Raw genomic sequence first — 71,698 nt, forward strand, 5'->3', positions numbered from 1 at the left:
CTAAATATCCATTATGTTTGAAGCCATGCACCACACAGGGCACAGCAGAGGTAATAGAGAATAAAGCAGGGAATGTGGGACTTGGAGAACAGAGCCAAATCGTCCAGTGGAGCAGCACTATGGCCTAAATATGAACCACATGTGTAAAAGAGAGAATGCTGAGACAGCGCTGGAATAAAGCACACACATATGCAAACACACACACACACACACACACACACACACAATTGCAACTATCCTTACCTTTATTCCCATGTTTGTGCATTTATGTTGTCTCTATGGTTGGCTACGGCGTGATCCGTCATCAAATCTGTGATGCTTCTCAGTCATAAATGACTTTTGAAAGATTAGAAATCACTCTTAAGTATCCAAAAACCTTTTACAAACTAAAATAACTTCTCTGTTTGTTGACAGATGCAGGTTTTGTTCGCACAAAGTTGAACCTCTGCAGGCTTGTGACATCAGATGGAGAATGCCACAGTTAATTCACCTGACCCCATTAATGCTAAAGAACAAGTAAACAAACCAGGAAAATCCCTGTCGGAATTGAAACTATTAGAATTAGCAAAATCTGTTGCAAAGTGCTATTTCATCAAAAGCTTGGGAAAACAGTCTCAGTGTTTATGGCAAAGCTAGTGTTAAAGCTAAGCTCCTTTTGGAGACTTTTGTGTTTCTGCTTAGAGCTCCACAGACAGGCTGCTGATGTCAGACTGAGCCACGTTTTCACCTTTTTCACATAAAAGTCCACTCAAAAATCACGGTATAGCATTGGTACAAGTTTATGAGAGGCGGCAAGGTGAGACAGAGAAGCTCAGGCCTGTTAAATATTTCTGCACTGCAGCTTAGCTCGCAATTTTCTGCTAAATCAAAAGGAATTAGGGAAGCACAAACACGTCTGAATTATGCTCTCTCTCCTGGGGCTGGAGCTGGAACAAACTTTCTCTCTCTGTCTCTCTCCCAGCCTGTGAACCTGACCCCAGCTTTCTCTTCATAAACAATAACAGAGTCAAGTGCCTCCTTGTCAGATGGAGGAAAACTTTGTCCTGATGTGCGGGGTCCAATCTGGCAACGATTTCCTGAGAGGAAAAGTACTGATAGGGGGTTGTTGTCTGTTTGAATGTTGCACGAGAGTAAATGAGGGATAAAGGTGAGATTTACAACTGCTGGAGGTTTTGTACTAATCCAATTGATTTTTTGTGTTGATACATTATAATGACTCTGGATCATTTCTGACCGCAAAATTGCAGTTAGAAAGGCTGAGCCAGAGGCATGTGCTCGAGGTGGAAGAGATGGACTAATGGCCCAGTAATGTGTCCCCATGGGGATTATGTTGTGGGATGCCACTAGCCAGGCAGTTCAGAGATGAGCTCAGTGTGTATTCTCATCCCCACTGGCAGGCTGGAGCAGGAAGGACAAGCTGCCGTCAGGCCTGGCCAAGATCCCACACTGATGAGACATAAGCTAGCACAAAAAGACAAAGTGTGCTGAAAATGGTTAGGAGAAGGTGCAGAGTGTTGACATAGTCGAAATTATTCCACAGCATCACGTTAAAATCCCAACCAAAATAACTTCAGTGTTCAACTCTGCTTTGTTTATGCACTTTGGACAACTCAGATACATACCCTCTATCAATAGCACAACATCTCACGTCAGTGCCTTCTAAACCCCCTATAATAAACCCAAACAAGGGTGTTTAAAGTTAAGGTTTGGCTGGGTTAACAAAGCTGATGGTTTGAACTGAAATGGGTTAGAAAAAACAGGTTTTTCACTTTAAATTGCCACCTCCATGGTGACGAAGAGCTTTCTGCGATGTAACAGGGATAATTGAGGGGTTGATGCATGCCACAGAAATTTCAGTGTTTTGCTTCATTTCCATCTTTTCACTTGATCTTAATGTTTTGGTTTGCAGATCATTCGTACACACACTTTGTCAAACACAGTCACCATTGTCATATACATGTTACTGTCCATATATCTGCTTTGCGTCGCACCTCTAAAATGTGGATCACACTAAAAACATCGTGATAAAAGGCAGAATATCACATATACAGGAGAAAACTTTTACATAGTCTAACCTGATCATTAGATGCTCAACTAAGTCATGTTGAGGTTGAACTTGAAACAAAACAAAACAAACAAACAAAAAAAACAGCAGGGAGCTATGTTACTGTTCAGGATTTCTCCCTGTATCAAATATTGCACGCTTTCGTCCTCCTTTGCTTCAAGTATCATTGTCTTACAGCCATCCCTCGTCTCATTTCTCACTTCCTTGGCGTGTTTATAATTACGCTAAGTCAGAAAAAACTGTGGAAATCGTAGTCTGACCACGTTAAGTAAAAAGAATTAACATTTGGCAGCAGACAGGGTTGAACTGAACGAACCCAGGTCATCCACCCCAACCTCCTCTCTATTAGTGTAACAGCTTCCTTCGTTTGAAGAAACATCATTACTCACATAGCCACAAGAGGTCATTTGTGATAAGAATACACAGCAGACATGGTCATTTTACATTTTAAATAAATAAACTGTACTTTTTTCCGTTAAGACTGTATCTACTATGTGTGAATTTCCGTAAGCCGACATGAGGGTGACCGACTTAAATGCAGCCATGATTACTGCATACTTAAGAGCCTTGAGGGTAAATCAGCCAGGTGATAGGCTGAAACGGATAATGATTATCTAAAAATCCTTTCGTGTTATGTGTAAAGCTAATGAAAGGTCAGAATACAACACACAGCCTAAAAATATTTAGTCCTCCAGGACAGATAGGCTGCAATGTCTGAGCCAGAGAGGCAGAACCGTGATAATTTATTGTCTTGTAAATTTAGCTCTGCCGACAGAGACAAACTACCTTGAACAAACACAGCAGCACTGGAACTCCTGAAGCTTCTGTAACGTCTGGCTGATGTTCAGAGAAGGTGTCAGCGCCTGCTGTCAACCAGTTTCCACCCAATCCTAAAGGTGCAACAGAAGCCTTGTGCACTGAGAGAAAGTTTGCAATTGCACAGATGCAAAATAAGTTCTTTCTCTTATGCACACACACACACACACACACACACACACACACACACACACACACACACACACACACACACACACACACAGACACACACACACACACACACACACACAAACACAAACACAAACACACACACATTCTACACTACAAACCCTCATGTTACATCATGGCTGGCCTCTACAGGGATAAGCTCTGCATACCTGAGAGCCTTTCTTTTTATCCCTAGGATAGCCTGTCATTAATGGATTTTATAACACTCATGAACTCACAAAGTGTCCAAGGATGTGATGGTGATAACTCTATAATAGAATGTTACAGGATTGCTGGAAGATGTCGTCATGCTGCACGGGTCTGAAGCATGCACACACATGACTGTGCACAGACACACACATATACACATAGAGAGAGACACTGTGAGAGTGGAGCAGGTGACACAGATGACATCAAAGGGATATCCAGGGCAGCATGGCCTCTTTGACGTTTAACGCATCTCAGACTCCTCTTTGGAATACGGGCATGTCTCACTGGTAAAACATAGACTGGGACAAAGATGAGCACTGGCAGAAATATTTAGACATATATGGTACATATTAGGCATGACGGCCAAAGATCAGCTTGGATTCCCTTTTTGTGTTCATAACGTATTAAGGAATATAAACTGAAAGACACTTAAAGAGGATCATAAATGAAGTTAGCTTTATGGATGCTGGTCAGATGTGGAGACACCATTTCTTCTGAGTGGAACTGAGTTTGTGCTGAGCAGTTTCCTGTTTAAGTAAGGAACCGTCTGTGTGACATACAATCCAGGTCATGGGTATTTGGTCACATGGTAACAAGCTGAGGTAGCATAGTGAACATGAAATTAGTAAGCATAGTCCTGATGCAGCAATATCTTCTTTTCTCTATCAAGTTATCAAATTGGTCAAAGTGAGCTTTGCTTATTTATTCAGAATTTGGGTGAAAAGTTGCCATGAAAGTTTTGTTAAGTACTTTTAATCCTCGCCAGAGATGGCTTTCATATTGGAGACCAGGATAGACGATTATCTTCAGGCAAAGACATTTTAACACATTTTCCTTTTGAGTTAAAAAAAAAAAAAAAAAGAAAGAAAGAAAGAAAAAAAACCCTCTAATTTTAGAAAATGTTTTTGCATGAGTACAGGGAAATTACTGGCAACAGTATGTCATTATTTGTCATAGAGGATGTAGTCAGCAAAATTGCCTCTCAGTTCCCATTATGTGTCTTAATTAATATGTAAATTGGAATTTAAGCCATCAAGCCTTAAAAATGCACTTATCATTTTTTTGTTGATGTCATATAAAATGATTATTTCTCTCACATACCTAAGTCCTCATGGTGCATGCTGCAGCAGCCGTCGGATATCTAAATAAAAAAGGCTCAATCAATCTACAGCCCACTCTCAACCAATGAGCAACATATAAGACAACATTCACTCATAATGAATGTTGTCTCTGCAGCATTTCACTTAAATGCTGTTGAAAGTTAAAATAGAACTATTGAGCATAAATATTCTCCATGGGATCAGATGCATTTAACACACACATCAGACCCTCATTACCTATCATTTTTTAAAGTTCCACTTGTTTACAGCGCGTCTCTTTGTCTTAAATAGGCCAATAAATAAATAATAGGAAATTTAATATTCATATTTGTGCTTTGATTACAACATATAGCACATTTTAGTCACTCAGCTCCCGATTAGGTCCTAAATCCCTCTGTGGTATTAACCTTGTAAGGCTAACTTACTTTCAATGAGTCATATGATCGCTAATGTGATGGCATGTTTATGAAACATCACCTGTTTATCTGTAAGGGTTTCTACACACACGATCTTACAGATAATTAAACAGAAAATACATGTGGTATTACTTTTTTTTAGTTTCTATCTATGTGTTTAGCTCTGTGTGACCTGTGATGGAGGTGACATGAGCCTTAAGGTTAATGTTACAGGGGTCCTGCTGTGAAGTGTCCCACCATGTGATTGACGTTCATTTCTGTGGTGAAAGTTGTACGGCTTACCTGGTATTTTAGGCTGAATTCTTGAATGCTGGCCATTGTGGGGCTTTGGCAAAAAGATGTGTGGTGAGGGTTCTAAGTTGTGGGAGAGGTCTCTCCACGCCCTGAGTGATGAGAGCAGGGTTTAACCGGCTGCAGGTGCGCAAGAGTCAGGCGGGCAGAGCCTTTGAAGTGGAAGCCAAGTGGGACCCCAGCCCATCTCTGACCAACAGCCAGAACAGACACATTCGCTTTCAATTAACACTCACCCTTCTTTCTCAGTCGCTGCTCTTTTGCTTTCCGCTCCTTTTTTTTCAACACTAATCTATCTATGTGTTCTAAAGAGAAAAGCCTGAAAACAGTTGCACAACACATTCAGCACCCTGCTTGTTATTAGATGTTTTCAAGTAGTTCAGTGAAAGTACAAATCACACATGTTAAAATGTGCCACAAGTTTAAACATCATATTCAAAGCAGCAACAGGGGCAAATCATTCGGCTGTAAAACAGTGTTAAACTGTTTATGATGTTGCTGCACAGCTTTTTAATATGCATGATGCATGTAATGGCAGTAGATGGTAAAGATAAAGCAATATTTATATGTGTAATATGCACACACGTGACTGTGCATTTAATATGCTTTTGTGATAAGTGGTTTCATCTACTATGGTGTCACGCAGGAGCCATAAACCCTTCATGAACTCAAATCAAAGCTCTCCGTGGCATTTTCAAGCCAATACAATGTTTTTAATTAAAATAATAGTTTATTTAGATAACGAAGTGGGAGAATTTTTACAGCCCATAAAGGAGCACTTATCTGGTTTCACTAAACTGAAACTAATAAGTAAAGCTGCCAAACAATTGATGTGAAGTTCAAGTAAAACATTTATCTCTGAGATGCCGTGCAGTGGGAGCATAAAGGGAAAATCCCAGTACAAGTAGCTTTCATTTGTACTTGAATAAAATGCTTATGGCTGCATTTTTGCCTCGGGTAATGAAAAAATGAGGATGTCAACTGGACATTTGACCATCGAAGTGAACGGTAATTTGCTTGTGTATATGTGTATGTATATGTGTATATGTCTTCATGGATTTAGAAATCTTTTTGTGAAAGTACCAGGTTAAGCATCCAGAGAATAATGAATTCTCAAACACCCTGATCTACTGTTTCTCATTTATATGACATAATCATGAATATCAACACTCTCTAGCTCTGTGACCAGAACAGGAGGCACAGTGTTTCACTGTGCCTGTTAACCAATCCTGTTAAGGCTCAGTAGTTGTTTTCACCCATATGTATGGATATGCAAGCATGTATGTAAGCGTACATGCACACATCTCATTAAAGAGAGCAAAAAAGAAATAAATGGCTTTTGCAATGGTAAGCTCCCTGTAGTCAGCTACATCTGGCTCCTGTTAGCCACAAGCGTATAAAACTTAAATGCGGTTTAGTCGCAGGTACTCTGTACCACAGACAAACACACACATTGGGAGGTAGGACTCCAACATGGTGGTCACCCCCACTAGTCTCAGCCTCTGCAATACCAGCCCTTGTGAACTCAACAGAGATCAAGAGGCTCAGACAGGGACTATATTCCAGGCACAAGCAGTAACTGCAGTATACACTGCATCTGAACACAACGTTAAACCTTTTAAACCCCACTGATACAATTCTACGGGAACAGACGGCTCTTCAAGCTGCTGTTCAACATGTTCATTTGTCAAGTTCTTTCATTTGTGTATATACATATACATATATACACACACACACACACACACACATATATATATATATATATATATATATATATATATATATACAGGATATACAGACATACTGTTCCAAAATTTTCTTAAATATCTCTTTCCCACGAAGTTTAAGGTTGTTCTGTTGCAGGTTGCAGTGTCACCCAGAGGAAAAAGAAAAAGGCAAATCAGATCTGATTGAAGAGAATCAGACTGAAAGCATTTTTATCTTACCAGTATTTATTTATTTATTTGCCAATCCGTGGCACCTGCATGACATGCAGATCATCTTAAATATAAACAAAAGTTCAGTCAGAGTTCTGCTCTGCTTAAAGTAATAATTTGTAACTCAGTGGTTCTGCTCCAGTCTCGCTCAGATATGAGCTCGCATCTCATTACAGACTGAGGTCAAGTGAACGCACTTCATCTTAACACTCCTCCAGACTTCTCACTTCTAGGTTGTACTCGTGACTCGACTCGACCACTCCAGAGTTGATCAGACCTGCTGCTACTCTGCTTTTAAAGCATTTGTTAGCACTTTGCTATAAGGTGCTTCACTGCCATATTGAAAATGATTTATGGTGGTTTGATAAAGAAAGCATGAAACTTCCTGGTGAAAACAACTAACACATTTATTTTGAATGTAACTTTATTCAAAATTGTGGCCTCTGCCTGATTATGGCCTGAGTTCTAAAGTGATCAACCAGGACTGAATATAAATTTATATAAAATCATTCTGCTGTGCAAAAGGAGAAGGCTGAGAGGAGGTCATCAACTGGATGGAACAGATAGTTAATGTTGTATAAACAAACACTCATAGACAAGTACGTTAAGCGCAGACCAGAGTAGTTCTACATCGCACACGTCCCAACAAACTGGAGTGTGCTTGCTGACTCATGGCCACGCAGTGCTCTGCTAAAATGATGACTCATTGATCAGGCAGTCATTATCATTCCTGGTGATAGTGAAAATCACTGATTTGCTCTTTAACTATGCAGTCTGGTATGTAATCTCTGTCTAACTGTGTAACCGCGGAAAGTCATCAGGAAATGTTGTTTATATTTAAAAAAAACAAACAAAAAAACTTAAAGACAAGACAAGAAAAGAAGTGGATGTGTATTTGCAATATTTTGGTATCCTTTTATCCCTTTAGATGTGGATATCTAAAATCTTTTTTTCCCAATTTTCTGCTTCTTTGTAAGTATCCCTACAGTCAAAGCCAACTTAGCCTGTTTGTGTGTTCTTCAAGCCCAGGAGGCATGTCTGAAATCTTCTAGAGTCTTGCGAGTCTCTTTCTTGCCTTTAATTTCCTGCTTTATTAAATCCTGGACAAAACCACCATCTTGATCTCTTCTGGGGTGGGATGGAAAGTGGTTAATACAGTAAGATGTGTGTTATTGATGTGATGTTAGGGCAAACTGTGTTTTTTGACAGTTTTAATCTTGGCATTTTGCAAGGTTTTTATTACACACACTGACCTGTGTGAAATAGTGAAATAGTGAGTTTACCGGCTCCATGTATGCGTCTTTCAGTGTGCCAGGCTTAAGTCAAGAAACAGCAAGAGACTGTCAGCTTCAAAATGAAAACATTTTTATTGATGAAGAATACTAGATTTGAGGCCATATCTTAACAATAGTTGTTTTGCAGCCACCAGAAGCAGTCCAGCGAAAGCTGGTGTACCACCAGCAACAGGCTGGCACTTGTCCTGGACTGTCAGAGTGAAATGTAGCCATAATGTCAGTGCTCAGTAAAATCTCAGGCTGTGGAGGATGGGTCCTCTCACGGTCTCCTGAAACCTAAAACAAAGCAAGATACAGCAGGGCTGAGATCATACTCTGGATGGCTTTAAGTATTTGGATGCATCTCCTTTCTTGTTGCTGCCAGGTTTCAGTAGATGGTGAGGATCTCACAGCTTGAAGTCTGGTTCGCACTTTTTGTTGCAGTTGCAATGTATCTTCAGAAGGGTAGGTATAAGAAGAAGTACACTATATTTTGGTATTTCATAACACAGGGAAATAAGCATTTAATAGCTCATATTTGAGTTCATTCTTTAATTTGATGCATGTGGCTGGCGGCCTGCGTTTTATTGTGTCTATCACACCATCACATTGCTCTAAACCTGGAAAGATTGTAAATATTCTACAATCAACTGGACAACAATTGGCCCTGCGATGGACTGGCGAACTGTCCAGGGTGTACCCTGCCTGTCGCCCAAAGCCAGCAGGGATAGGCTCCAGCTTCCCCACGACCCTACATTGGTTTAAGCGGTTCAGAAAATGAATGAAGGAATGGACAATAATTGCCTTAATTACCTTCAACCTCATTGAGTTGCACCCAAGTTTTCAGTACCTGTGTCTTGGTGTGGCATACAGCTGTTCTATACTAGGTTAGTGGTCTGATTTGTTGTTCTACTGCTGTGATTGATTGTTACTCTGCAGACTTTTGTTCAATATATCATATTTCTCCCATATTAGAAATCCAACGTACTTTTTTAGCCCAATATACTCCTTGATTCTACTATCTGGTCATATTCCTCCATGAACCTAGTGTAGGGTATACAGGCCTTCTTTTTTTATGAGAATTTAAAAGTAATGATCATCTTGACTTGCAACATGGGGGCTGAAGTTGGCTAAACATGTATTGCCCCTCGATGCAAATGGCACTGTAGGGTCAGGCAACTGAAATTTAATGCAACTGATTTGGAAAAATATATTTTTCTATTTAATAACATGTTGAACATTTAAATAAATTCATAAATTCCAATTTCTATTAGAAGAACAGGAAGAAGAAAAGAGGATTTATTTTACTCATCGATTAAAATCCAAAGCTGGAAATGACGTCAAAACAAGTTGTTCCAGTTGGAAGTCATAAAACTGAATTTGCTCTGTGTTCTGCTCATTGACAGAGTTAGTAGCAGGCTAAGCAAATCAGTCATCAAAAAATGGAAAAAGACGTGGTCATCACAGCGAACATGTGTACAAAGTGTTACAGGCTACAATGGAAAACCATATGAAGAACACCAAAAGTAGTGAATATGTATGCAAGCCACTTTGTGTGCTACTTATTACTCAAGACGCAAAATGTCATACATCTTGATCAACTATTTATCATACAAATTAAACATTTATCACTGCTATTTCCACATTCTGCGTGTGTTACAGCTGTATTGAATTTTGAGTTTGGACAAAGTAAAGTTCCTCCAACTTTCTCAGTCACTGTGTGTTTTTGCAGGGCTTTTGAGTTTACCCCTCCTTCCCAACTACCTAGCAACTACAAATAGCTATTATGACAATCTGCCAATTTGTCATTCTCGCAAATATTTTGCGAGTATGACTTAAGACCGCAAGGAATTTTTTGTGAAACCATTATGAAAAAAATGAACAGAAGAACATCTTGCTCCCTCCAGTACAAACCAGTGCTGAGATGCTGGGCTGATCTGGGGAATAAATGCCAACTCAGCCCTGCATGAACTTCTATTTCTGCAATGGATATCTAAGACAGCTATCCACTTTGCACCTCCTCATGCATGTCTTACCTCCCCCCTCCAACCTTTGCGAGCCATTATACACAAATGTTTCGGAGGCTGAAGCACATCTCACCATGTGCTTCTAATCCAGCTGAAGGGTCGTCTTTGGTGGTCATCTGTTTCTTCATGCTTGTACACTGAGCTCTTTCAGTTTGCAGTGGCAGAACCAGAAATCTTTTATGGGATGGCCAGACATAGGCCATCAGTTAGTTTGGGGTGGTTGAAATGTTTTTCAGGCACATAGAGGTTTGTGCAGGTTTTTCATTGTTCGTTTGTTCTGTTTTGTACTTATAGATGCAGATGATGCTGCAATATACATTTTGTTTGAATTTATGTTATTTTACTTGTACCATCCTAAAATATCACTTAAACAATTTTCAGTTGTTTTTATCTGCTCAAAATGTTTATTAACAGCAAATCAACAAGATTTATGAGATCAAAACATAACAGTTAAAAGTCTTTAGTTACCTACTTTGCTTGTTCGTATATAGTGCAAAGCATTATCTTGTAGTGAAGTGGGCTTGGTGGATTGGAGCTGAGGTCAGGTTAGGTAAGGTGGAGTCTGGAGTCTTGGGAAGTATTTTTTTTAAACTATTTTAATTGTTTCTAATGTATTTTGCTCTCATCTGATGTAAAACATCCAATACCAATTCAGTACAAGTGATTAAAATAACACTCGTGCTCTGAAGGACTTTACTATTAGTTATGTGGGATAGGGGCCAAGCTTAAGTGAGTGGTAGCTTACTTAACTCCTTTACTATTCATGTTTGTTTAAGTGTGCACTAATGACTTACATTTGCATCCCTTGTTTTAATATGTAACATAAAAAAAATCTGGGTATGAACAATGCATGCTGTATCATATGCAAATGATGTGTGAACTAATAAAATGTAATTCTCCAAGAACTACTAATGTCCAAGTCTCAAGAGAAGAGGAGAGGTGGGCAACTGCAGCAGAGCTTAAATGTTGTTGGATGAACATCAAATTAAAGACCTTCTCACAGACTACCTTATCAATGGTCTGTGTGGGATATTAAACAGATTAACTTGTCCCCATTCACCACATATGTGAGCAAATGTGCCTCTTAGCAGACTGATGGCAAAGAGAAACACATGTCCACATTAAGCAGCTATACAGATCAGGCTGATATGCCTGGAGATGAAAGAACCGAGCAGGAACTTGTTCCCTTCAGTGCTGTGCAAGAACAATACTCTGAGTCTGCTCATGTTTCCATCAAGACTGCATGTCAGTTTAACACTGTAGCATACGACTTATTATGAAATACAAAGGAGAGATGACCTGACTCGCTGGTTTGGACATGAATATTTGTGAGACACATGATAATATATATATATTTTTTCAGCTCAAGAAATTTCACAAGGTTTTGGAAACGTCTCCAGAATGAGAACAATGATCAGGGGGATAAGAGGAGCAGGAGTGACTGATTGCAAGGCATCAGACCAAATGGGAACCAGAGACTGTGAGATGTCAGAGCTGCAATAGATTTATATTTTACTCCTTGAGCTCTGCCACACATACACCTGCATAAAGCAGAACAAAAGAGGGGGAGTGTGGATGTGAGAAAGAATGGGCACCAAGTCATAGGTCAAACAATGTGAGGGGATTAGTGATAGAGGTCTACAAAGATGAACGAGAGATGGAAGACTAGAGACTGAGAGGACCAGTTCTGAGGAGAAAACGGCACCATCAGCTGGCTCTTATTTAGATCAACCTTTTGTACTCTGAAGCAGCCTTGTACATCTGCCCTCCGCATGTTGGACTGTGATGGGTGGGCTCCCCAGTTGTGTTCTGCTTTCTCCTCAAACGGCCCTATTTCATTCTCCATGATGCAGGATGCTCTATACGCTAAAACAGTAATTTCTGGGAAGGTATTCAGCCAGGCATTTTTGATTCACTAGCTAAGATTCACGTCCTTATGCGTTTCATTGTGAAATTTGAAGTAAAACAGTACAAAAACAGACGAATGGAAATAATTCTTCCCATTCAGCTGAATAACGTCTTATTTATTCTTTTTGTTGAGAAATCTCTTCAGTTTCAGAAATTTGTTTTGTATATCAGATTTGTTTCCATTGAAGGTTGGACTCCGCCAAGGCTGCCCTTTATCACCGATTCTGTTCATAACTTTTCTGGACAGAATTTCTAGGCGCAGCCGAGGTGCTGAGGGGATCCGACTTGGTGGCCTCAGGATTGGGTCCCTGCTTTTTGCAGATGACGTGGTCATGTTGGCTTCATCTGGTCGTGATCTCCAGCTCTCACTTGAGCGATTCGCGGCCGAGTGTGAAGCGGCTGGGATGAGAATCAGCACCTCCAAATCTGAGACCATGGTCCTCAGCCGGAATAGGGTGGATTGCCCTCTCCGGGTCAGGAGTGAGGTCCTGCCTCAAGTGGAGGACTTTAAATATCTCGGGGTCTTGTTCACGAGTGAGGGACGGATGGAGCGCGAGATCGACAGACGGATCGGTGCGGCGTCTGCAGTAATGCGGGCTCTGCACCGGTCTGTTGTGGTGAAGAAGGAGCTGAGCCAGAAGGCGAAGCTCTCGATTTACCAGTCGATCTACGTTCCTACCCTCACCTATGGTCATGAGCTGTGAGTCGTGACTGAAAGAACGAGTTCTCATATACAGGCGGCTGAAATGAGTTTCCTCCGCAGGGTGACCGGGCTCTCCCTTAGAGATAGGGTGAGGAACTCGGTCATCCGGGAGGGGCTCAGAGTAGCTGCTCCTCCACATCGAGAGGAACCAGTTGAGGTGGCTCGGGCATCTGGTCAGGATGCCTCCTGGACGCCTCCCTGGTGAGGTGTTCCAGGCACGTCCCTCGGGGAGGAGACCCCGGGGAAGACCCAGGACACGATGGAGGGATTATATCTCTCGGCTGGCCTGGGAACGCCTCGGGATCCCCCCCGCAGAGTTGGCAAATGTGGCTGGGGAGAGGGAAGTCTGGGCTTCCCTGCTTAGGCTGCTGCCCCCGCGACCCAACCCCGGATAAGCGGCATGAAGATGAAGATGAAGATGAAGTTTTGTATATGCTGAAATAGTAACTTTTGCAGTGAGTCTTATAGAAACCACAGTGTGTCGCAAAAGAAAAAAGAAAGAAAGAAAGAAAGAAGAAATCACAAACAGGGGTATTTTTAGTTTTTTTCTACACTAGAGGGCTTAACTCCGCCCCTTGGATCTTTTATTTTTATTTTATTTTTTTTTTTTACTAATTAATGATTATAATAACTATAATCAAAAAGTATGCTGTAGCTGTTTATTCCCTTTTTAGCTTTTACTAATTAAAATAACCAAAAAGAGTAAATATGGGATGTCATTCAACTTTGTTATTATTTTTGTTCTTAGCAGCTAAATTAAAACAATGAAAAAGGAAAAAAAAAACAAAAAAACAATCTAATTTATGTTTACAATGCGATGAAAATCCACCATATCTAACTTGTTTTGTCCACATTTGACCATATCTGATTTTAGTATGACAGTCTGAACAGCAAAAATATTCTTTTAAATCAGGCCCAGGGCACTTTCATATGTTACCAAACTAGATACATATCTCTTCAAAGCAACCTCAGTCTGAATTGTCATACTGCATCTCATTCATATCTGAAATCATTGAAGTGAGACAGACAGATATTACAATTGTATGCTCAAGATGGTGAAAAATCAAATGTAAACAACAGATAAGAGATATCATTTTATCATATTATAATTGTGTCGGCTTCAACTGTACAACAGCTTTAAAACTGATACACACACCTAACATGTTTCGGCTTCATTTTAATATTATTATTCATTATTAATGGTTATGTATGGAGTGCTGCATGTGCAGTCATGTCCGCTTCTGCAAACGAGGGCCACTTCAGATACTGTTAACAGGAGGTGATCTCTGCGAAACAAACTGTAATAGAGACCTGAACATAGCCTTGGAATCTTAAAGAAATGCATCTGACATAACTGTGATATAACTTTTCTTTCTTTTTTCATCTATTGTAACAATATACTTTTACATTTTGAGATAAAGTATGTCATCATATCTGCCACAGCTGCAATTATTTATAAAGGTGTATCTTATGTATTTTATTGAAGATGTGCTTTGTTTGAGTACATTTTCCAGATCACTGAGTCAGATAAACTGGATAAAAAGCTCTGCTCTTCACCAACCAGAGTTTGTACTGCAAAATATGCGGATAGTTGGCATGAATACCATATGCCAGTTATGAGGGATCGAATGATACAGATTCTGCTTGTATGGAATGCAGAGACAGGAGCAACACCCTGCTTGTCTTAAGACTAACATATAATATTACCATGATCTAACTCCCAGTATTTAATGGAGGATTGTAATAAAATTTACTTTTTCTTTACCTATCTCTTCGGCCTTGAGATCCAATGCTATTTTGCAAATATTTGGGGCTGCTGCCATGGGTCTAATGAAGCCTGGTAACAGGTTGGTGAACAGTTTGACTTCACAGTAAAACTAATCCTCGCATTCTGGACAAAAATGTTTTATTTTAATATTCATTGTTATATTGAGCCGACATTGATAATGATATAATGTAACATACAAAGTAGGGCTAGGTGGATTGATCCGAATGTCTATATTCTTTTTACACACAAGGCAATCAGTATATTTTGATACCAATGTAACAGCATTGGTATTTTTCTTGCAGAGGGCTTTGGGAGCCAAAAGCCAAATAATGTGAATGAGAGCCATCCAATAGTATGTTCTGCTTTTGTTTAGCTCATCTTGTTTTAGATTTTATTTTTCTCCAACAATCATGTGTGTTAAATGGAGATGGTAATTTTATTTTTGTCACATTTTATATATTAAATTTTATATTGTTTACTAACAAAAAAGCTGAAGTTTAAATTTCTGTTCTTCCATTCAGTTTATAATTAAAAAGTATTTTATTTTGCAAAAAAATTGTGTTGTGTTTTATTATGACCATAATCATAATCAATAATTACAAACAAGCTCATTAAATGAAGTTCCAATTGAAAAGTATCAGTATTGCATTAGTATCATTTACTTGCTAGTAAAACAACAAAAATTGACAAAAATATAAAATATACATTTGTCTTTATAGTGTTAAGTGTGTTTTCAGCTCAAATCATAATTTATGAGATAATCCCCCTATTGTTTTTTGTTTATTTGTTTTTTTTTCCATTATTATTATCTTTAGAGTAGTTGTTGAAGTTATTGGCAGTTTTCCTGTAGTTTCATGGAGAATTTTGCCAATTTCAGTGGCAAAATAACAATTACTCAAGATACAAGTGTTAAAGGTGTTTAAAGACTCAACAGAAATATTTTTTGAGATGAATGTAAAAAAAAAAAAAAGTTTTAAACTGTACTTCCTACATTAAACAGATTCCTATTATTTAAATACCAACATTACCTAAATAAAACTGAGGTTTCCACTTAATTGTGTCCAAAATGTACTGATCACTTTGATTGTAAAACTTTAAGCGTATTTGCCTGATTGCTAGATGCACATCAAAGTGCCTGGTAAATTTTACAATCTCTCTTGAAATGCTTCAGAAAATTATAAATATTCCAACATAGTTGAGATTAATTCTGACAAAAAAAAAAAGAAAAGAAAAAAAACAGATGTCAGTTTCAGACTTACATTGCATATTATAGTGAGAAATAATGAATGGTCTTTCAAATGAGCTGCATATAAATACTAACATATGAGGAAACACAGTACTATTGTCGGACATGGCTGAAAGGAGAAAAAAAAACATTAGCTGACACTAGATCACTCTTTTCTTCCTCAAGGGATAAACTTTTGACAATAACAGTTCCAAAAATATGGTTTAGTTTTTGACCACTTTTTCAGCTTCCACTGCTGATATTAGCTAAAATAAAATGCATTACATCAGCTGTGAGTAGAATATTCAGAAAGGAAACGGGGTGCTTTAGTTCCACAATTTACAACCACATGGCTTAATTCATTGAGTTTTAAAGCTTCAGATGTATACATTTCATAACTCTGACATACACAACACACACTCCTGTTATCATACTTGCTGTTTCATTCTGGGGGGCAACATGTGCCATTCTTCACAATCTGTGCAAATAAAGATGATGTTATTAACCAGTGAACAGTTTTTGGGGTTTTTTTTACCATCTTCTACATGGTAGATAAAAAGCCTTTGGTGGATTAACATTGTTGGTCCAACCCCTTTCTATGAACCCAACAACTATAACTGACAGAAACACTGACAGGACATGCCCCAGACCCCCAGTTAACAGACCCCCGTTAACTGTTGCTTTGACTGAAGGCTGGTCTGAATTAGACCTACTCATCCCCCTTTTGTAGACCTCATACCTTGATTTAAACCTAATGCTTGAATAAATCGCAGCTGCCTAGGTGATTTCTGACGATGATGAGTTAAGTTTGTCTTTAAGGAGTATATAGTGCAAGAGTCCCACCTGCACAGAATTACCTCATGAAGCCTTGCAGTCAAAATCTCTCCTGAACAGAGCTATAAAATCTTTATGGAAATGTCAACCTAACTTTAAGATCATAACCCACTCGAAGCCAGCATCGCTGAAGACGGATGCTGTTGCTGTAGTTACCACATATTATCCAACTGAAGACAAAAGAAAATAGTGAATACAATATGAACTTTTGCAACACATGAGCAAATGGCACGTGTGTTTGTGTGTGCAAACATGACCGTCAGTAACTGGCTTTATCTTTAACTCATACATGGCATTAAAAGGTCACATGGAATGTCAGCCTGTGTGTAAGTATAACTGTTTGAGAAGAAGTATATCCAGATGTGTGGTAATATGCGTGCAGAGGCCTAATGGTGACTATCAGTAATCACAGAACAAACCACACGTACAGCAAATGAATACATAAAAGCACTGTCACAAGAATCTCCTCAGGCTCCCTCACAGGAAGACCCCATTTCACCACATTCATAGATAAACACAAACCCGCCATCCTCAAATCCTGCAAACTGCCATGTGGCTCCAGATAGCCATCTACTCCCCTCAGTAGGTTCCAACTCAAGCTGGGCAAGTCCATATCAAAAACTGCCCCCCAGAGAAACTATTAAATGGGCTTAAGGAGACTCTTTATGCTCCAGATAAAACAAATTTGCTCATACTTAATGCCAGATTCCCCATATTGCCACTGGGCACATACAAATTAGCATGCTGCCATTTAAATGTGTTCACTATTGCTAACTTCGTAGTAACACATGTGCTTGTTTGTTGGTGGGAGGGAGCCGATCTAAATCTATTTTCAATTCATGCCAGTTCAAGCTGAGTATTTGGCTTAATTTGTTGCACATAAGGAGACTATTCAAATCTTACACTTGCAATCAGTCTCTTCAAGGCTGAATATTATGGCGAATGTATCAAAATATTAAGGTAATCAAGCATTTTCTACAATCAAGATTTGTACATTATATTGACATAGATGAGGGAGGAAGAAAAAACATCTGAGAAGCTTGAATGATGAACAATTTGGGCTTATCTTTTAAAATTGCTTGTATAACTAGTTGCAATGTAAATTCAAAATCATATGATAGTGAACATGAAGCATGTTGTAAGGAGAGTTGACAGACAGGAACAGTTGGTTTTTGAAAAGGCTTCGGTGTTCAGCCAAAAAACAAACACTAGCAGACATGTTTTAACATGAATCTGCCCTGTTTATCATCAGAAAAAATGTTATTTAATGGTTGTTGATGCATATCATAACTGTCAGTAAGCATAACACTTAGAGTATGACTTAAATGTGCAGTCTTGCAAGCAATGCAATATGATGTCTGGTTTCCCTGGGAGCTGGGGGGGACTTACCATGAGGCAAAACTAGGCGGTTCCCTAGGGCCCCCAGTTCTTTAGGGCCCCATAAAACTTGTCATACACTTATGATAATTTATTACCTATTTATTACTAACAAAAATTATGTTTTTGATCAAAATGCATTCGCTAAACTGTCAGCAGAATTATTATTATATTATGTGTGTCTCAGGGCCCTCCCTTCAGGTGTATAGGGCAGCACACTAGTACCTAATGTGATCTGTGTGTGTGATACGCACAATGAGTTGATCTGTAACTTAAAGAATGACTCCTCACAATAAATGATCAGTTCATACCATCAAGTGACGCAAACCTTCCCTGTCAATATACATGGCCCTCTCAGTCAGCAAAGAGACTTTTACACTGGCTGTTTGTTAGCAACGCAAATAATATACCGTAGTGGAGCAGAAAGTGCAATATTTACCGTAGGGCCCCATGCCTGCCTTTGCCTGGGGCCCCAAATCTCTTAAATCCGCCACTGCCTGGGAGTTTAACTGGGAGCCTGTTGTCTTCACTTGTAGTTGAAGCAATCTGGTCATGACATTATAATGTAGATAAATGGCTCTGAACTGGCAGGCTCTACTGCCTCCTTGCTAATGGATGAGTAAAGTCATACTTCAATTCTTAAGCAACTCCTCTGGCAATCTATCAGAATTACAAGGCCATGTATCAAGAAATGTTTTTATTGATCACTCTAAATGCACTAGTATGACAGTGATGTGAACAATATTGTGCTTATATTTGTGAAATGATGAGTATGTCATCTTTCTCTTAGCCTGTCTTGATCCTTAGACTAATCATTGGCTCTGATTAGTCTCAGGATAATCGCTTATCTTCGCTTGAGCCGGAAACCTTAGTTATTCAAACTTATCTTTGGCTAGCAACACATTTTACAAACCTATCCCAACACACACACAAGCATGCACAGAATCAAGATGTATGTAGTTGTATTTCAATTTGGAGCATAGTTTGGTGGACGGGTGTAAATCAGGTTTGACAGTCCTCTACTTTATCTAGATTGTCTCAACTAATGCCGAGTTTGGGAACTGCGTAGGATAAAGTTTCAACATTCGCACTCGGTTTACATTGTAAAATCTGAGGGCCTCATCAGGCTTCTCTCTATAGACAATAAACAGCCCAGAGGGAGTGAACCTAGATGCAGTTAAAGTGCCCAAAACACTTAAACACACATGCACTGGCTGCAGAATGTGCAGTAGTCTCTATACTGTGAGGGATAAGCACTGTGTCGTGTGTCCTGTTCTGTTTATGAGTTAGCTTCTGGCCAACCAGGGTTATGAATGTGTGAAAGTATGTGTGTGTGTTAGCAGAGAATGGGTGAGGAGGGATTACAGAGAAGCTGACCACCAGTTTCATGAGGAAAAAACAAACACAAGCAGAATATTAGACAAGCTCAGTCTGTAGCATTTCCATCTATCTCCCCTTTATCTCCTCATGTCAACCACCTTTTCCCTGAATGACGTATGATGAATCCCTTGCAGAAGTCACACCAACCTTCTTTGCGGCTCTGAGCCCTTTTACTGATGTCGCAGATCCTCTCTGGATCCTACCGCTGGCAGGTTGCAACAACCTCCTCCTGATGAACATTGAGCAGTCCACAAGCCCTGGGACACGTGCATCTGAGCCTAACCAGAGGGGTGTTTCACAACAGGCAACTGAGAAGTCAGTGGGAGCCAAGAAGAAGGTGAGGGGCTGCAGGAGAGGGTAAACTCCAGAGTCAGAGAAGAGAGATGATATGGGTGACACATGGAAAAAGATTAAAGAAGGAAATGCATTGTTTTTGTGTCAAAATACAGGAAAGACAAAGATACTGAAGCAGATAGCAAATACAAACACACTCTTGACTCAGATTTCATGAATGTTTCGCAACCATTTCAAATATTGTGTTTTTATATTTTTTGCTGTTTTCACAATGCAGTTTAAAAATCAATACTTAACTCCCATCTTTTCCATTTTTTTAAAACTCACTAAGAATCACTGGTCACTCTTTACTTTAATGTCCCCTGAGGTGTCTTAGTGCCTGACATGGCAGAATGTCTTCACGAGCTTATGGATGCAAACAAGGAAATACTGCCATCTGTACTTTTAAAACATTAACAGCACAAGCAAATAAAAATGTCAGCTACCACACAAATTCAGCAAGAAGACCTAGAAATCTGGAAGCACATAATTACAAACTGACTATTGACAAGGGAATACTTCTGTGGAACTGCTGCAGAGCAGGGGAGCATGCATGGTCTGGAAGTGGTTTGAGCCAAGCCTTAATATAAACCTACACCAGGCCTATGGTGATGCTAAAGTCACAAACAAGTACCAGCTGTCCCTCTGCCTGTGGTGCATTTCTGACATGCGGCTCATGATTTCTCTTCCTACTTTCAGCAAGCATCTATAGGTGCTCTCTGACCCTTTCAAATGCAGGTTGCAGATGAGATTGATGCTCATGAATCCTGTTAGGAATGCTCCCAACAACAGGATCTTGCAGGTTACCCAGCAAGAATTCAACAGGCAATCTTGGCTCCTGTCTAAATGGGAGAAAGAACGGAGACTCACCATTTGACCAATGGGTAGTGATGTCACAGCAGTACAATATCAAGGATAAGCAGAAGTTCTAGTCTTGCTTACAGGTGACAAGTAGAGTATGTCGCAGGTTGTGAGTGTTCTATTAAAAAACTCTCATTGGTCATTATCCTCTGGGTGGTACAGAACCACAGAAGACTTTTCAGTCCCATACAAACTGTTAAACTGCTGAATCCAAGCAAAATTTTAGCCTTAGTCCGAGTGTATATGAATGAGGACATCAAACTTAAAATAAACAGCTACTAAGACTTTGGTGTGCTGGTCACGTGTGGGGACAGCCAAAGTATACTTACTGAAAACATCTGTCATTGCCAGTACTTTTTCCTGACCATTATGGGTTGGTTCTAACACCGTAAAATCAATTGCCAATACTTAATTTGGTTGTGAATGCCAATAGATGACCCATAAAACTGTGGGTGGCCTTCTGATAGTCTTTGGTAAACTGACACAGCTCACAAGCTAGGTACTACTGTGTCACATCTGAAGATATATTGTACGTGGCCACTAACACCTTGACCGCAGAAGTCCCAACATGCTCTTGAGTCCCTCCTGTCAGCACCTTATTGAACAAAACAGCATGTAACAACCATAACACTGGCTCAGCACCATCTGGAAAAGGGGTGTGGTGATAAACCCTTTGTCTTGCCACCTTTGTCAAACAGACAATCCTCATAGCGAAGGAGCTATAACTCTGACTGAAACGTATATTTGTGAATATCCATCCATCCATCCATCCATCCATCCATTTTCTGACGCTTATCTGGGGCTGGGTTGTGGGGGGAGCAGCCTGAGCAGGGGAGCCCAGACTTCCCTCTTCCCAGCCACATGCATTATTTTTGTGTATATGCACACATAGTTCAACAAGCTAAATCACTGTAATATCAAGCCATACTTCAGAAGCTGATGATACAGCAAGAAAAGTTGTCTTGTTCCATCAGAAAAGGTCCAGTAAAAGTAGCCCAGTAAAATAATTGGGTCCACACCAAATCTTTTATTTACAAAAACCAGTTTCAGGCCAAAGTTGGGGGATTTTAAAGGGTTAAAAACACTTCTAGATACTTATAGCCACATGCATCCATTTAATAATGTCATTGTTAGTGATTTCAGTTAAAATGTTGCAACATATGCATCATAAACTAAAGCGTTCTTGAGGACTAATGTAATTTCATTACTTAGTCACTCCATATGAAACCTTTTTTTCTTCATCTTTCTTCATCAGCATTTTGTTCTCAGACACCAGTCTTTACTGTACCTGTTCATGCCATGTCAAACTGCTGAAGAGAGGGACCTCTACTGGAAAGTAAAGAAAATTTATTCAACAAAATTTAACACTACTTTTACAGATTAATTATTTAGTTTTTCTGCATTTTGTGCTCTGTTTAAGTTTGAGTATGTTTGTTTATTATTTTACCATAAAAAAAGCACATTTAATATTTATTTAATTGAAAAAAAATAACTGAAGCTTGAATCACAGTATGTACTCTAAAAAAAAAAAAAAAGTCCTTTCTCTATAGATGAAGATCCACTTAATGCACAACAACAAGGTCATGAATACCTTTTTTTTTTAGACATTTGTTTCTTACCAAGATAAGTTAGATTCTTTTTATAAGTCCAAACTTCAACTATTCACCGATGATGCATTCTTACACAAGTCCCCAATAACTGAAACAAAGAATAACAGCCTTCTTGCATTAATTGCCTTAAATGCAGCTTTATAGACTACCGAAAACAAGTGAAGACTTCCAGGAGGCCCACAACTTCATTAGTTGTAATTAAAAAAAGCCATGCCTCCATTTATCTTGAGCTGCAATCTCATTTATGCTGAATGTTTACTAATTCATTTTATTAAGGGCCCTAAATAATGTTTTTTTTTATTTTTATTTTTTTATATAGAACAGTACTGTTTTCCTCTTCTGTTTCTGTTGCCCAGAAACAGTGGTGTTGCCCTGACAAACCTAAATGATTCCCAGGAAAAGATCCCAAATTCCCCAAAACATAAATGGTAGACATCAAAGATCACATAGATAGATGGAATTTGTTTTTGAAAGTTTAATCTTTTGTACATTTTTTCAAGGAGAATAGCGGTAGATTATTTCAAACAGTACACAGAATCAGTGAAGGAACTTCTTTTTTTTTTCTAGCTGTTTTATGAAACATGCTCATCAGTCATGCTGAAGTGGTCTGGGTCCTGTGTCCACCTGCTGGATGAGGAGAGAGGTAGTTCACACACAAACTGAAATATGTAGAATTTAAAAAGGAAGTTAAATATTTCTGGAAGGAAAATAAAACGACCGACGTATGCACTTTTAACATGGATTTTCAAAGAAAGTCAAGTCAGGAACTGCTTTGGATTTAGTTTTAATCGTGTGAGACTTCGTTGCTGAAGATGGCGGTAATGTTCTTACTGTGATGTATTGTCAACCAGCCTCCAACACAGAAGAAGAAGAAGAAGCCACAACAGCAGCAGCAGCAGAAGAAGAAGAAGAAGAAGAAGAAGAAAAAGAAGAAAGACAGCAAACGAAGAGGAAAACAAGAAAGCCTTTGGTTTGTGTTTCTTCTGTAGCCGATTTATGGTGTATTGCTTCACTGATGGAATTGATACTTCTTGTGTACGGGGTAAGGGTAATGTGTAGAGTTGCGTGCTGAATTTAAGTATCGCTCGTATTATACGAACTAATAAAAGCAGTAGTTGATAGGAAGGGTGTAATGTTATCAAGCACCCAAAAAATGCGACAAACATTCAATTTATCTGAATAACATAGTACTTACACTCCATTTGTATAACAGGTTAAAACTTTGCCTTACACAACTGAAAAACACAACTACTATATTGATATACTATACTATATTGACACGATATTGAACAGGCGTAGTTGCGTTAAACGCTTAACGTGGCATATATATTGATCTTATTCAGCGAGCTTTGTTGAACTTTGCAGACGAGTATTTGAATATTTTCTGTCATAAAGCGCAAGATGAATAAGATGTAAAAAAAAAAAAAAAAGAAAGACACTGGAAAAGGTTAAGTAATTATATTTACCGTGTGGTGAGTAAAGGTTAGCAGGTTGTGGTAAAAGCATCAGCTCTTGGAAACGTCCCAGGTTTCTCCAGATAATGGAATAAGTTTTGTAGCTGTGACTAACACCCAGTGGAAATGTCATACAACCCCAATTCCCCAAAAGTTGGGATGCTGCTCAAAATGTTAATAAAATGGAGTGCAATTATTTGCGTGTTGCATAAATATGTTATTCTCTGTAAAACATTAACATCGTAATGGGTGTTGAAATTGACACACTTTAACATGTAGGTAATGTTGGTTTACTTTCAATTTGATGGCACCAACATAACTAAAAAAAAAAAAAAAAAAAAAAAAGTGACAATGTATGATCAGGGTGATGTTTACCATTGTATAGCATCATATCTGTTCAATCAACTACCTGTAAACTTCTGGGGAGTAAGGAGACCATTTGCTGGAGTTTCAGGAGATTCTGGCCTGATGCAGGCTTCTGGTTGCTCAACAGTCTTAGACCTTCAGATTTTTCATTTCATGATGTGAAAATGTTTCCTGTTGCTGAAAGGTTTGTACTCCATTCAAGCCAATTCAACCAGATCAGATGTGTTAGGGTATGGAAACTTCTAAAACATTAGGTCAATCGTCCCAGAGGACCAGGACTGAGGAACACAGCAGTAATGCAACCTCCTACTCACAGGTGCAAGTATTTCAACTGTTTACTGCTAACAAGTTGGATGGACCTTCTCATCTTTACACACAGAACACAGTGTCCATGGTTTCTAAAGCTAAAATTCCTATTTTGATTATTCTGATAACAAAACAGTTTACCATATTGCCTCGGACCATTTTAAATTAGCTTTGGTCCGAAAAAGATGATGGTTTATGGATCATGTTCACATTCATATGGTTTCTGCTTTGCATACTATACCTTTAACCTGTGTCCATGGATTGCACAGCAAACTTTGTTGACACGCAGTGAACTGTGGAACCGATATGCAGTATTGTTCAGTAGAAAATAAAAAGCATTTTTAGTGCAATGTCGCCTGAGAGACCAAAAATCACAATCATTTAGTTTAAACCTGGATCGGTCCCATCTTCTAAGTGTTCCACAATTTTCAGACAAAGTTTCTTGCAGATTGGTGAACTTCTGCCCATTTTTGCATCTTATAGCAGGGTTCTTCAGCTCTGGTCCTCCATAGCTGCTGTGCTACAGGTTTTAGCCGTTTCTCTACCTGCACTTACCAAACCAACAGACCTGTTAGGGGACTAGATTTCTTTCCCAAAGCTCCATAAAACTTGTTTCCTCACTTCCAAGATGTTTAAATACGGGGGGGAGCAGATTCAACACAATGGTATACATCCTCTTCTAGGTACTTTTAAAAAAAAATGTGTTGCAGCCTTCAAATTCAAAATGATCTAATATTTCTTTCCTCCATGAAATAATGTTTTTTCATTTAATTTTTTTTTTCGGGGGGGGGAGGTGACAATCAGTAAGTCTCATTTTTCCAAACATAAAGATTTTCTTTGGCACAAATTAAAAGAAGCTTTGTACATGTTTTTGTTTTATTGGAATCAAATATTTATCCATGAGATTAGCAAATCATTGCATTGTGTTTTTATTCACAGTTTACTCAGTTACCCAACTTTTTGGGGAATTTAAGTTTGGAATTGGTTTGGTTTAAAACGAAATTTAACGTTGTCTCACAAGCTACTGACTCTGGTTTTTGAACTACTTTTGCTTGTCAGTATTTTTTACATTTTTTTCATGTGCAATAAATTAGATCCAATTTAATCAAATATGTACTAATCTTTTATTTATGTTTGATTTTTTTTATTTTTTTTATTATTCAGATTTTTATGAACTAAGTGATGGAACCTGCTCATGTAGAAACACTGCATGGTAAAGCTGACGTTGATGTCACCTCATGGGTGTCAGTGTGCCCCGGAGGCCTCTGGAAGGTCCAGCGAAAACAAACTCAAGAGTGGAGGCAACAAACTGTTTCTAATGTAGGAACTGGTAAAGGTATGATGCTCTTTTGGTGTAATTTGTTAATATAAATGATCAGTTTCACCGTTCTTTCAAGAAAAGAATCTTGTCCAATACCTTATGTTTTATTCTAGCTTGCATAACGTCTCTTTGTTTTCTTCAGCATCTTCTTCCGATTACTGTCCAAGGTTGGGTTCGCTGTGTCGAGTCCGAGTCCAGCTCAAAGTTAATGCGGCTGTGAACGAAAAAGGAGATGAAAATTTGTTGTTGACTGATGTTACAGAATTAGTAGCCATGTCTCATGCCAGACACCAAGACTCTGTGCTGCAGCTCCCACTGGGAGAGTGGACAACGATAAGACTTGGGGAGGGTCAGTGCGATATCACAGAGACATGTGTGGAAGAGATGAGAGCTGGGGAGATGTGCGAGGTAGGAATTTATTTGGATGTAATTCGATTGTAAAACAACTTTTTGCATATTTTTTTATTTTTATGAAACAAAGACAAATACTTAAAAAAATTACTTATGATGTTGATTTACATATGTTGATCAATACTGATACAAACAAAAATGATTAGAACACTTGTGGAACGCTTTTTTTCTAGAAATGCAAGAAAGAATTGGGTGGGCTCTTAGAGTAGACGCTTTTATAACTGTTGAACCTGAAAATGCAGTTCAGTGGATCACAAGTTTAGTTGATTTGTTTTGCTTCTCAGATACTACTTACACCATGTGGCGATGGAGCAGATGTCCCTGTTTCCCTACCGTCCGATGAAAACCTTTCTCTATGTGCCACTGTTGAACTCCAAGCTTTCACACCAGGAAAAGAATCCTGGGAGATGCCTGCCAGTGAAAAATGGGAGTGGGTGAAGTCACACAAAAATTGGGGAGGGATTAGATTTCGGAGTGGGGACGTTTGGGGAGCTACGGACAGCTACAGGCGAGCCCTCAAGCTCCTCATTCCTCTTTGTGGCCTCATTAAAGAATCTCAGACAAAGGAACAAGTGCATGGAGTGGAGGAGCAGAGAGACACAAACAGTATTGATGAAACACAACCATTTCCTTCAGCTGATGAATTCAAAATCATGAAAGCAGAGCTTCACTCAAACTTGTCTCTGTGCCAGCTGAAATTGAAGCAGCCAGAGCGAGCCAAGGCCAATGCCACCAAAGCTACTCAGCTGGAAGCTGGTGCTGTGAAAGCCTGGTACCGACTGGGCCAGGCATGTCAGATGCTGAATGAGCTGGAAGAAGCCAAAAAGGCGTTCACAACACTGCTGGATTTACAACCAGAACTACCTGCAGCAGTAAAGGCACTCAAAGATCTAAAACTGAGAGAGAAAGAGAGAAATGCACTGCTTGGAAAGAGACTAAGCAAAATGTTCACCTAAAAATGGAATATGATCAAAACAAAATTGGTTTGGTTTTTTTTTGTGTGTGGTTTTTTTTTTATGATTCGCAATTAAATACTGTCACAACATTCCGTCTTATAATGTGTAGATGAACAGGTTTTTCACGACTATTGTGTTATTTCGTTTAAATATAACTATAAAAGTATGCGTAAAACGTTACTTTTTTTTAATGTAGTGATGTGATTAGGTAGGCAGGCATGTAAATCATTTGAGGTGTACCAACAAAAAAGAAATTCAGTTTTGTGGTGGCGACCACAAGGTGTCGCTTTGTAGTCATTTAGATAATTGTGAAAGAGGCAAAATGCCGAAACCCGGGATCGAACCAGGGACCTTTAGATCTTCAGTCTAACGCTCTCCCAACTGAGCTATTTCGGCATGAGTCCTCTTTGTGACGGACATACCAGGTGAAAACAGCTGGGCGCGTCAATAATTCGATGACTAATTGGGGAGGCGAGTTTCATTTTAAATCCATAGCCAATCATCCGGACACTGTTGCCAACTTGGTGATTTTCTCGCTAAATCTGACGACTTTCCAAGCCCCCTTGGCGACTTTTTTTTGTGAATAGCGACTAATCTAGCAACTTTTACTGGAGTTACTGGAGACTTTTCTGGTGTCATGGCGACTGACTTTAAAGCGCATATTGTAAAGTTATTGTCACGAACGAGTCTCTCCCCGTCAGCCTCTGTGACTCACCTCATCCACTGTGTGTGACACGAGCTAAGTATTTCTCTGGCTCGTCATGTCTCTAGAAAGTACAGAAAGGAGTGGGAAGTATGTGTGTTTCTTTCCATAATTTTACCTATCCAGGCAGAAATGTTGGGGCTATTTTAAAGAAATATGGAAGATGACACAAAACCTTTATCTCATGTTTCATGGTCAGCTAAAGTCTTTGATTATCAGATAACTGTTCACTCATATACATACATACATATCTATGTATATATATATATGTATATATAACAAAAAAAAAAAAAAAATAGCAGAACAAAATGCTATCTTTTTTCCCACTTTATTATTGCAAGATGCATAAGAAGGGAGTCTTAGTTAAAATAAAAGATCAATCTTGCCACAATTACCTGATATCAAAATTTACCAGTGCCATAATGAAAAATATAGAATTTGATAATACCAGCGTTATGCATTTGTTTTGCAGTATCTTTCAATAATTTGTCTCATGTCCTTGAATCTGGGTCCTCTTGCTTTGCGTGTTGATGCTCACTTCCTTTTGCTCTTCTGTGTCATTGTGATGTCTTTGTGAGTTTGAGCAGCTGAAAGTTGTCTCCACGCATCCACAATGAGCACCAGTGGTATCACAACCCACAGCACGTTCATGAACACAAAGTAGAACCAGAAGTAGATTGGATGTCCCAACTCACTGTGAGCATAGCCATCTCTGTGCTCTGTGAAGAAGTAAAGCACTACTCCATACAGCTGACCTGGAATCAGATAATAGTAAGGGACGTTTAACAAACAACAATTGATTGCACAATAATAGCTTTGTAATTACTTACAGCTTCTTACCTAATGAAATTATGAGCTGCAAAACAAATCTGTAAGATTTAGTAGTTAAAAACGAATATACAGCCCAGAAGCTGAAAGGCCCCCACAAACAAGCCGTTATAGTCTCCATGCAAACGGTGAAGTTATCAGCTCTAGGAAAGAAATATCCATCACAATTTTAAACATGTACTGTTCTGTTTTAAGTGATAAAATGATTCTGCATGAAAAATGCACTCACATTACATATCTACTGTCTCCTTTAGAGTACTCTTTCCCTGAAAAACAAAAATATAAAACATATTGACCCAAAATGCCATTTAGGACTATCACAAAATAGATATTTTAATACTCACAGAGCTGAGACAGGAAGCTCTGGTCTCCAGGTAGGATATCATAATACAATGAGAACCAGCCCTCAATTACACTATGAATGAAACCACAAACTGCAAACCAACATATTGCCAGGCGTCTCCATGTTCCCAGCCTGCCAGAGGTCCCGGTTATCAGCCAGGTAGCAAGCAGAAACGTCCCAGATACGGAAAAAAGAAATATCAGAATCTCTGCCATGGATCGATCATTAGCCACATAGGTGGGAATCAGAAGGGCACGTGGCCAATAAGGGTGAAGAATTCCATTTGCTGAAGAGGCATCCATTACCTGCTTGAAGACAGAAGGATTGGCACATCTAAAATCATACACAAACTTAAAACGATGTTGATTTGATCGTGTGCAATCAGGCGTCAAGTTAATAAGTCAGATTAAGTCAAAGTGAAGTAAGCTTACTTGCACTGACACTGATCTGTCAGTAAATTGTTACAAAAGTCTATGTGTTTTGCACTTACCAGTTAAACAATCAATTTGTATAACAAGCGGTGTAAAATGTTTGTCAGCTGTATTTTCTACTAGATAAAGAGTATTAAACAAATAAAAGTAGCCTAATACATCCAAAATCAAAGTGAAACAGAACTAGCGCAGTTTAACTCTAACTTGGACCTCTGTTCCGTCTGAGTCTGAGTCTGTTATTTGTCATTGCAAGTACCAATCACAAAACTGTAGTCATAGAGTCAGCGCCTCGTGCGATATGTTGGCTCAGACGATTGGCTCTTTATTTTACAACGTTGACGTAGCCCTTAGCAACCACCAATCAACAATTGTCTTCTCACAAAGCCCCTCCCGCTTTTAAGTGGACCGAGTACAGACTATAGGGTTAAAGTTTAAAATTAATGGAAAAGCGTAATTTATTAAAATATACGTGAGTCTTGTTCAGGCTACTATACATCTGTAAACTATAGTAACATTGTGTGAATCATGTACATCAAGGATTTCCCTGTTCCAACCTCGGGAGCTGGCATGTTGCAGGTAATAAATAGGTCCCCGCAGAAATATACCTGATTCAAACAAATAAGGTTGACAACAAGCTGCTGTAAATCGTGGGAACATCCAGTGCCTGCAGGACAGCGGTCATCGAGCTCTGGATTTGGAGGTCTCGCAGACGTTTAATGAAAAGCTGTATGTCAGAGGTCCCACCTGCAGAATTAAAGCGCAAACGTCTGGGCAAAAGACAAAAGATGTCATCCATGCCGTGTCAGGGACATATCCCTGCCGTGACCCGGATTCGAACCGGGGTTGCTGCGGCCACAACGCAGAGTACTAACCACTATACGATCACGGCGAGCTACTGGGTGACATAACATGCCCGTCGGCGGGAAGCTTTATAAGTGTTATGTTTGTCTGAGACAAAATACAGTCCTAGTGTTGTGGAAAACCTCCTGTCTTATTCCAGTGCCTAAAATAAACACAACCAGCTGAACCAAGTGACTACAGACAAGTTGCCCTGACATCTCACATCATGAAAGTCCTGGAGATGCTCTTACTGGCTCACCTCTACAGTTTGCAGCCATCTGCTGGGGCAGTAGCATCTGAACCAGAGACTTGAAGAGAATCAACAAACTGATCAACAAAGCTGCTTCTGTGCTTGGAGTAACTCTGCAGCCGCTGGAGCTGATTGTCCAAAGAAGAATGCTGCACAAACTGATGAAGATGATGGAGGATTCTTCACACCCTCTCCACAGTGATGAAACAACAAAGTGTGTTCAGTGAGAGGCTTCTTCAGGTCCGATGTAAGACTGAAAGATACAGAAGATCATTCCTGCCAGCAGCCATCAGAATCCGGAACAAAACCTCCTCAAAACAATTATGAGACACCACAACGTTGGATATTCATAAAGTATTTTTCACTTCAGTCAGTTATGAAAATGTCCCATATGGTCTAGCGGTTAGGATTCCTGGTTTTCACCCAGGCGGCCCGGGTTCGACTCCCGGTATGGGAACTTCCTTTTTCTTTCAAGATTTTGCTACTTTGGTTGGTTGACAATAAACACTGTCACACACCAGTATACCGAAAAACAGAGTATGAGAATACAACAACTGAATAAAAAAAAACTTTTCAAAGTGAAGTTTACCATTGAGAAAATAGAGACATTCGTATATTGGCAATAGGTAGTAAATTTTTACATTTTGAAAATCACTCGGATGTAAGTCGCTTTTGATCAATAGAATAGAATAGAATAGAATAGAATAGAATAGAATAAAAAAAATCTGTGAGAAACTAAATAAGTTGCTTTAAAGCAGTGAGGGATAATAACGTGGTCTGATAGACTGTACATAAAAAACGGACGGTGCCTCCGTGACTGGTCTGATTCACGTGATATGTCACGTGAGCCTAGACGGAAGTAGTCTACGTATATTTGGGTCTGCTTCGGGCTTCACCAAACAGCGATAAGAGCTGCCAAACAATTTAGTTGCAAGAATTAGTAATGGGTGTATCAGAAGTACAGAAGGCTAATCTGTCACTGGACGAAAAACTGATCCGCTTCATGGACCAGCTCGAGTTACTGGAGCAGAAACGGGCCGCTCTCAACTCTCTCATCGAGCAGGTAATTTATCTGTAAGATCTGAAGCAAAGTCGCCAGCCTTCCACATTCATCTGTGTTTGTGTGCGTTGATACATTTATTGTTTTGGCCTCGATGGCATTTTAGAATAATTTAATAAATTGTCTGCTACACTTTTTTTTTTTTTTTTTTTTTTTTTTTTTTTAGTTGTCAGAATAATTCCAACTTCACATCTCTGTTAAATAAGAATCCGTATACTCCTTAACAATCATCTCCTGATCAACCCTTTTTGTAATGGTTAAGGCTGTTCTTAGGTTTGAGTGCTTAACTTCCTCCTTCAATGTGCATCATTTTTAGGGATGGTTTTCCCTGACCCAAGCAAGGTATTCTATGGGAAACAAGCAAGTGTCTGCACTCCAATATGCCAGTCAGATGGAGCCACTGGTTTGTGTTCATGTTAGGTGAGGAATAAAAATAAAGTTAACTCTCCCTCACATAAATTGCTGTGCATTTTTAGTACTTAAAAGATATTTAAATGTATTTGTGTGTGACAGAAACCTGGAGGATGGTGAGGTGGAATTCTGCACTGAAAATTCTATACAAAAAGTTAGTGAAGACTCCACAAGATACGTAGCATCTGTAGAGGACGTTGGGCCTCAAGAAGAAGGTGATGTAGTGTTAAAAGATTTGTAGTTCATACATGTACCGTAAAATTAACGTGTTTTATTCATCATGCTATTTGATTTCACAGGTGTTAGGCAAAGAAATAAGCCAAAAAGGGATATCAGAGAAACAAAGGCAAATGAGGACAAAGGTAGTGAGAACATTCCAGAAGGAAAATCAATAAAAAAAAGAGACCAGACTTCACAGCAAAACCCTCTGAAGTGGTTTGGGATATTGGTGCCACAACCTCTTAAACAAGCACAGATGTCATTTAAGCAAGGTATGATAGTGAAAGTCCATACTGGTCCATGCTCTGTGGCTTTAATTCAGTGATATTATATTATAAATACAGATAATTCCCAGATACAATTAGACACATTTACTGCTTGCAAAAAACAGAAACATTCAGTGTGTATATTAATTTCATAAAGTGTTCTTTTACTTAACCAACGAAACTGGGGAATTAAAGCAAGACAGTTGTGTACTAAGGTCTCTTTCTATTTTTCAGTTATAGAGCTTTCTGCTGAGATCGCAGCTCTCCAGATTGCAGTTTTGAACACCAGGCAGGAGCTGAAGCACAGTTTGGAAAACAAACAAACTCCAAGAGAACAACTCAGCCTTTCTTCAGGAAAAGGTGGTGAATTAAATGACTCTGCTCTTTCAAAGCAAGAGGAAACCAAAGTGATCCCATCCCCAGAGAGTCACTAGATCACAGTTCAGGATCTTTTGAACTTTACTGTGATCTTGTTGCTGAAATTAAAAGATGAAGTTATAAATTCAGTCCCTGCTGTTTGATTTCTTTGTAACTGGTTACATTTGATCGAGTAGAGTTTTTACTAATGTGTGTATTTAAGGTGGATGTGTTTTATTTGATGATTGACACTCATTTATCAGGATGTTGAACAGGAAAAACTATAAATGTTAATTCAACTAGCTGGAAAGTTTTCTATAATGTATGGTACTTTGAATTATCAAAAATGTTGGTTTTTTTTACAGATCTCCATTTCTCACATGGTAACTGATTGTGCACATTTGTGATGCTTTTATTTGAATAAAAAGTGCAAACCATGCAACAATCACACGAGTGAATCATCTATACAAAAGGTTAGTTTGGTTGCATTTAAGTCTAGATCAACGGTGCAAAGATATCTATAAGGATGGATGATAGGTGGCAAGATATATTGTGTTCTTTGTATGAAGAAACAAAGGTGAAGAATTATTCACAATCTAGCAACTCAATTGTTTAAAACAAATTGTAATTAAACCATAGCTTTGCCAAAAGGCCTTTTTAGTTAGCCCATAATTATTATCCATGTGGTACTTCCTGAAATGGCATATTTACAACTCAGTCATACAAGCATAAATATGCAAACATGAAATATGTATTATTTGGTATAAACAGTATTCATGATTAGAGAATAAAAACAATTTAGTGTTCATTTTAAATTATTTACTTATTTATGTATTACTTGTTTGTTTTAAATCTCTGTCTCGGGGAGAAAGCGGACAATTAAAAACGTCAGGCCGACGTTACATCCAAGCAACTTGACTGGACACAGTCGCACATTACCGGGAAATCGTCGAAACAGGAAACGAAAGTCACGTTTATTGTCTGTACTTCCTGGTCCAATTAAAATACTGTCTGTATTCCTCCATGAAGCTCTCCGCTCTGCCTCCACTCCACTCCACTCGCGTCCGACAGGAACGACGGATGGGAGCGCAGCCAGCGCGGATGTGGCCTCGCTGTCATGTCTCTCTGTTTTTAGCCATCTGCAGCAACTCCCGCGGCCTGATCCTGGTCGATTTTGGACACGCAAGCGACGCGAGTCCCTTAAATGAAAATTTCTTTTGTCTGTGCGGTGACATTTGCCTATGTGATACTGGGTTGTGGATGTAAACACACTGGCCTGAGCCCATGAACGGAGGCGAGGTGGGAACAATTCCTCAGACTCGGATTTTTTCCCTGAGATCGCAAGTTGATTTTATTCCGGAGCAGAGATACTGTTCGGCACCAATGGCGTCAGTTTCGAAGGTGTCCATTCTGGATTACTTTAATATCGTATTTGAAGGAGAAAATGGCAAAATCGAGTCCAACTGTAAGGCTTGTGGCACCAGAATCCAGGCTAAACGGAGCGTTACGTCAAACTTCGTTACGCATCTCAAGGTAACGTTTTCTAAATGTGAGCCAGGGAAAAAACGAGACTTTAAACTCAGCTTATTTTGTTTATAGCAGCTGGAAAACAGTCTCCAAAACGTCTTTCTGGATTTTGCTGGCTCAGCTTTATGAAGCTGATCTAAGTAAAGATAGTCTGTTGCTTCTGTGTTGGGGGGGCTCTACATATTCTGTTTTGTCACATAAATTTCCACAATAATGTATGGAAAATTACACTTCTCTCTTTGTCTTCAATTCAGCGTAAGCACCCGGCCATGTATGATGACTTTGTGAAAAGGAAGGATATGAAGCGAGAGGGTTACTCCTCTGTTCCCCTGCACAGTTTCACCACCAATGGAGGAAACACTCGTTACACTGTCCCCATCACTACTGGAGCCACAGGAGGAGGAGGAGCAGGAGGAGGAGGAGGCATTGGAGGAATGGGAACTCTTGAAGGAGTAGGAGGACGTTCTGGAGGAGGGGTGACCAAGTTTGACAGACATGACCCACGTCAGGTACCTGTTATAGTCCAGTCTTATTCAAGTACCAGTGCCCATGAAACCTTACATGGGATGCATACTTTATTATGACACAGCAAATAAATCAGCAGCCAAAAGAAGCAGAGGCAGTTCTTACTGGGGCAGAGCAGAGCAGGAGGCATTTATTTTTGCACTAATTTCACCTAATGCAAAATATGGAACCAAATTATCGCTCAATTTTTCAGTCAGACCCAATGAAGAGATGCACCACCTATGTCCCATAGATTTAACTGTAGGTCATAGATCAATATAACTGTGTTGCCATGCTGGGGTGTGTGGTACTACAAGATCTGCAATCTATCCCGTACCTAGTTAATATAGGCCTGGAATCTTCTGTTCTGATACTTTTTAACAGATTTTTCAAAATGTATGTATTTATGTTAATTTATGGAATGAATAAATTCTTTTTTTTTTTACCTATGAATGTATGAAAAACAATGTTATTACCGCACCATAAAAATCCTAATTTGGGCATATGCTTCAACAGCAACTGTCCCCTCTAATGTTGATATAAGATCTGCTGTTGAAAAGATCTAAAATACATTGTGTTTTGATACCATAGGTTCTCATCTCTGAAGCGATAACTAAGATGATTGTGCGTGACCTTCAGCCTGTGTCCATCGTGGAATGTCAAGGCTTCCAAGAGTTGCTTCAGCTCCTGGAGCCACGTTACACTCCTGAACCTCAGCAATATATCCAGAGCCAACTTCTTCCAGCCTACGCCTACCAGGCCCAGCTGGCTACCCGTCAAGCCCTGGCAGCAGCGCATGCCCTCAGTCTCAGCCTGGATCTCTGGAGGGGCTTTTATGGAGCCAGTTCTGGGTAAGGAGGTAAAATAACCAAAAAAAAAAAAAACAGGCAAAAAAATGGCTTAATTAAAACCTTCACTGAAGACTCCACTTCTTTCTCTGTAGGTATCTTGGTGTTACCTGCCATTTTCTTGCATCTGATTGGCAGATGCACTCAGCTCTCTTGGCGTGCCTTCCACTGACTGATGGCAGTTCTGGGAGTCGCGTGCTCGCAGAGTTTGATGAAGTATGTCACTCTCATGGCGTGTCCGGAAGAGCATTTCGTGTTGTTGCAGACCCTTTCCCAGCAACAAGAACAGAAAGACCATGTTGTCTTCCTGGTTTCCTGGTTCCAGCTGGGCAAAATGGAAATGACACTGAGGCAGTGGACAACGGTAACAGTGCGGACCAAGATATGAGGAATGGCCATGGTGGAGAGGAAGGAGACTGGGAAGACTCATGGGAGCAGGGGTTGGGTGTTTCTCGAGTAGACTGTTTCTCTCGTTCTTTGGAGCAGTGTGTTAGAGAGGGACTGCACTCCTGTCCGCAGATTTCCTCCACATTGGCCAAGGCTGCTTGTTTCTATAACTACATTACATCTGCTGTGCCACCTGAGAAACTCAGCCAGGTGTTTGACGGGTTGATGACTGGGGGACCAGGAAATATCCCTGATGCTGCAAGAGACTGGGCTTCTCAGCTGAAGGCAAGTTATTTTTTGTTATTAAAGTTACTTGTGATGGATGGATGGATGTTTTTCAATTTAGGATTCAATCAATTGGGTCATTTATTTATATTGCACCAAAAATAGCAAACAAAAGTGATTTCAGGGCACTTTACAGGAAATGATCGATCTAGTTTAATACAATTCAACACAATCCAATATAATCCAATTCAGGATAATTACATTAATGTAATGCTAAGTCGTAAAGAGTTGTCTAGATAAGGAGACCAATGGATCACATTAAACCTTCAGTTCGATTCAATCCCCTCTCCCTGAGCATGCATGGGAATGAATCAGAAAAGCATCCTTTTAAATGGGAAAAACGTTTAGCAGAACCAGACTCTGGAAGACATTTATCTGCCTGCACTGGTTTGAGGCTGAGAGGACAGAACAGAGACAAACACAAATTTATAAAACAAAAGGCCAGCAAGAAAATGTAAAGTTTATGGCAACAGTAATGACATATATCGAAAGGAGAGCAGAAACAGTGTGAGGTGAGGTTCTCAGTGCCCCCATTGAATGTCTCCCAGCATCGTAGGCCTTCACTGGAATAACTCAGTAGATAATTTAGGGCTCATCTGAGTTAGTCCTAATTATGAGCTTTGTCAAAAAGAAAAGTTTAAGCCCAATCTTTAAAGTAAAGAGGGTGTTTACTTCCTAAAACTTGGTTGAAGTTGGTTGCTCAATTTATTAGCAGTATAGAATCACCTAGAGTAGTCCTTGCACACTGTATTGTAGTTTTGAGCTGATATGATGACATCATATGTGTCTATGTGCCATTAAGTTTGAACATAATAAAGGTAATCGGGGACGTTGCCTGTAACTGTTTTATTAAGGCTGAAATGTTGTAATGGGTATTTTTCTCTGTTTTGGTGAAGGTTCTTCGACGACTGCTTGATTCAGTGGAATTTCTAGAGGAGATGAGTGGTCCAGAGGAGATAGCGCTGGGTGGCACAGAGAGAGCCCTGCTGACAGAGTTTGCTGACACTTTGGAGCCTTTCACCGAAGCCTGGGATATGGTGCATGGAGACAGACAGGCAGACCTACAGACAGACAGACATGTGTCCATCAGCCTTGCTCTACCCTGCGTTCTCGGTCTCCGAAAGCATCTTTCTGAGACGTCAACCCCCCACTGTCCTGCCCTCCTGTTGGGTCTAAACCAGGCTGTGGAGCGTCTGTTGGCCCCTGTGCTGGAGAACCCTCTCTACATCACTGCTACCACCTTGGACCCCCAGTTCAAACTCACATGGAGCAGCAGCCCAGACTGGCACAGACAAGTTGTCCTAGAGGAGTTATCCAAACAAACCACAGCCTCCAGCCCAGTAGATCTCAATACAGACCTTCACCAGCAGTCTCAGACTCTTCCCATCCCAGCACCATCTCCAGTCTCCTCACTTTCTCGGCCATGTAAGCTTTTCTCTTTCATCAAACAGAGACCCACAACTCAGGCTAAAAGCCTGGAGCAGGAGTTGGCTGTCTACCTGCGTGAAGAACCCACAGACGAGGAAGCTTTGCATTACTGGCGCCGTAAAGCTATTGACTTTCCTTTGCTGGCGCAGGTGGCTAAAAGAGCATTCACCATACCAGCTTGTGGAACCGTTGTGGAGAGTATCTTTACTACAGCTGGGCGCCTTCTGCTACCAGAGAGAGGCCATGTCATACCAAAGAATCTGGAGACACTCATCTACCTCAAAGCTAACTACAGATTATTATGGACTTAAAACTTAATGTTTTTACCCAAACTACAACCCTAAGCTTTTCACCTGCAGTTAGGTGACTTCTTGGACACAAATCTCTGTTGCTCTTGAAGGAAACAAAGCTAGTAAAATGACATAGTGCTTATACTGCTAACCGTTTGATAGGACGTGGAAAGAACTACAGTTTCCATTCTTGAGATGGGCGTAGGTGTGGATTGCCTGCATACAGTCAATCACAGCACATGCTGTTGACAGAGAGGCTAGAAGCAGATCAATACTAAAGCGTTCTTTCTGACATTGTTTTGCCTCATCAGGGTCTCCAGATGGCCACAAATCTCCTACGCTCTGCTTTCCCAACTCAAAAGAGAGCTTCTGTCTGCACCAGCCAATGCTGACAAACCAATGCTAAACAAATGGCCAATTATTACATACTGTAGCATCATGTACAGTAATCCTAGAGGCAGACATTTCTACATTCAGTTTCACCTCGAAGGAAAGGATCAACTGCTAAACAATATATTCATTCCTCTATGTATGTGTGATACGTCAATGGAACATTATAATAAATATGTCCGTTTTTACCATACGGTGTGTGTGCAGTTTGGAAGAAGAATTTGGGATTTGCTCCACATGCCAAAATTGAAGTAATATTTTCTTCTGTCAGTGCCTAACAATGGAGGTCACTGAATCCTCATTTTCTTTCCTTTACTTTTTAAACTTTAAAGAATTAAAATGGATTTGACCCTAAAAGCCCCCCCCCGAACACTGAAAGCAGCAGTCTGTATTTGCCTTTATTCAGGAACTGCGTAAGTCAGGGATGAGCCGGTGGGGAGGCAGGGTAATTGCAATAATTCCATTAAAGTAAAATTTGAGTCAGCAGGCAGGCAGCTGTCACATCCTACATAGCCCCTTTTTTTTCTCACTATAGACTAGGCTCCCAAACATGCAGTGCTAATGCACTGAGAAGTAAATGGAAGACAGCAAGGCTATTTATGATCAAAATGTAACCACAAACTGATTTGAAAATTACCCACAGATTAGAAGAGCTTTCCTACTGCAGAGACAGTGTAACTGTTTTTAGTTTTTACTCAAAAAACCACCAAAGAGACAATGTATTAATCTGTGGGGGATACAATTTTCCTCATAGATCCTAATTAGGAAAGACTGTTGTGATCTTAATGATTATCACCCCAGGATGTCTCTGTGGATTAAGATGCGTTGCCGATATCTGTACAGATGTGTCAGAGCATTCATCTTTAAAGCATGCGCTGTATGTTCACTTCCTGTATATGTAGTTGTTTGTCAGTGTATGTGGAGCAGCTTGAAGCGTGTGTGTGTGTGTGTATGTGTGTGTCCCCACACACATACACACACAGCGCTCTTTCTGCTGTGACGGCTCATCAATTTGAGTTAGAGGAGCAGGCGGGGACGCAGTCCTATTGGTAATTGCCTCTGAAATGAATTACTTGGCAGAGAGGGAGACTGAAGGAGGGGAGGAAATTGTAATTGAACTGCAGCCCTCACCCACTGCTCCCCCCCTTTCCCAAACACACCCTCATCCCTCCTGCCCTCTCTCTCCCACTTCAAGTTATTACATCTGCAGTGCAGAGAGACATTTTCCATCTGCACACAAATACACACCCTTACAAAACCAATTCTCCCCACCCCCACACAATGGTCTCAGCCGAGCAACATATTGATGCAGAGTGATTTCAGAGATTGATTGTTCATGGGTACATGCACATCAGGCCACACTGCACTTGTGCACTTTTATTCACAGCACAGGGACAAACACTCGCTTGCACATTGTGTTTGCATTTGTTTGTGCTCCTCTGCTCTGAATATTCCTCTATTGGCTGTGCCCTTTAGATGGCCTTCCTAATGCCTAATGGGCTGCAGGACATTGGAGTTGGCATAAACAAAAGTGGTGTTTAGTATCTAGAAACCCTTGGATACCCCATGCACACAGCCAAGCACTGTTTATTAATATCCTGCCTGTTGCTGGCCTGATGACAGTTAAAAACCATGACGGATTAAAGAGGAACGTACCACTGTTTGTGTGTCAGGCTGCACATTTATAGGAAGAACATGTCCTTTTTTTTCTCTTGTTTAAGCAAGATATATATTTATATATGTATTTATGTATGTGTATACATATATGTATATTTTTCTTCTTAGTTCTCCAAGAGGAGATTGAGCCTACAACTTCCCCATCTACTTCATAAAACACATTTGTACTCAATATGTGTGACCTTTAGGCCTTTCAATACCCAGGGCATCGAAAGAGGAGACTGGGTTAAGTGAGCCGCCTGCCCCCACACCCGGTCAAACATGCACATGTTTTGACTCCTACCTCAGTACACAATAGAATCTATTTCTGTAAATGCACTAGGGTTATCACCCCACTTATCCAGACTCTCTCTCTCTCTCTCTCTCTCTCTCTCTCTCTCTCTCTCTCTCTCTCTATCTCTCTCTATTTCTGTCACCTCTCTCTTCAACCAACACTCTCTACTGCCACAAAATCATGGCCGACAGAACCAACCGGCTTGGTGTTAAGAGGAAAGAGAAGAAAGTGGAAAACAAAGTAAACGATGAGAAGGATAAAGAAAAGGAGAAGACGGTCAAAAAGGCAGACAAACTTGTGAAGAAGCAAGAGAAGACCCCAGAGCCAACCAAGACAGACAAGGAGGAGAGGAATGGGGAAAATGAGGGAGCAACAGGAACAGAGGTGGATAACGGAGAGTTTCAACCCATAGAGCTGCCTCCTTTTGAGATTGTCACAGGGTGGGTATTTACAAAGTCATTTTGTTGTTTTAGGCTGGCCTTGTCCTTTTTTGTTTATCCTGTACTTGTCTGAACCCCCTCCTATAGTTCAGAATGAGTGTTTTATTCTGGATTTTTTTTTTAGAGGAAATGATATTAGTGCTTGCACCTGCCATCTTTTCCCAGCCCAGTGGTAATAATAGGGATGAGTCACAGAGTGAACACAGACGCAGGGCCCTGCTGTATCACTCCACCTAGCATCTGTTCCCCAATTTCTGTCTTTTAAGACTGTTTGATACCAAAACTATAACAAATCTATTTCTGGGTAGATTAACAAAACAATGCCAGTGGAGAATGTGTCTTGTACAGGTCAAAACAGGGCAGACACGGTCCGAGGCTGGGATGATTTGAAGTTTATGATGTTCGTAGAAACATCAGTTTATTCAGTGGTATGCTTATTACCAAACAGTGTGTCAATGTTTTGTTCTATCATGTGCTATAATAAAAGATGACATTACTTTTTAACCAGATAGGCTGATAGATGTCACCTCAGAGATGATGACAACATGTTTAGTGAATTCATTTCCAAGTTTGGTTTGATCATTTGGTTATTGAAAAGCATTGACTGTGACTGTCCAACAGGGAGCAGATGAGTCCATTCTACTTCAAGTTTCAGTTCAGGAATGTGGAGTATTCGTCGGGGAGGAACAAAACCCTACTGTGTTTCAGAGTGGACACGGCAGGAGGCAGCACAGAGCCTCTGAAAGGCTACATGGAAGATGAACATGCCACAGCCCATGCAGAGGAGGCCTTCTTTAAAGAGGTGATGAAAGCTCTCACACTGCACTCCATCAGACAGTGGCCTGCAAAATATTTTGGCAAAATCAAGCTGGTGCTTTGAGTAAACCTGATTGCCGAAGACCAAAAAAAAGTTATATTTTAAATAAGAATAACTTTTGATTTACTTTCCTCTTATCATGAAATAAAGGTAAGTTTTCCTGAAAGTTTGTAGACCAATTATAGTTTGGCAGACGAGCATCAGACTATAATACTTTCTATAGCAGATAAAAGTTCTTGTTTGTGTATTTTTTCCCTCATGTGCAAGATATTTGTTTTGAAAGGTTGTGGGGCTCAATAACACCGCTGTTGCACCGAAGTCTAAACACAGATTTTTAACTGAGGGACTGTTAGGTCCACAGCTTAACCGCTTGCTCTTCTTAAGTTAAAATTTTGTGAGTTGCAGGGTTTGTTTTGGATCATTGTGCCGTTGTTGCAGCAAACGTTTCTCATCTTTAGCTTTATCACATACTTCGAGATTTGACAGATATTTTTTTTAGTCCATTCTTCCCTCAGAGACTGAAATGCTTATGTGCTGTAATGTGATCCTCTGCTTATTTATTCATATAACAGCAAGTTGCAAAAGTGATTACAAGATACTTTTTAAGGGGACACAATCACACATGAAACAAACAATTCAGTTTAATCCAGTCCAGTCCTATGCAGTCCAATTTGGTACAGTCCAATCTCAACCATCATAATGCCACAAAAAGGTGTGTGGCAAAAAAATGACAAAGAAAAACAAAAATCGATTGCATTTAATCTTCAATTTTATTTAATCTCCATCCTGAGCCTTCACAGGGTGTCTGGTAACAACTAATATGTTTACATGGCGCTATTTTGAGATAGTTAATGTTGTTGTCTGAATGGATGCACCCAGGTAATGACACTTAGTGACTGATACACCCAACTAGGCTAAAACTGGAGCTGGAGACCAGCAGGGAGTAGGGCTGAGGCTGAGTTGAGATCTATCTATCTATCTATCTATCTATCTATCTATCTATCTATCTATCTATCTATCTATCTATCTATCTATCTATCTATCTATCTATCTATCTATCTATCTATCTATCTATCTATCTATCTATCTATCTATCTGTCTATCTGTCTATCTGTCTGTCTGTGTACATGTGTATATTTTTGGTGTATGTATTCATTTAAAATAAAATTAGTAAAAATGTCAACTTATTCATTTTGAAGACCAGTCTTGAGTACTACTTGCTAGTTCTGGTTCGGTTTGAGGTGCATTTAAATCGTGCCTTTCCTCAGCAGGTACATGCACAGCTGAGTGACTAGATTTTGTTCTTGAAGTTAAACTGGACCACCAGCTGTATGCTACTATACATGCATGGGATGGAAATTCAGTTATTCAGTATAAAACTGAAACTCTGTGAACTGTGTGATCAAATATTTATGGCATTATGTTTGTAACTTACCTTTCAGAACAAACACATTCAAACTGGCTAAAATATTTAAAACAAGGTATGAGCAAAGAAATAAATAATTGAATAATTTAACTGAAATAACTTGAAATCCCAAAGTCGAGCAGAACATCTACAAACAGATGCAACTGCCTCCAAGGCCTCCAACATTTTCTTAAGTTCTGAGATTGTGGACAAATGTTTGGAAATGTCCAGACTTCTCTACATGGCAGAAGAAAAGTGGCATGACACACACACACACACACAGACACACACAAAGAACTGTACGTTGATCCTTTTATAATCATAAACCTCCACTACTGCTTTTCCAGGTACTCCCCAACTCTTCCCAAGAGTACGATGTAACCTGGTACGTATCATCCAGTCCCTGTGCAGCCTGTGCAGCCAAACTGGCCAGAATCCTCCAACAGCGCAAAAAGCTTCGTCTCTGCATATTCTGCTCCCGTCTGTTTGAGTGGGAGCAGCCGGAAATTGTGGAAGGCCTTAAAGCCCTGGTGCAGGCCGGTTGCAAACTGCGAATGATGAAGCCGGCCGACTTCCTGCATGTGTGGGAAACGTATGTGGAAAAAGAGGAAGAGAGTTTCACGCCGTGGGAGGATTGCCAGGAGAACTATGACTACTATTTGGAGAAACTGGCTGATATTCTTAAGTAGATGTGAGTCACTGGGGGTTGTGTTTTCAGTATTCAGACTTTCACTGTAGGTAAATAAAAACTTTGTTTTTTGGGTTTGCTCGGATAATAACTCTGCTTTTCATGTAGGTTTTCTTTCCTGTCTTCTTACAGTAACAGGTCCCCAGTGACTCAACCATTAACCGGCCCACTTGTGAAATTTCCACTGGTTGGACGCATGTTTCCTGCAGTCACATCTGCTGGTGTAGATATTAGTTTGAATGAGCAAACAAGGAATCTTCTTCTTTTTTTTTAAAATTTATTTGATAAATTTATATAGCAAGCACAAAATGTTGAGATAAATATATATAATAATATCTGGTTGCTTTAGAGACAACAAAAAAACCAAAAACAAAACAACCTATATTCATCCACAAACCATTTCCACTATTAAAACGAACTGTGAAGAAGTTACATCTACTGACACCTGGTGTCTGTACAATAAAATTACTGGAGGAGAACAAATAGCAGTATCACATAAATAATGTTTTTTTTTAACAGCATGGTCATAAAGATGTAAAAAAGCAAAGACAAAAGAAAAACAAAAACATTTTTAAAGTATGTTTTACCAGACTAAATGTGCTTGATAAAACTTACTGTAAAATGAGTTTTACAGTAAATTGGCAACTTTTTATGTCCAGCATGTCAGAGAATAGTAGGTCAAACGTGGTCTTCATCATTTTACACAACAGGCAGGTTAAAAGTTTCCACCAGTCCACAAAGGCCATGACATTTGCTCATAAAGATGTTGAAGAGACTAGTTTACTGGTGGCCACAGAGATAGTCGAGCTTCATCCTCCTTAAATCTTTTTCTTTGGTGTGTAATCCCCATGAGCAGCTCACAGGACTGAAACTACTAATATGATGGCATCTTCCAAAATTCATTGTTGAAAGGAAGTGAGCCCGCCACCGTTTTCCGTTGAGTTATGGTTGTCGGTCATGAGAGCTGAAGGAATAAAGATTGATCAGTAATGTTTGATACGTGTAGAAAAACTTGTGGTGATTAGCAAAATGGATATGTGATGTAAATGTTTTACCTTGGTCCTCCTGTGAGCTTATTGGTAACGGCGTCATTTCACTGCAGACTGTGTCATTTTCATCCACTTCTGCACATCAGATGAGAAACTTTAAGCATTTATTTAATGTTGAGTACCAAATAAGTACCAAGCAAATAAGTTTAGACTAAGTATAAACTATTTTTAACTGCACTCTCATTGTAAATTAGTTGGTAAGTGATCGGGTTAACTCTTATGCGGGTGTTGTGTTCTACCTGTGTGCATTGCTTTTATAGATGCATCGGTAATGTACTCAACCAGTGGACATGGTGCATCTGTAGCAGGAGAGAAGTAGAAGACTGAACACAAGAGCTTATTGTAAACAATGCATCACAGTCACTGGTTGGGTTGCACAGCAGACTTATAAGCCAGTAGAGTAGGTGTGCACATACCAGTAGAGTCCTTCACCTTCATGCTGACAAACAGGTCATTTTCTTCAAGCTTTTCATCTTTATCAACTATAAGACATGAAAAGAAAGAATACTTGACAGCTCAATGGGGCTTTTGTTAATCAGTTTTGCATGCACTGTGCCATATTTAAACCTTTTTTTTTTCTGGACTCCACGGACTCCTCACAAAAACTCATGTTCTTTATTTGTAAAAAAAAAAAAAAAAAAAAAATGTTAATCAACAACAAGCTGATTTGAATGTCAAAACATTAAAGATGCAGCTGAACAATTTTCTGGGCTTGTTGAGGCAAAAGGAACTTGGTTAAGGTAATTTCAGTACTGAATATGTTTATAATCTGTGCATTCTTAAAATCCCTGCTGCCTAACCTGGTTTACGGAAGATTTTCAGGAATATGCATCCCAGGAAGACAGCAATGATGCCAAAGAAGAGGCAACCAGAGATGGAAAGAAGGATTCTCCTCTTCAGCACTGTGCATTAAAAGCAGAGAAAGAGAATTAAAGAAATTCAGAAAAATTCTTGGGCAATAAATTAATTAAAAACTTACAGAGCTCAGTTGCACTTACAAAGGTTTTTGGTCCTAAAAAGTACACTGCTTTTTGAATAAAATGGTCTGACATTGCGGATGCCCTGGCAGGTGTACTGGCTCTGTTCTGGGTCATTCTGGGGTGTGACTATGTGCTCAGCTGAGGGTGGCAGACCAATTTCTTGTCCCTCCCTGAACCTGTTTTAATGAGATTATTGTTGAATTTTCTGGATTTGGATTGAAGAATTTTAAGAGAGGTGAGTATAACTATAGTATATTATTAGTGGGATTACCAAGTGAAGTTCCACATGTAGTCACTATCTGTTATGTTGCACTTGAGCACCAAACTGTCTGTTGAGAAGGCCTCTGACCAGCCTGTCTGCAGGGTTATACTTGCCTGTGGGCGCTCTGCAACAAACCCAAGAATGGCTTTAAGAACACATAACATCATAGGAATAAAATATAGGTTGTAACACCAACAACATACGTTTGATGTTGAGTGTTAGAACTTGGCTCTCTTGTGATTTGTAGCGAGTGTCTCCTCTTTCAGCCTGGCATTTATATGGTCCAGAGTCTGACGTCACAGCAGAGCTGATGTTGTGACTGTTTCCAGATGTAGGAAGCAAATTTCCATTTTTGCTCCACAGGTAATTCCATCCAGAAGACACATTTATATGACAGCTAAAGAACACAAAATCTTCACTGTGCAACAAGTTGTCCTCAGGATTCTGCATCAGCGTGACTCTGGGTGCCGTAGCTGAGAATTGGTCAGATTAGAAAGAAGATGTTGAAAGCATTGGAAAACGTATTTCAAAGAGAAGCACTCATCAGATTTGATAAATAAAAATGCTTTTCCATAGAACTATATAAGAAAACAAAGGAAAATATCTCACCATAAACATTAAGAGTGACTCCAGAGTTGAAGTTGCTGGTGACAGACCTGCCGTTTAGTTTTCCTGAGCAGCTGTAGCGTCCATGGTGTGAAGATGAAGCCTGGCTAATGGAAAGAACGCTTCCATCCTCATTAAAAGACACAATATTATCAGCTTTGATTTCTTTTCCATCTTTATGCCATGTGTATGCCCATCCAGAGCTTCCTTGCATCTTACAGCTCATCTTCACACTCTCACCAGGGAATACATCCAACCACTGGGTTAACTGCTTTAGCAGTGGAACAGGGATTTCTAATGAGACAGGGATGCATCAAGTCATTCAATACATCCTATCTGTAGGGCTGAAACTAAAAAGAGTTTAACTTGCATGCATTATAAAATTAGATTGTTTTTATCACCAGACAATGAAATTTTAAAAAAGCTTATTATTCCCTAAAGGGAAATTATAATTGAAAAATAGATGAAGACCTGAAAAGGACGAATAGCTAATTTAAACTTAAAGCAGTGGCATGCAGAAAGTAATTCATGTCTGTCACAGTGTACAAATCTATTGGGAGAGAGATGGGTGTGTGTGTGTGTGTGTGTGTGTGTATGTGTGTGTGTGTGTGTGTGTGTGTGTGTGTGTGTGTGTGTGTGTGTGTGTGTGTGTGTGTGTGTGTGATGGCGGGTGGGGCTGGGGGCTTTTATATTTAGCCTTTTTCATTTCAGAAAAGGCCTTACTCAGTAAGGAAGAAGAACAACGTCTTCACCACTGCAGAAAAAACCCCAGTCAGTTCATAGTCGTATTGGAAATGTCAAAGCTATTTTTCTCTTTGAGAGCAAAGAGATAACATTGTCTTTTGGAGACTGATGTGATGTTGAGCAATGTTCCCTTTTCATTGATGGTCAATACTGAATCCTTTTGGAGGATTTCTTGATTTCTGTACCAGGTGAATGTCCACTCAGGACTGCTAACATCACAGCTCAATACCACACTCTCATTTTCAAACACATTTTTCCAGCCAGACTGTAGCTTAAGAGACGGTATAGGTGGGTCTGAAAATATCCAAAGTCATCCTCAAATTAATGCTTAAATACAAAGCACTGAATAAAAGAACTGTAGCCTAGATCAAAACAAAATGCTTGTACACCATGAGGTCATCCAAGTACCAGAAAATAATACATAAAATACTTTCAGGCACATGTAGATGGTTATAAATGAATAGGTCATACATCTTGTGATGCAGGGTAAGCTCAATAATGACTCAACATAAAGATTTGCTTACCAGAGACTTGAAGAGATACAGTATCACTCGCATTTGTATAAAATGGAGCACTGCCTCTCTTGGCTTTACAGTGGTAGTCTCCACTGTTTGAATGATCCACATGATCTATACTATATGTGTCACTGGTGGATGTTGGGGTCTCTTTCCCATTATGGTACCACACATAATTCCAACCAGTGGACTTGCTGTACGAGCATGTCAAGTTGATAGATTCTCCAGGGTACGTCGGGTTAGAGAGTGAGTTTGGAGTCACAGTGGGCTTTGGGCTGCTTGCTGTTCAGGATGAGGGAAGAAAAGTAAAGATTTCTGTGTAACCTAGCAACTTCATTAACATGATGTCAGAACAATGATGACTTATTATTCAAATCTTTATAAAAAACATGAAGTTTGGTGGAAGCTATACAGGTCAGGCAGTTAATGAACAGTTGTTTATGTGGAGGAGCACATCTGGACATAACAAGGACCTGATGAAGCTGAGAGGAAATAAATCAGAAGTTTTCATTTCCCCCCCAAAACATTCACAATTTTTGTGTAACATTCAGACATCATAACATGATACTATGTGCCATAATGTTTTGCGCAATCTCATGATGTCAATATTAAAGTAAAAGAAGCATGAAAACTCACAGTAGACTGTCAAATCGATTGGGTTGCTGAATTCAGAGATGACTCCTCTGGATGTAAGGTGAGCTTTGGAGGCATACTTTCCTTCATGTGTTTTGGAGACTGATGTGATGGTGAGTGATGTTCCTTTTTCATTGATGGTCAATACTGAATCCTTTAGGAGGATTTCTTGATTTCTGTACCAGGTGAATGTCCACTCAGGGCCGCTAACATCACAGCTCAATACCACACTCTCACTTTCAAACACATCGTTCCAGCCAGACTGTAGCTTAAGAGACGGTGTAGGTGGGTCTGAAAATATCCAAAGTCATCCTCAAATTAATGCTTAAATACAAAGCACTGAATAAAAGAACTGTAGCCTAGATCAAAACAAAATGCTTGTACACCATGAGGTCATCCAAGTACCAGAAAATAATACATAAAATACTTTCAGGCACATGTAGATGGTTATAAATGAATAGGTCATACATCTTGTGATGCAGGGTAAGCTCAATAATGACTCAACATAAAGATTTGCTTACCAGAGACTTGAAGAGATACAGTATCACTCGCATTTGTATAAAATGGAGCACTGCCTCTCTTGGCTTTACAGTGGTAGTCTCCACTGTTTGAATGATCCACATGATCTATACTATATGTGTCACTGGTGGATGTTGGGGTCTCTTTCCCATTATGGTACCACACATAATTCCAACCAGTGGACTTGCTGTACGAGCATGTCAAGTTGATAGATTCTCCAGGGTACGTCGGGTTAGAGAGTGAGTTTGGAGTCACAGTGGGCTTTGGGCTGCTTGCTGTTCAGGATGAGGGAAGAAAAGTAAAGATTTCTGTGTAACCTAGCAACTTCATTAACATGATGTCAGAACAATGATGACTTATTATTCAAATCTTTATAAAAAAACATGAAGTTTGGTGGAAGCTATACAGGTCTGGCAGTTAATGAACAGTTGTTTATGTGGAGGAGCACATCTGGACATAACAAGGACCTGATGAAGCTGAGAGGAAATAAATCAGAAGTTTTCATTTCCCCCCAAAACATTCACAATTTTTGTGTAACATTCAGACATCATAACATGATACTATGTGCCATAATGTTTTGCGCAATCTCATGATGTCAATATTAAAGTAAAAGAAGCATGAAAACTCACAGTAGACTGTCAAATCGATTGGGTTGCTGATATCAGAGATGACTCCTCTGGATGTAAGGTGAGCTTTGCAGGCATACTTTCCTTCATGTGTTTTGGAGACTGATGTGATGGTGAGTGATGTTCCTTTGTCATTGATGGTCAATACTGAATCCTTTTGGAGGATTTCTTGATTTCTGTACCAGGTGAATGTCCACTCAGGGCCGCTAACATCACAGCTCAATACCACTCTCTCACTTTCAAACACATCGTTCCAGCCAGACTGTAGCTTAAGAGACGGTATAGGTGGGTCTGAAAATATCCAAAGTCATTCTCAAATTAATGCTTAAATACAAAGCACTGAATAAAAGAACTGTAGCCTAGATCAAAACAAAATGCTTGTACACCATGAGGTCATCCAAGTACCAGAAAATAATACATAAAATACTTTCAGGCACATGTAGATGGTTATAAATGAATAGGTCATACATCTTGTGATGCAGGGTAAGCTCAATAATGACTCAACATAAAGATTTGCTTACCAGAGACTTGAAGAGATACAGTATCACTCGCATTTGTATAAAATGGAGCACTGCCTCTCTTGGCTTTACAGTGGTAGTCTCCACTGTTTGAATGATCCACATGATCTATACTATATGTGTCACTGGTGGATGTTGGGGTCTCTTTCCCATTATGGTACCACACATAATTCCAACCAGTGGACTTGCTGTACGAGCATGTCAAGTTGATAGATTCTCCAGGGTACGTCGGGTTAGAGAGTGAGTTTGGAGTCACAGTGGGCTTTGGGCTGCTTGCTGTTCAGGATGAGGGAAGAAAAGTAAAGATTTCTGTGTAACCTAGCAACTTCATTAACATGATGTCAGAACAATGATGACTTATTATTCAAATCTTTATAAAAAACATGAAGTTTGGTGGAAGCTATACAGGTCTGGCAGTTAATGAACAGTTGTTTATGTGGAGGAGCACATCTGGACATAACAAGGACCTGATGAAGCTGAGAGGAAATAAATCAGAAGTTTTCATTTCCCCCCAAAACATTCACAATTTTTGTGTAACATTCAGACATCATAACATGATACTATGTGCCATAATGTTTGCGCAATCTCATGATGTCAATATTAAAGTAAAAGAAGCATGAAAACTCACAGTAGACTGTCAAATCGATTGGGTTGCTGAATTCAGAGATGACTCCTCTGGATGTAAGGTGAGCTTTGCAGGCATACTTTCCTTCATGTGTTTTGGAGACTGATGTGATGGTGAGTGATGTTCCTTTGTCATTGATGGTCAATACTGAATCCTTTTGGAGGATTTCTTGATTTCTGTACCAGGTGAATGTCCACTTAGGGCCGCTAACATCACAGCTCAATACCACTCTCTCACTTTCAAACACATCGTTCCAGCCAGACTGTAGCTTAAGAGACGGTGTAGGTGGGTCTGAAAATATCCAAATGGCATCTTTAAATTAAAACCTGCATGTAATGCATTGCAACATAAATTGTAACTTAATTCTATCTATCTATCTATCTATCTAAAAAAAAATCCTTTAATAAAGGTCCCATCCTATACATTTTTCAATCATTTCATATTAGAAGTCAGAAATCCAAAAACATTGTTTTTTAAGGTGTATTACCCCAAATTCAAACCTGGTCCTTAATTTAAGCACAAGTTTCTGTTGTTAGATTTTCTGAGAACAGGCTGTTTCTGTGTCACAACCTATAATGTTCTCGAGTGGTGCCTGCCCACACCGACATGACTGCACAAGGATGTGGCTTTCGCCAGCACCCACTCTGCAACCTTTAGGGCAGGCTCAGTTAACTAGGGGGTGGGTTAATTGCAGTATCTACTACTGAGGGGAGGGTTTTTTCCTCCGTGAGGTCACAAAGAGAAAGATCTCCGACTCACCCGTTTGAGCCTAGATTTGCTCAAAAGCCAGGCAAGCAAATGGAAGAGGTAATAGAATATTCTAATTTTTGGGCCTCGCATTCAATATGGAAATACATATCAAATCAAGTCAAATCAAATCAATCTTTATTTGTAAAGCACTTTTCATACAAAAGCATATCAAAGTGCTGAACAACATAAAAATAAGGAACTTTTCACACTTAAAATAACACACACACACACGCACATTAGCCACACAAGCACACAACCCAACCCTTCCTCTGACTTTTTATGCCAAAATAAAAGCTAATGACTTCAGGATTCTGTCTCTGTATCTGGCTCTATATCTGGCTTGACACTGCTGCGAGAATCCGTCCATGTCAGGAGCCGCACCAGGAATGACCAACAGAGACAGCCACAGGGAACACCCAGGCCGGGGTCCACACCACAGCCATACATAATATGGGACCTTTAATTTTATTTTCCAAAGGAAATTAAATAAATGTTAAGAAAATCTTTTATATTGTTTTCATACTTATTGCTAATATCAAAGGGTTAGGGTCTGAAGTTTGAATCACATGAGTTTGTTTGCATTTTAAGATCAATTAAAAAGAGGGAACATTTTATTTTAACACAGCTAACTTCAAACGTTACTATGGGTGAATGTATCAAGTAGATTAGTTGTACGTGGGATGAGCTGCATCTTGGCTTGAACGCTGTAAAACAAGTTCAACTTCCTGCTGTGCTCTGAAGAAAAGAGGTAACTTTTTGACTTTTAGCTGTATCATATCAATCAACTACAGCTGAAACATATAGTAATTGCTTGTCAACTGGGAGGTTTAAAAACCTAATGGAAGCAAATCCTAATGATGAGCCAGAAACCAGGACTTTTAATTCCTAGCACAAAGAAGCTCAATATTCGACGGTAGAAACTTACTCCCTGTTTTTCTAATATAACTGAAAACATTTCCATTACTTTTCATCCACCTTTAGCCTTCAACACCTGAATTTATAATTATATAAATATTATTATATAAGAAACAAAAAAAAAATCCATTAAATGGGATAAAAAAGAAAAGAATATAAATAAATTATGACATGACACATGGAGAAGCAGCATTTACTTATGTTGCAAACAAGAGGAACAAACTGCCAGTGGAGATTAAATTGCAAATATCGACACTTTTATATAAAGGTTGAAAACATTTCTTTTCTCATGTACCTATGCATGAAATCTCCATGGTAACCTTACATTCATCTTGCTTTTAGTCATTTAACTTTATTAGTGAGTTCATTTGTTGCTATTTTTTTAATGCTTTTGTTGCACCATCTGTAATGGTTTTAAAGTTGTATGTGCTAAACAAAAGAAAAAAAACTTGCCTTGTCTTATTAATGAATTTGAAATAAATTAATTACAAAAAACAGTAAAATATAAATGAGTAGATAAAAAAAATATTAAATAAACAGAATAGGTTAATTTAATCAATAAATGTAAAGAAACAGAGATTTAAAACAGCGGATGTGGTTTGTCAGACTTTTGCGACAATATGCATCAAGGAATTAAAAATCAAAATTAGTTTGTTTGCTAAAGTGATTTATCATTTAATGAATTTATTTCAATTTGAATACCTAATATTTAAAGCTTAATCGTATTGAAATGGCAGTTGCAAGAAAAAGTCGCGTGCATTCATTCTTAAGACAAACCACAAAAAGATGAGCTTTTTGAGAAGAATAGCCCCAATATTTAAAACTAAATATCTTATTATTTAAATTGAAATTATTCAAACAGAAAAAGGATAATATTGAAATATTATTGTGAACTATATCTTCTTGAGAAGAATATATTTTGTAATGAAACGTACCGTTAACTGTGACAGTGATTGGATTAATCATTTTAGTGGAGACACTCCTTGTTTTGTGTTGACCTGAACAGGTATAAGCTCCAGCATGCTTTGTTTCTGCTGTGATTGTCAGCACCGAGCCATCTCCTGACTGGGACAAATCTGGACCATAACGTAGTTCCTCTTGATCCTTTTTCCAGATAAAGGTCCAGTCAGAGCTGCCATCGATTTCACACCTTAACTCCACTTTTTCAGACGTGAAGACATTCATATGGGCTGACAGTAGGCTCAGCACAGGTACTGGAGGCTCTGCAAATCGATTCAAATGTAACGGATGTGGTTCACATGTGGTTTGAACAAAATAAGTGACAAGTGACATACTTGAACGCATTTCACAAGTATACATACTAATAAATCTAGCAATATTTTCGGAGCATATAAGTGTTTGAAAACAACTGGACTTTTTCAATTGTAAATAACTGGTGGGGAGATTTTTTTTTTTTTTTTTTTTTTTTTTTTTGGGGGGGGGGGGGGGGGGGGTAGTCAGTGGTGTCACATTCAAAAAAGGAAAAAATGTCTTAAATGTCTTGTTTTTCTACACTGCACTTTTGCCAGCTCAGGTTGTTTGAAAACCATTAAAAAATTTACGATGACTTAAAATATTCAGAAAAAGTCTGGAATAAGCTTCATGATCACTGCCATGTATGACGTAAACACAATATATATTTGGTTAAAATCTTACCATAAACAGGTGTTGGCTGAGTGCTAGATTCTTTCTGTCCGTGTAAAGACTGGGTGACTGATGAAAGAGAGTAAAGACATGTGCAAATTTTCAACTTAATTTGCATTTGAATAATAGAAGCAACAGCAAAGTAACAACAACTTTATCATTCAACTGAAATTTTAATGACAGGAAATAGAAATGTATATAAGAATATATTAATAAATTGGGCCGAAGTAAACAATGGACTCTTAGTTTACTTAAACCCGATTAAATAAACACTTTTCTTTTCACTGCCATAAAAATGGTAGCCAATCTTGGACTACCTAAGGTTTGCCATAATAACCTAGGATGTTAGAAAACATAACTCGGTTCACTAAGAGCCCTTGTACCAGTTTAAGTGTAGGAACTTCCATTTTTAAAGAACAAAGAACTGCATGTTCCTCATGTTAATTTTAGCTGTGTTCTACTTCCCAAACATCACTTCAGTCTACTCTGACTTGTTTATTCAAATATCTCATGAAAAAGTGCGCTAAATAAATTAGTCTGGGGTCACAGCGGCAAACTTTGACATTACTTGTATATTTTCAGTCGTCATAAAATGCTATTTTCTATATTTAAAGAAACGCTAAACCAGCTTTAAACTTTTAAATCAATGTAGCCTGTCTCAGAAAGTGTGTAATAATAACATGTAACACACTGTTCGATAGAGTAAAGATTTTGGTCTCCCTACCATATTCTGTCTCAGACTCCATATCCGCATGAACTGCAGTCAAATCTGTGAAGTGAAACATCGAGAAGTGTTCAGTAAAAATTTGAGCCTTGAAAAAAGTATTTATAAATTATGCAAAAAATATATATATATTTTCGTAATAAAGCACCAAAAAACTTACGAATGACAGTGAAAACCGTTAGAAGCCACATTTTTCCATTCAACCTCACATGTGAAGGCTGCGCTGCAGGTTGACTCATAAATCTGCTGCGTACTGAAAGTTCAGTCAAGGAAATAGATTGCACTTCAGATGGGTGTATATGTGAAAAATTCAATTCTGAACTCACCTCAGGAAAGCAGCTTTCCTGTCACTCTGACATCTGCTTTTTTTGTGTGTTGTTAAAGCAACAGGAAATGTGTCGGTGAACCACACTAAAATGTTTGTGCATTTAAATGAAGCGCTGAATTGCGTTGAAAACAAGAAGTTTGGAGAACTGAAAGAATTAGCAAAAGATAAGCTCATTTTTGGGTATGTTCCAAATAAATGTTGAATTATCATTCGTTTCAGCATGTAAGAAAAAGAGGTTGAGTGTATGGAAACTTGGAAAAGACATTTTGCATATCTTATCTACTTTTAAGAAGACAATGTATCAAGGTCAGATCTACTAACATGATGTAGTGAGAATAACTGAACCTCAAAAATTTTTTAAATTCTTTTGTTTTTTTCTATTTAGAAAAAAAAAAAACCTGTGACACAAGAGGAAGCTGCAAAGTTTTATGTACTTTTTTTTAAAAACTTGTCCCATTAACCACAAGACATAACTTTTGTCCTTAACAGAAAGCAGCACTCTAGAAATGCAAATGAATAGACTACTTTATTTATTTCTTAATTTAAAAAAAAAAGTACTAAAATAATTGCCAATACAATATATAGACATAAATGTCAACTTTTTTTTATAAAACATATATATAAAAAAAAATGTAATGGTCCTAGACAGTCAAGTTATTGTGCAAAGTACGGTTTTACATGCTGGCATCATGATAAAACATGACTTCCTGTCTGTGTGGGATGTCATGTGTCAGAACTAAGCAGGTTTCTGTTCCCCTGTCATTTTTCATTTACTGCTCTCACCATAAGGTGTCATTATACCACAGATAACCACAATGTATTCATCTGAGACTGATGGCACCTTGCAGGGTGTGGTGGCCACTGCATGCAAACTGCATGGAAAATATCACAGTGATGATCTGACTCATCCTGATCAGTAACCACACAGCTCTATAACTAGTGCTGTTGACAGATAAGTTAGTGATGCAAAGAACACAAGATCCACTGAGTCAGAAAGCCTTTTATATCCAAGAGAGAAACACAAAACCGATCCAAATGTGCAACAATGAAGATGCCCATGAAACAAAGACTAAAACTAAACAAACAACAAAGATTGAACATGAAAACAGATCACAGACGTTAAAGATATTGGGTTATAAGCCATATTTTGGCTGGAAGGTGACAGAAGGCTCGTGTGACTGACTGCGACAAAAAAAAGAAATCTGTTTATTGTTGCCCCTATGGCAATCTGTTTATTGTTGCCCCTATGGCAACAAGTAAGAGTAAGATTTAATGAAGACAATCCAAATTTTGCTGTATACAGAACAGCAAGACATTAGACCCAGGATGTTTCATTTTATGTAGGTTTAATAATCAAACATAGCGCTCAGAAGTAACATCATATATATATATATATATATATATATATATATATATATATATATATATATATATATATATATATATATATTGTAGTATATACTAATTAATTTGAGGAAGTCTTGTTCTGGAGGCTGATGGCTGCTGGCAGGAATGATCTTCTGTATCTTTCAGCCTTACATCGGACCTGAAGAAGCCTCTCACTGAACACACTTTGTTGTTTCATCACTGTGTTGTGTAGAGGGTGTGAAGAATCCTCCATCATCTTCATCAGCTTGTGCAGCATTCTTCTTTGGACAATCAGCTCCAGCGGCTCCAGAGTTACTCCAAGCACAGAACCAGCTTTCTTGATCAGTTTGTTGATTCTCTTCAAGTCTCTGGTTCAGATGCTACTACCCCAGCAGATGGCTGCAAAGCTGACTGCACTCTCCACAACAGACTTATAGAAGATATGCAACATCTTGGTGCAGACGTTAAACCATCTCAGCTTCCTTAAGAAGTACAGTCTGCTCTGACCTTTCTTGTAGATGTAGTCAGTGTTGCATTTCCAGTCCAGTTTGTTGTCCAGCTGAACTCCAAGATACTTATATTCCTCCACCACCTCCACCTCCTCTCCCAGGATGGAAACAGTGCTTTGTTTATTCTTGTTCCTCCTGAAGTCAACAATCATCTCTTTTGTTTTGCTGCTATTTAATATGAGATGATTGTCACCACACCATTTAACAAACTGACTGACCAGTTCTCTGTACTGCAAACTGTAATGGGTCCTGAAAGGTGTTTACTTGCACAGCACTGGGACTCACTGGGACACTTCTTCATTCATTCTTTGTTAAATGTAATGTCTTCTCCCCACTTGTTGTCTCATGATTGTCCTTTGTGCAGTACATTAAATCCCCCAGCGCTCTGCTTCGTTACTCATATATGCTACGCTTTTTTTCTACTTCTACTTTTTAATCCTGTGTTGCCTCTACTGGGTTCTTGGTGTGTAGGAATAATTCTAATAATAATATCATAATAATTCTAACAATTCACTTGCATTCAGGAGATTACTCACTGTGTTAATATTATTTATCAACCAATTATGTAGAAAAGTGTTTTTTTGAGTGTGTAATATATACGCGTTGTTCCATATAAAAGTTTTGTGGGTAAACTACGTTGACGCTGCAGCAACACTCGACAGCGGAGACCCATCCAATATGGCGGCGACGCTGGTTCACTCTCCAGCGCTCAATGAGGCGTTTATGTATATATGATGTCTATGGGGTGAATGCTCTGTATGTGGAGCCTGGGTAGGAGGAATAAAGACGGTTCTCAAGCGAGTCGACCTGGTCGTGGGACTTCTTTATACATGGTGTCAGAAGTGCCGAACTGCAAGTCTCTGCGGTACCTCCAGGTGTTGTAACATTAAGCGAAGCACTGGAAAAGTTTTTATGCAGTTGTAGATCGAAGAGATCGGCAAGCTAATGAAAACAGAAAGCTACACAGAAGATTTTTTTTAAATGCTTTATTTAAACTCACAATATATCTTACAATTCACAGTAAATGACATTGCAACAATTTACAAGGTACTCAATTGAGGAAAACAAAAAAAAAGCCATTGTTTGAAATTAAGACATTTTTTAAATTCTTAAAACAACAGAAGTAAAAGAAATAACCTTTGTTTAGGGGGTATTTTTAATAAAGTGTTTAAGCGTGTTCAAGGACATAGGATTCAAACTTAAAAGACAAGAGACTCCGACATTGTCTTGTATAATTCAAGTATTGACTGGTTTTCCTTTGCTAATACTTTCAGGGATGTTATTTAGTTTTTCATTTCAATTTTAAAGCAGTTTATGTTTGGTTTACTGTTATTCCGCTTATTTTTATGTATATAATACTTTCCCATAACAAAAATAATATTTATCATTTTAGATGTTCTTTTTGGCAGACCTTCCATATAGATCATCACTTGCTGTGTGTTAAACCAAAAATTACTGATCTCAAAATTTAACCACCTGTAAACATCTTTCCAAAACATTGTTGTGATTGAGCAGGAAAAGAAAAGGTGTTCAATTGTTTCATTTTTTGTCATACAAAAAACACATGGATTAACTTCAAAATTGAACCGTCCTCTTATAATTTCAGCAGCAGGATGAATATTATTTATCAATTTGAATTGAACTTCTTTTACCTTAGGTGAAATTGGCCATTTAAGATAGGTACAATAGGTATTTTTTAAAAATAACTTCATTTTCTATTATCTTTATTTTTGTTGGCTTATTGATATTGTGGAACAGCTTCTCTTTTAACATCCTTCCAAGTAATTTATTGTTACATTTTTTTTCATCAATTTTCAGTTCACCGATTTTTAAATCAGGTAATTTGATAGAAACATTTGAACTTGTAAGTATATTTTTAATCATATGTTTTAGGGTAAGTGGAATGGCTTTACTTATTTGATTAAATTCTCTATACGAGCATTCTAAATGAAATTTTTCTGCAAATGAATTAAATTCCAACAAATTGCCGTTTTCATCCATCTAATCTGTAACATATAAAACCTCTTTGTCATACCAATTTTGTTTGAATAAAGTCTTCCTATTAATTAATATGGTTCTATTATTCCACAAGGTGGAGCTGTGTGGCGTGAAGTTGTGGACGAACATCATTTTCCTAGAGCAGAATTTGTTTGTGGAAATCGGCTAGTTTGATCGGTAATTTAGTTATTTCAAAGTCACATTTTAACAAAAATTCTAATCCTCCGACTTTTTGGAAAAGATATTTAGGGATGTGAAACCACATGGAATTTGGCAGTTTCAAATAAGCTTTTTATCAAATTCATCTTTAGTACACCTATCATGCTTTCAAAGTCTGCTGTTTTTAACCCACCGTTTTTATAGTCTTTAACCATTATTTACTTTTTAAGGTAATGTGTCTTATTTTTCCAAATGAAATTAAAAATGATTGAATTTACTTTTTTTTTTTTTATCATTTGTGGGGGGACATAAAGATATTGGCAGGGATATACTAATTTAGATAAACCTTCTGCTTTAGTTAATAAAATTCTGCCAAGAATGGAGAGATCTCTCATAAGCCAATGGTTGAGAGATTTTTTCATACTGTCTATTTTCCCTTCAATGTTTAGTTGTTCTCTCACCTTTATATCTTTAGACATTATTAAACCTAAGTATTTTACTTCGGACTTGACAGGGATGGAGCTTACGTTAGTCTTGGCACATGTATGTAGAGCTAGTATTTCACATTTTTTTAAGTTAATGCAAAGACCTGAAGCTTTAGTAAAGACTGATATTACATCTATGGCTTTTTCAATTAAGTATTTATCTTTTAGAAAAGTGACCGTGTCATCTGCAAATTGACTTATTCGGTATTCATAATTGAAGATGGTAATTCATTTAATTTGAGGGTGACTTACAATTAGATATGCTAGCATTTGAGTGCATAAAATAAATAATTTGGGCGAAATAGGACATCCTTGTCTAATACCTCTTGAGATCTTAAATTTAGGTAACATTCCAGAATTTTGGGAGATGTAACTGTCAGTATCATTATAAAACATCTTCATAATCTTACAAAACCCTTCTCCAAAACCAAATTTTTTGAGCACTGTAAACATAAAATCATGTTCCACAGTATCAAAAGCCTTGAAAAAAATCTATGAACAACACAAGACTCTCTGATTGAATGTATGTTTGGTAATCAATCATGTCTAGAATCAGTCGAATATATTTATGAATATATCTTCCTTTGATAAAGGCTGACTGATTATCTTGTATGAGTTTTCCAGTTACATGTTTTAGACGATTTGCATAAACTAAAGCAAGAAGTTTGTAATCGTTGCATAATAGGGTTATTGGTCTCCAGTTGTCAATCATCAATAAATCCTTTTGTGGTTTGGGTAATAAGGTTATTAAACCTGTTTTCATAGTAGGGGATAAACTTCCTGTCTTAATACATTCTAAAAAAGCATTATATAATAATTTCTTAATTTCTTCCCAAAAATGTTTATAGAATTCCGATGTTAAACCATCAATCCCTGGTGATTTACTGTTTTTCATTTGTTTTAATGCAGTTTCTATCTCTAATATATTTAAACCTTTGTCAAGTAAATGTTTGTCTTCTACATCCAGTTTTTTTTATGTCTTCATCAATCTTGTTAAAAAAAATAGTCACTGTCTGATTTATCAAATTTGGATTTATAAAGGTTATTATAGAAAATATAAATTTCGTCTCGAATTGATTTCTGATCTTCAATTATATTGTCTTTTATCCTAAACTTAATAATTCTTTTCTTATTTTGTCTTTGTTTTTCAAGTCCAAAGAAATAAGTTGAACTTTTTTCACCTTTTTCAATCCATGTAGCTCTTGACCGAACATAAGGTCCATTTGCCTTTGTTGTGTAAATGTCATCTAACTGGGATTGTAACGACTTTAATTCGGTCATGTTTTCTACAGATAGTTGTGTATTATTTGTTAATGTATTGATTTTGTCAAATAAGTCCCTTTGCTTTGTGTCCTTATGGGTGATAATTTCTTGCCTGTGTCCGCTGCTATTTGTTTTGTTCTAAACTTAAACCATTCCCTTTCACTTATATCATTCATGTCTAGTTTTTCAGCTTCCAAGATAAGAGACTTTACCTGGTTACAAAAATTTGCATTTTGTAAAAGGTCATTATTGAATTTCCAGGTGTTTTGAGAATTTTGTTGTTGTTTAGATGTTAATAAGTTTAAAGTGATCATGCAGCGGTCTGTGAGCGGAGAGGCCGATATTTTACAATCTGAAATATCCTTACATAACTCACGTGAAATCAGCCAGTAACAGATTCCTTGTTTTCTCTCACTGCCTGTGTGTTAGCTTCTATTCGGGTTTCAAAGGATTTCAGTCTTTCATCTTGTTCATTAAATCTTTTTATCAGCGTTTGAATTGCATTTAAAATAGTTTCATTTGTAATCTCACCCGGCTGGTTTGTCTCGTCTTGAATCCTTTGTTTTATTTTTTTGGGGTTTGGGCTTGGCAGTGGTGTGTGGCTATGGAGTGTTTTCTGGTTTTCTTCCTCCATCGCCTCTATCTCTTAAAGTTCTTCTTCATCACATGCCTCTCGTAGAGCCGTCAGGTTATAGTCGTGGTCTGTTTGTACCTGTTTTAGTCGTTATGCTAACGTTAGCCATCTCGTTCTTGTAGAGGGATAAAGACCTCGATGAATGGAGAAGACAGAAAAATAGCAAAAAGCAAACTTCGTTGAACTCAGGAGTTGTTTATACAGTTATTTGGCCAGTTATTGTCGTTTTTTCAAAGAATAAATGTCTAGGACAAGTTTTAAAAAACTTTTTCAGCGGAACCTGCAAAAATGCGACTCCTCATTCTGCCATCTTAACTCCTGAAGCTACACAGAAGAGCGCACTGCTGCTCGCGCTCAGAGCGTTGCTAGAATACAGAGTGGTTTTTGGCGCTTGTCGGCGGAGGGAAAAGTGCAGAGAGACGACACATCCGAAAGTTCTGATCCTAAACGTGACAATACGAGGGATATAACGACAGAGATGGCGACGACTGTACAGATAACCCCCCCCACAGCCGTTTGACTTTGCATGTCCCGCTGAGTGGCCAAGGTGGATCAGACGATTTGAGAGGTTTCGCATTGCAACAGCTCTGGATGGAAAATCAGAGGAATATCAGGTGAATTCACTCCTGTCATGGGAGATTCTGCTGACGATCTTTTGGCTGTTTTACCACTGGATGACGCAGATAAAAGGAACTATGAAGCTGTTAAAGCAGCTTTTGAACCGCACTATGTAGGAAAACACAACGTGATCTTTGAAAGCACAATTCAACTCCAGACGTCAACAAGATGGAGAAAGTGCAGAAACATTTATCACAGCTGTGCACAAACTGGCTGAAACTTGTGGCTTTGGACCACTGAAAGAAGAACTCATAAGGGACAGGATTGTAGTTGGTATAAAGGACAAAAAGCTGTCAGAACAATTACAACTGGACTCGGAGTTAACATTAACAAAAGCTATACAAAAAGTCAAGGCAGTACGCCAGTTGCCACAACCTACATGTGTGGAAGACGTGCGGCGTCTCATGGGCATGGCCAACTATCTTGCAAAGTTTATGCCACGTTTGGCCACAATAACCATGCCACTGACGGAGCTGCAGAAGGAAAGAAACGAATGGATATGGGCAGAACCTCAGGAGACAGCTTTTCAGAGCTTAAAAGAGATGCTAAGGTCTCCGGAGGTGCTTGCTCAGTATTCCAACACAGCAGATACAAGGGTTGCTGCCGATGCTTCTCCATATGGAATTGGAGCTGTACTTACACAGAAACAGACAGATGGTTCGTGGCAACCAGTTACATACATCTCTAGAGGACTGACAGACACTGAGAGACGCTATGCGCAAATTGAAAAGGAGGCGCTAGCAGTCACATGGGCGTGCGAAAGACTCTCATCATACCTCATAGGTCTACAGTTCACACTCATGACAGACCATAAGCCCCTTGTTCCTCTGCTGAGCAAAAGAGGCTTGGATGATCTTCCACCCAGGATCCTCAGATTTTGTCTGAGGCTGCTGCGCTTTGCCTTTAACATTGTTCATGTTCCAGGAAAGAACCTTGTCACAGCTGATGCTCTTTCCAGAGCTCCACTAGAAGGTCCACCCTCTTCAGGAGATTTACAACTAGAGAAAGAGGTAGAGGTTTTCATAGACTGTGCAGTAACCTGCCTCCCAGCCACAGACAAAAGACTAGGGGAGATAATGTCCGCACAGAAAGAAGATGAAGATTTTTTTTTTTATGGTCTTTGAAATTTGAGTTCTTGTGTGAGCAAAACTTGGCAGCGACCAGATGAATACGCAACTCTGTGAAGCTGCTCTTTCTGAGTTTGTTTACATCTGTCAATCAAGCGACACAGGCCAAGAGGGTGGAGAATGACCAGTGGAGAATATTTCCTGTCACTCACCTACAGTTCAACAGTACAACAAATCAGCGGACCAGATCCTTCCATGTTAGACACTGTTTATTGTCCAAGTCCATCCAACAATAAAACCTGCCTGTCTCATCTGTTAATTACATAAACTTGCACAATGTCTATTAGAATCTCAGATGATTTTATTATTCCTAACAGCTCTTCTGTCACCATTTCTCTAACATTTGCTTTGGGTTACTGCATAAGATGGACTTTCTCACATACAACACAGATCGACCTTGTTTGCTGCTCTGGTTTAACTCCTCTTCACTGCTTTGCATCAGATTTCACATCTCTGCAAACCAATTTCTGTTAATGTCAACTTACTTTTCTTCAAAACAAATCCATCCTGTTTTATTTCAAATCTCACTTAAAGAATTTGTAATTTTCCTCTCTGTGTTATGGTATTACAAATCTTCATATTTAATCAGCACATATGATCTGGTTTCCCATTATAATAATAGACTTCACAATCTACTGGACAATCTTGTGGCCCTACAACCCCTGGACAGTTTGTTTTACCTGTGCTGTCTCCTTGTTTTGCTTTACATCAGCTTACAACAGAAGTATGCTATCTAGATGTATATAAGGCAACTGGAATTGTTACTGATAAGGACATGTATGACAACAGCATAACTTATTATGAGGCTTTCCTCTCCTTCACTAAACATACCTACTATGAAAATTTTGTCTGCTGGTGATGTTAGAAGGCACTATTTCCTTAAGTTTTGAAGTGCTTCCTCTGTTTATACTTATGTTTACCAAACATTTTCTTTTTATGTTTGTATTTTCAGTAATGTCAGTCATTCCTTTCCTAAGACAGTTTTTCTTCATTGACAGGGCCTGCCTAAAATCAGTGCTTCATTGACAGGGCCTGCTTACAGTTAGGGCTGTTGCAGAGTGTGAATGGGCGGGTCTTGTTCTTCATTGAATAATTGATCGGGAGTGATTAGGGGTATAAAGATGTACACTGAATAGCATATGAATGTTAAAATGATTTTTTTTTTTTTATTATGAATTTGTGTACTGAATTATGGAAAGTGAGCTGTTGTCAAAATCATGTTTTGTGATTAATTTTCTTGATTGATTCTTTGCAGACATGTGTGGTGATTGGATTATTGGGCTGAGAGGGTGGTGCCTCATGATATATATAGGAGGTGCTGCCTTCCAGGCTGGTTGGTCTGTCCAGGGAAAACTTGGCAGTTGTGAAGTGATCAATGTTAAAATAAATGAAAATGTGAATTTCTACCACCCCTTGGTTGAAAAATAGTCCTTTTCTTCCTTGTGGATATGTCGTCGTACGACAGATGAGATCACACAAACCTTGTTTTCTACACTTACCAGGACTTCAAGATATTCTGCCTTTTCACTTCAATTCAGATTCACAGAGTAATTTTTTAATTGAAATTGCAAATATTCACCAAAACCCCCCGGTATTATGTGATATAAGTCAATTAGTTAAGTTGTTTACTTATTGACCCCTTTTTATAACAATACATAAAATCCATTGGTGGTATCTAACTGTACATACTCATCCTTGAGGTGATTTTTTCATACCATTTCTCATAGCACTTCTCAAGTATTTAGCATTTATTGGAATAAACAATATCCCACTTTCCTGCATTCCATCAAACATCTCTGGCAGAACAAGTAGGATGAGAGCAGATATGCTGAAGAGTATCTTGAAACTTCAGCAGATAAATTCAAACCTGTCTCAATGTCTCAACAACTTCATAATATTTTTCTAAAACGAGAAGATTTATTTTTATAGTTTCTTTTTAGCATAAAATCACAATTCAAAATTAGTACTTCATTTAGCCTTGAAATTGGGGAAAAATATCACATAAGATTTGATAAAATACAATTTTTATTAAACATACATTTTGCAATAGCAGGTACATGACTTCACTGTCTAAACACGGAGTAGTGTTTATACTTTACAACAAACAGCAAATGGACAAAGGCAGAAAATATATTTTAAATGTGGTCTTGCGTATACAGTCTTACATTCATATGGTTAACTAAAATAACATCCAACATTTGGCATACTGGGATAGCTGGGATGGGTGTGGTGTGGGCCTTCCTTGCATACTAAAAGGAGTGTGTGGGTGGAGATAAATTATGGAGACGTTTGTGAGTTTTTTTGTCGCTCTATTTGATATGTACACATTGCTGCACAGCCATCTACAACTTCTTCTTTCACCTCCTCTTACACTCTGAAAAAAAAAACAAATTAAACACAATTGTTTATAATTTCCTGGAGCTGCACAAAAGCACAGAAGTTTCTATCACTTCAGAGAATATTAAAACTCATTTTACAATCCCAAATTAAGTGATTTTTGCCCCTGAAAAGAGGAAACAGTTATTCATTTCCTCATAACTGGAAATACAAACATGAACTCACCTTAAAAACATAAGACCTGGACTTCTGCTGGTTGAAATCTTCTGCCCTAATGGAGAGATATTAAAGACGAGAGTCACATATGGTCATGAGGCGTTAATGATCACTTCAAGCAGGAATGTTCTGGTAGAGTGTATGTGGATTTAATGCCTTGAACATGTATGTGCACAAGAGTCCTTACGTACTTTCCATCAGGGATTATCTGGCTCGGTTTCTGCCCTCTTAGCCAATTCTCCCCACTTCTCACAGCACTCCACCTGGCCTGTCAACTCATGGTAATGTGAAGAGTTTGGCTGTCTGTCAGATCATCTGGAGTCATATTTAGAAGCTGCGGAGTGCTCTGCTGACATCACCCCTACCTCCCACCCAAAGGCGCTCCCTGCTTAATCCCTTATTTTCCCCTTGAGGGGGCCCTCCCATGTATGGCTGTGCCTTAAGGGACACCATCCTGACACTTACTAGCATGAATGGGTCATTTGTTGGGCAGTGTACGCTTGGAATGGAACCTCTCTTTTGGTAATCTGAGCACAAGAGGACAACTGTAAATACAGGTGTGAAAGCATCCAAACACAGGACGCACTGAGGGCTGATCACTCCAGCCTTGATTGTTTGGGATGGTTGGGAAGGTATGTAACCTCATTTACGGGCGAGTGTAGGCGAACACATTCCGCTGCAACAAAGGTCAACTTAGCATGCATGTAGCACAGCGACTGCATTCAGTTTAATTGTCAAAAAAAAGAAAACAGAAAATCGTGACTTCATCAGCAACACTTGAGATCAAAATGAAATTAGCAAGATTTTCCACTTGCAAACTCAACTGTCAACATATCTCAGAGAAAACAAACAAACACTAAATTGAACAACAAAATGTATATAAAAACACACCTAGTTTTTGTCATCTAAGACAGTGTTAGCTCACTTAGGTGTCTTTCCATGTGTTTAGGCCCAGTAACCTGATTCCATCTCTAAAATGAATTGTTTTGTGCATTAAACATTTTATCTTTTAAAACATCATACATGAATAAAAAGTTGAAGCTCTATTAAAATAGAGCTTTTATTCATCATATATCAAGCAGCAAATCAGAATAACCCCTTTCTGGCTGAAATGTCCCCCACCGACAACTGTCAGCTTGGTGTGTGAAAGTCTTCACAGACATCTGAGAAACTCTGGGAAGTTCTTTAAAGCCACATTAATACCAGTTCAGTTCTTGTGTTTAAAATGGATTAATATAATAGTATTGTTCCACGATTTTCAGTTTCTTTCCTAACTTTTATATCAACCTTATTTTACCCCCCCAAAATGCAAAGGCTTCACTGGCTAACATTATAAGAGTTTTATGATGAAATCTTAAAAAATACTCGGTGAGTTTGTCTATATGGCTCTTTTCCATTTGTATAGATGGAGACTGAGCTCAAGTCTCACAGTAACACTATATCTTCATTACATTACACCACACATGACGGCATATACCAGGCTTGTTAAAATCTAGTCCTCAAGGGCCACTATCCTGCAGATTTTAGTTTATTCCCTATACTTACACACCTGATTAAATTAAACAACTTGTCCCCAAATTCTGCAAAATAATGTACAGAATTTTACAGAGAAAAATACCCGAGTTTACATGTTGTCTGGTTCATGGATCACAGCTACTGATTTCATAAAAAAAATGATCCTACAGATACGTTGACACTTCATGATTTCTATGCGTAGATGTTAAACTAAGACATTTCAAATAAACAAATCTGTCATGTGTTTTCAGATGACCCACAGTGGTATTTATTGCACATTATTATCTGGTCTAAGTTTAGAGACGATATTATCAAATTATAAAGCTGATCTTAAGCAGAGACGAGAAATAGATGCCCTTCCATGTAAAATTGATCTCATGTAATTGTCAGTACAGTGGGTCAAAGTGATAGTGTTACATGGCTGTACAAAGAATCAGTGGTATGCCCTCTCCAGTCAAAATCTTGTTATACTTTAATCCTAAACTCTTTTACGGCCTCCAACTAACCAGAGCATCTCTTTAACAGACAGGTTTAGTACTTGCTTAAATGCCGCTACAACATGTTTTCTTTGTCATTCTAGCCATCCTCTTACCCTACTTTGTGTTTTAAGAAGTCTTTAATAGGGTCTCTCTTACCAACAGTAAAAATGACTGTGTAATGCTCTTGGCGGCTCTTAAAGGGTTACACCAGTTGTGCATTTAAAACACTTATACTGCCTGACATGGTCGCTAATAGTGCAGATATATATACATAAATGAAAGCCGTAAATACATCAAATTTGGTATTTATGTGTGACTTAGATAAATTTTACCACCCAAAAATGTCTACAGATGTTGACAATCTTTGCATTGAGACACGGCACCATTGTTGGCCACCAGTGTGGATGTGCGCCTGAATGTGTATGTTTCATATGCCCAACATACTGCATAAACCCTCTTTTTGGGGTTCAACCCAGCACATAAATTGTTTGATTTTAAAACAACAGTTGCAGGATTTTGAATTATTCAAAAGTAAAATTTAAGATGTGTTGGACATGTCTCTTATTGGCTTTCTATCACAGTCTCAGGTCCCATTAAACTATCAATTTTTCCACATTAGCTGCAGGAATCAAAACACCAAGAAGATATTAGCCTTAGATTGATGACAGTTGGATAATGATCTTTTTACCAGCTTGTTTCTAACAAGAAACTGCTTTTGAAACATGACTTTTATTGATTCAGTCTATTATCTGTTATTCTCATTTCCTTTACATGTCCAGATTTCAGTGTTCCATCATGAAATTTCTCATTTTATTATCTGATGATAACTTAGATACTAAAACGTTTTTTGTTGTTGTTTTTCTTTTTTTGTTTGTTTGTTTTATTTTTTTAATTTAGTGAAGTTTATTGATGACATTATATATTTCTGCTCCTCACCTGCTGAACTTTGGATGTCGGTTCATTTGCCCTTCTCTTTGTCAGCTTCTGGAAGGACAGTCTCTGTTGGAAGAAAAATATATGCTTGATTAATAATTCTCCCCACTTGTGAGTGGGCAAGTCCTGTAAATTTCTTTGGTAGTCTTCTGATACATACGTTTCACCTCCAGTTTGCAGGAGACAGTGGCCTCTCCCTGGGCATTCTTGGCTCTGCAAGTGTACACACCACCATCAAAGCTACAGGCCTTACGGATCTCGAGGGAGCAAATGCCCTGATTGGACAACTGACGAAACTTAGGGTCGTCACCAATGACCATCTGGTTCTTCAACCACTCGATCTTTGGCTGGGGGGAAAGGACAGGGGGCATTTATTAAACTGTTTTCTTGGGTTTTCCTTGGTTTTAATCTTTATAAAATGTAAGAAATTCTATCAGCTCTTATTGACGTTATACCAACTGTGCGGCTTTCTACATAAAAACGTGTGTTACATCAAGACTAAAATACAGTTGTAGGTTTCAGTTTAGCTTGGGATATTTATCATCAGCAATTTCACATTGTGAATTTCAGTTCTGTCAGTGCTGGGCACATGCTTACTATGAAGCAGTAATGATGATTACTCCTGTGAAGGTGATGTTCAATTTCTAAATATTTCTCACAACTCAGGACCTGGATGGACATGAAATTCTACTCAAACGTTAATACTTTTCAGACTACAAATGAAGTTCGAGCGTACAGCAAAAAAAAAAAAAAAAAAAAAAAAGACCAAAATCTTGTCCACTGCCTAGTGAAATTGAGCAGATAACAGTTCAAATATAATTAAACACCACTTGGGAAATGTTGGAATCCTAATGCACTAAATTGATATGATCACTATAGCAGAAACTATACATGCTGAACCAATATCCTGACATGCTGATGATCCAAACATAATCAGCATGTCAGGACCTTTGTTCAAAGTGCCACCTGAGCCAAAGAACTATTGGAATTACTTCAAGCCATGTTTTAACAAACCTGACTTGCTTTAAATTGGTCCAACAGCAAATGAAGTTCTGCACAATGACTGATTAATTTGAGTCAAGTATGTTGGAGCAGGGATACATAGAAATCCTGCAGGATTGTGGCCCTCGAGGACCAGAGCTGGACCCCCCCTGCTCTAAGCTTTATCTCATTTGAATAACAGAAATAAGTGGCTAAACAAGAGAGAGTGAAGCAATGCATTCACCCCTTCCCCCTCCCCCTCTCATGAATGTGGATGTTACTGAGACTGTCATTCACACTGATAATGAAGATATGCTACAGACTGGACAGGTGGCAAAAATAGGAGCCTCCATGATACAGCAGCATCTCCAAGCAGACAGGACAATACATCAAAATGAACTTCTTATCGCTGCCTTTTTTTGTGTTCCTATGTTAGCCCCTAATGTAGTCTCTTCATCTGTGTGTGACAGCTTTTTATCAGAGCTGCTAGGACAGCTTATCAGACTACTGTACATGCCTTTCTGCTAGGCCTCCTCAACAGTTCTCACCAGGCTCTGATGTTCATGCCAGCAAAAGAAATAGCTCTATAACCACATGCTAAACATTTACACCCCACTTAATATGACATTTAGATTTATTGTTGTTACATAAAGTGATGAAGATAATAACAGCAAGAGGGACAGAGCAGCTTTTCAGGAGAACATCGACAAAAGAATCTGAAATTAAACGATGTAACATGGTTTATAGTGATGCATAACAGAACTAAAGTGTGTGTTAGGTGACACTGCGGGACACGTCTACCACGGTAGTTGGACGGGATAAGTTTACATCCAGTGTGAAGTTCTGCTCCACAATGCAGTGCTGCTTGCTTACTTTCCATGATGCCACAGTTGATTATTGGATACGTTTTCACACAGCTGCTACTAAACGTTTGATCCAAAGGGACAAGAAGGAAAGGCCCATTCAGACACGACAAGTCAAAGTACACAGATATTCTTGTCAGAGCAAAAATAGATAACTTGGTCTTCCAAAGAGCAGAGTTTCACAAACATACGTACGTCGCATGCAGAGAAATGACACTTTTAAGGGAACAAAGCTCACCATGCTTTCTGGTGGGAATCTCAGCTGTATTGGAACTATTGATCTCCAAATTCTCCAATTCTTTACTCATTAATATCTCTTTTTTTTTTTAAAAAAACAAACCCATGGCTACATCTTAAGGATAGTGAGGAATCCTGTACAAGTCATTTTGATTGATCTCATTTACACTGACATATGTAGAGCGTCCAATCACTGCTATCCTTAGGGACACCCCAAGGACAGCTGGGACAAAAAATCAACTGCATTTCCACCCTGGCTTGCCACCTAATCTGTCTGAGTCTGCTGGACAACTGTAAAGATAAGTTTAACCAAAGTAGCGACCGCCAAGAAGAGTGAGAGACATGCTGAAACTTTGCACAAACATACCAGTGTGGGCCTTGCCCAGCATCTACAGTGGATAATTCCAGCTGGGACATTAATGTTTCATTTGAAGCAGCATGCAACACAGTAAAATGATTTAATAAGATCTCTTGTTTTGAGAAAACTATTACTGTTGTGACCCACAAAAAAAAAATCCTTTTTGCATGAGTGTGGAGGCACCCAAATATGAAACTTAAAGATACCTTGCAATACTCCATTAGAAAGAAGAATACATAAAGAATTTTTATTCATATACAATACGAGGAGGAACCTCACAGAAGATTATCCATTAACCTCAATATTCGGGCGTACTGACCTTAGGACATCCACGAACAGAGCACAGCAGCTTGGTGGTGTATCCTACAGTGGCTGCACGGTCAATGAGGGGTGTT

At 38.8% G+C, this 71,698-nt stretch overlaps 6 protein-coding genes and 1 long non-coding RNA gene across 9 annotated transcripts in view; 4 read left to right on the plus strand and 3 right to left on the minus strand.

Moving 5' to 3' along the window:
• Nucleotides 1-23,190: 23,190 nt before the first annotated feature.
• Nucleotides 23,191-27,117, plus strand: fkbpl (FKBP prolyl isomerase like; the record flags this gene model as incomplete). The annotated part of the gene is made up of 4 exons (XM_079238510.1): nt 23,191-23,345; nt 25,594-25,765; nt 25,893-26,158; nt 26,446-27,117. The coding sequence occupies exons 2-4, from the start codon at nt 25,612-25,614 to the stop codon at nt 27,115-27,117; spliced, it is 1,092 nt and encodes a 363-aa protein (XP_079094636.1). The 5' UTR covers nt 23,191-23,345; nt 25,594-25,611.
• Nucleotides 27,118-28,354: 1,237 nt separating this feature from the next.
• On the minus strand, nt 28,355-29,293 carry ebp (EBP cholestenol delta-isomerase; the record flags this gene model as incomplete). The annotated part of the gene is made up of 4 exons (XM_079238941.1): nt 28,355-28,575; nt 28,661-28,791; nt 28,878-28,914; nt 28,993-29,293. 4 exons carry the CDS (start codon nt 29,291-29,293, stop codon nt 28,355-28,357), a joined length of 690 nt encoding a protein of 229 aa, XP_079095067.1.
• Nucleotides 29,294-31,392: 2,099 nt separating this feature from the next.
• Nucleotides 31,393-33,124, plus strand: vma22 (vacuolar ATPase assembly factor VMA22). The gene is made up of 5 exons (XM_079238850.1): nt 31,393-31,575; nt 31,889-31,992; nt 32,086-32,198; nt 32,283-32,474; nt 32,703-33,124. Exons 1-5 carry the CDS (start codon nt 31,456-31,458, stop codon nt 32,900-32,902), a joined length of 729 nt encoding a protein of 242 aa, XP_079094976.1. The 5' UTR covers nt 31,393-31,455; the 3' UTR covers nt 32,903-33,124.
• A 647-nt stretch (nt 33,125-33,771) lies between these two features.
• Nucleotides 33,772-38,810, plus strand: LOC306755424 (zinc finger BED domain-containing protein 4). The gene is made up of 5 exons (XM_079239803.1): nt 33,772-34,358; nt 34,607-34,861; nt 35,448-35,707; nt 35,800-36,376; nt 37,273-38,810. Exons 1-5 carry the CDS (start codon nt 34,110-34,112, stop codon nt 38,113-38,115), a joined length of 2,184 nt encoding a protein of 727 aa, XP_079095929.1. The 5' UTR covers nt 33,772-34,109; the 3' UTR covers nt 38,116-38,810.
• Nucleotides 38,811-40,594: 1,784 nt separating this feature from the next.
• Nucleotides 40,595-44,780, plus strand: apobec2b (apolipoprotein B mRNA editing enzyme, catalytic polypeptide-like 2b). Of its 2 annotated transcripts, XM_079239616.1 has the most exons (4): nt 40,595-40,875; nt 41,497-41,677; nt 43,445-43,788; nt 43,918-44,780. In XM_079239616.1, the coding sequence occupies exons 1-3, from the start codon at nt 40,616-40,618 to the stop codon at nt 43,784-43,786; spliced, it is 783 nt and encodes a 260-aa protein (XP_079095742.1). In that variant the 5' UTR covers nt 40,595-40,615; the 3' UTR covers nt 43,787-43,788; nt 43,918-44,780. The 2 variants fall into 2 exon arrangements, with proteins under 2 accessions (XP_079095742.1, XP_079095741.1); XM_079239615.1 differs by having other exon boundaries at nt 43,445-44,780.
• An 8,833-nt stretch (nt 44,781-53,613) lies between these two features.
• LOC306755372 lies at nt 53,614-55,139 on the minus strand. The gene is made up of 4 exons (XR_013771295.1): nt 55,056-55,139; nt 54,896-54,940; nt 54,184-54,240; nt 53,614-53,750 (listed from the first exon to the last, which is right to left on the minus strand). It is a non-coding gene; the product is annotated as an uncharacterized lncRNA (long non-coding RNA).
• A 10,260-nt stretch (nt 55,140-65,399) lies between these two features.
• mybpha (myosin binding protein Ha) overlaps nt 65,400-71,698 on the minus strand; it is a 16,105-nt gene continuing 9,806 nt past the window's right edge. For both annotated transcript variants that reach the window (XM_079239251.1, XM_079239250.1), the window contains 5 exons: nt 71,623-71,698; nt 69,025-69,211; nt 68,868-68,930; nt 65,947-65,992; nt 65,400-65,758 (listed from right to left, as the gene is read on the minus strand). The exon at nt 71,623-71,698 is cut by the window's right edge and continues 61 nt beyond it. In XM_079239251.1, the coding sequence (XP_079095377.1) occupies nt 68,890-68,930; nt 69,025-69,211; nt 71,623-71,698 (304 nt within the window). In that variant the 3' untranslated portion in view covers nt 65,400-65,758; nt 65,947-65,992; nt 68,868-68,889. The remainder of the gene's footprint in view (nt 65,759-65,946; nt 65,993-68,867; nt 68,931-69,024; nt 69,212-71,622) is intronic.

This window comes from Telmatherina bonti, assembly GCF_933228915.1.
Source record: "Telmatherina bonti genome assembly, chromosome: 4".
In the NCBI taxonomy this organism is placed as follows: Eukaryota; Metazoa; Chordata; class Actinopteri; order Atheriniformes; family Telmatherinidae; genus Telmatherina; species Telmatherina bonti.

Bases quoted from the DNA above. Each gene is read 5' to 3' on its own strand.
- vma22 (XM_079238850.1), top strand. From the start codon at position 31,456: ATGGGTGTATCAGAAGTACAGAAGGCTAATCTGTCACTGGACGAAAAA. The intron at 31,993-32,085 runs GTGAGGAATAAA...TGTGTGTGACAG, and splicing joins CTGGTTTGTGTTCATGTTAG to AAACCTGGAGGATGGTGAGG. The intron at 32,199-32,282 runs GTGATGTAGTGT...TTGATTTCACAG, and splicing joins CGTTGGGCCTCAAGAAGAAG to GTGTTAGGCAAAGAAATAAG.
- LOC306755424 (XM_079239803.1), top strand. From the start codon at position 34,110: ATGAACGGAGGCGAGGTGGGAACAATTCCTCAGACTCGGATTTTTTCC. The intron at 35,708-35,799 runs GTAAGGAGGTAA...CTTTCTCTGTAG, and splicing joins TTTTATGGAGCCAGTTCTGG to GTATCTTGGTGTTACCTGCC. The intron at 36,377-37,272 runs GCAAGTTATTTT...GTTTTGGTGAAG, and splicing joins ACTGGGCTTCTCAGCTGAAG to GTTCTTCGACGACTGCTTGA.
- apobec2b (XM_079239615.1), top strand. From the start codon at position 40,616: ATGGCCGACAGAACCAACCGGCTTGGTGTTAAGAGGAAAGAGAAGAAA. The intron at 40,876-41,496 runs GTGGGTATTTAC...ACTGTCCAACAG, and splicing joins CCTTTTGAGATTGTCACAGG to GGAGCAGATGAGTCCATTCT. The intron at 41,678-43,444 runs GTGATGAAAGCT...CTGCTTTTCCAG, and splicing joins AGGAGGCCTTCTTTAAAGAG to GTACTCCCCAACTCTTCCCA.